This window comes from Atractosteus spatula, chromosome 2 (assembly GCF_055471065.1).
Source record: "Atractosteus spatula isolate fAtrSpa1 chromosome 2, fAtrSpa1.hap1, whole genome shotgun sequence".
Classification (NCBI taxonomy): domain Eukaryota; kingdom Metazoa; phylum Chordata; class Actinopteri; order Semionotiformes; family Lepisosteidae; genus Atractosteus; species Atractosteus spatula.
This window is the reverse complement of record NC_142707.1, coordinates 32457307-32512135: the sequence shown is the minus strand read 5'-3', so window position 1 is coordinate 32512135 and position 54829 is coordinate 32457307. Positions and strand designations below refer to the sequence as shown.

The 54829-nt window shown below is 39.0% G+C and overlaps 4 protein-coding genes across 7 annotated transcripts; 2 read left to right on the top strand and 2 right to left on the bottom strand.

Annotated features, from left to right (window-relative positions):
* Window positions 1-5622: 5622 nt before the first annotated feature.
* Window positions 5623-12147, bottom strand: LOC148839573 (zinc finger and BTB domain-containing protein 2-like). 2 transcript variants are annotated; one of them, XM_088909518.1, is made up of 3 exons: window positions 11514-12147; window positions 8471-8651; window positions 5623-8232 (listed from the first exon to the last, which is right to left on the bottom strand). In XM_088909518.1, the coding sequence occupies exons 2-3, from the start codon at window positions 8641-8643 to the stop codon at window positions 6909-6911; spliced, it is 1497 nt and encodes a 498-aa protein (XP_088765644.1). In that variant the 5' UTR covers window positions 8644-8651; window positions 11514-12147; the 3' UTR covers window positions 5623-6908. The 2 variants fall into 2 exon arrangements, with proteins under 2 accessions (XP_088765644.1, XP_088765646.1); XM_088909520.1 differs by lacking the exon at window positions 8471-8651 and having other exon boundaries at window positions 11514-11608.
* Window positions 12148-17208: 5061 nt separating this feature from the next.
* Window positions 17209-31781, bottom strand: rmnd1 (required for meiotic nuclear division 1 homolog). 2 transcript variants are annotated; one of them, XM_088939304.1, is made up of 12 exons: window positions 31656-31781; window positions 30249-30708; window positions 29916-30024; window positions 29007-29082; window positions 28452-28491; window positions 27729-27829; window positions 26543-26649; window positions 24622-24686; window positions 20256-20332; window positions 19340-19460; window positions 17826-17942; window positions 17209-17386 (listed from the first exon to the last, which is right to left on the bottom strand). In XM_088939304.1, the coding sequence occupies exons 2-12, from the start codon at window positions 30699-30701 to the stop codon at window positions 17354-17356; spliced, it is 1299 nt and encodes a 432-aa protein (XP_088795430.1). In that variant the 5' UTR covers window positions 30702-30708; window positions 31656-31781; the 3' UTR covers window positions 17209-17353. The 2 variants fall into 2 exon arrangements, with proteins under 2 accessions (XP_088795430.1, XP_088795438.1); XM_088939312.1 differs by lacking the exons at window positions 27729-27829; window positions 28452-28491 and having other exon boundaries at window positions 31656-31772.
* A 35-nt stretch (window positions 31782-31816) lies between these two features.
* On the top strand, window positions 31817-36692 carry dcph1 (damage control phosphatase 1). Of its 2 annotated transcripts, none has more exons than XM_088939296.1 (5): window positions 31817-31902; window positions 32468-32573; window positions 32919-33160; window positions 34141-34306; window positions 34808-36692. In XM_088939296.1, exons 1-5 carry the CDS (start codon window positions 31844-31846, stop codon window positions 35582-35584), a joined length of 1350 nt encoding a protein of 449 aa, XP_088795422.1. In that variant the 5' UTR covers window positions 31817-31843; the 3' UTR covers window positions 35585-36692. The 2 variants fall into 2 exon arrangements, with proteins under 2 accessions (XP_088795422.1, XP_088795425.1); XM_088939299.1 differs by having other exon boundaries at window positions 31830-31902; window positions 34848-34918.
* Window positions 36693-38666: 1974 nt separating this feature from the next.
* Window positions 38667-54558, top strand: ccdc170 (coiled-coil domain containing 170). Its single transcript, XM_088908746.1, has 13 exons — window positions 38667-38765; window positions 39586-39662; window positions 40911-40938; window positions 41939-42067; window positions 43736-43992; window positions 44303-44447; window positions 45059-45244; window positions 46061-46378; window positions 47301-47501; window positions 48327-48500; window positions 50000-50242; window positions 51489-51725; window positions 52867-54558. The coding sequence occupies exons 1-13, from the start codon at window positions 38667-38669 to the stop codon at window positions 53128-53130; spliced, it is 2358 nt and encodes a 785-aa protein (XP_088764872.1). The 3' UTR covers window positions 53131-54558.
* Window positions 54559-54829: the final 271 nt, after the last annotated feature.

Below are 54829 nucleotides of genomic sequence, written 5' to 3'. Positions count from 1 at the left end.
GTCAGCAAAACTGTGCAAAATAACCAAAATAAATAACAAAGGTGCAAATTTTGATATAAGATTCAATCTAATTTTTCCTAAATGTTCTTGAAGTATATTTGCTTTTCTTCTTGTTCTGTAAACACCTATTAACATTACTATAGAATATGGTTGTAAGTATGTGAATGAGGTTTTTGAGGTATTTGCAGGGTATTTTCTTTTAAGTTAAAACTGGAATGACTCTAAAAAAGGTTGGCAACATCCTTCTTTGAGAGAAGCAACCAAGTGGTAAGAAAAATTAATCACTGGTTAAACACTACAAGTGCCACACATTAACATTTTATATAGTGCCTTTAAAATGATAAATATCTATATATAGATGGATAAAATTAGCACAATAAACACAGGTGATTAGAAATGCAGTAGATAGAAGATGCAAGCAGCAGACACTACAATTAAATAAAAGGATTGAGTGTGGATTTGAATGTGATCAGGGTAGGTGACTCTCTTGGGGGGACAAACAGGAGTTCAGAATTGGATGAATGAAGGCTGCCATGTGGGGAATAGGAAGAAAAGTCAGGTACATACCGAGATGTCAAGCCCTGTCAAGCCTTATAGGTGAGAATGAGGATATTCGTTCACAATGCAAGGACTCCAGGACCTTACTGAGTACTGTAATCACTTGAACACAACCTGGTAAAGATTCAGGCTGGCAATATTTCTGAGAAGGAAGAATGATATTTTTACAATATTTTGTAAATGCGGGTCAAACGTCAAACCTGAATCAAATGTCACCCCTAAGATCTTCAATTTAGATGGAAATTCGAGTGCATTGCCATCCACAGACAGGGTTACTGCACTGGCTTTAGATTGTAGATAGGAGGTGCAGACAAGCACAAATTCAGACTTGTCATTGTTTAAATTAAAGAAAATTTGGAGTCATCCATGTTTTTGTGTCATACTCAGTTAGTGCAGAAACAGCTTCTTCCGTGTCAGGTTTAGTATGGACATAGATTTGAACATCATCAGCATAGAAAAGGTAATTCAGACCATGTAATTTTAATAACTGAGCAGGTGGGAACATTTAATGAATAGTTGGGGGCCCAGTATTGAGCCCTGAGGAACACCACAGTTTACCAACTCAACATCAGACATGAAACCCCCAAGAGAGACAATGTGTTGACAATCAGCAAAGATTTGAACGATTTAAGAGATGTGTCAGAAACTCCACAGTCTCAAGACAAGAAAGTAAGATCTCATGATAAACTGTCAAAAGAAGCAACGAGGTCATGGAGAATAAGGATAGAGAACCATAAGATTATCGTTAGTAACTTTAACAAAGGCAGTTTCAGTGCTATTCCAACAGCATGTTCTAAATGTTTTGCAAGAAAAAGTTGGTTGGATATAGGGCAAAACTTTTTAGGTTGTCCAGAGCCATATTTGTTTTTTAGGCCCAGGGGTAACTATAGCCATTTCGAAGGCTGTTGATACCACTCCAGTGCACAAGGACTCACTAATGATCTTGAGGACAAGATGACAAAGGACAGTAAAACAGGATTGAAATAAAATTGCAGGAATGGGATCTAATGAACAAGGAGTGGATTTCGAATGTGATACCATTTTACTAAGGCATGCAGTATCAAATTGAGAAAAACTAGAAAGAGGAGAGCCATCAAAAATAGGCATGCAAGGATGACATGTAGTGGTAACATGTGGAGAGAATGTGTTGCCAGATGCTGTCAATCCTGGAGGTAAAAAACTAAAGAAAGTGTTGAAAATTTGCAATTGAAGCAGGTAATATATTAAGGCAGTTTTACAGTTATCAAGGAATATTACTATAATAATATGCTATTAATATATTCAATATAATATATAATATTATAGTTCTTGATTTATGCGCGCATACATTGCTCAGTTTTTGTTTAGCTCAATCTCAAAAAAAAAATATATTAATTGTAAATAAGGATGAATTGGTTCAGTAATACACACTTCACGGAGCTGGAGGGAATATAAACTATATAGCACGCACCAGCATAAAAGTATTGTGAGTAGCAGACCAGCAGCTAGAAGATCTTAATATTTAATATTCTTAATATTCTTCCAGTCAAAAGGAAGCTCCTTGAAAAATCGAAAACTATCAGTATTGCACAAGAGAAAACTTTGTGCAGAGCTTTCCTATTATGGTGGGAGTTTCGATCTAACCACATTCTTTGTAAACCTGATATTTTTTTGAGCTCTTAAAATGTTCGAGGTTTCGGCATAACTATTAAATTGAAGAAGGAACTTAAAACCTGTAGCCGTTTTATAACTGAAAATGACCGCCATTAATTAAGAAAATTAGTAGTTCAACTAGAGTTGATAAGGTGACAGCGAAATAAGTAATTGGAACACATCTTGAGAAACAGCAATCACCAAGACCAAAACTGGGAGACCTTGTCTTATGTAAAGCACAAAGATACAGAATAGTAACAAAAGGCTTCCCATTCCTATACAGTGAGATATTAATAACACAATAAGTAAAGGAAGGAACTGTACTGCATTTGTAATGCTTCCCATTACACATGTGTATCTACCTTTCTGATTACATGCATAACAGTAATTTCTTAAATTTACATGGGAGTGTCAAACAAATGTCAGAGGCGTTCATTTCCTTACCCACTGACTTCAGACAATGGCCAGTAAGCTCCCTGGTACCTCAAGCTTCCTGCATACCCTGACTATGGGTCTGGCTCCAGATTCTGAACACTATACAATTTCAGTAAAGAACACTACAAGACTAAATTGACATTTTTAACCAGTCTCTAACACTTCTTCTTTTAATTATTCTGCCATGCCTTAAAGGCATTCTATTTGTCAGTGTGGCCAGGTGCTTGTAAACATACAGCACACACGGTAGGATTAAAGTGTAAGTGTATAGTTACCTCCAAACAGATACAAGAGCGTTTTGTATTAACCTATGTTCAATATATTAGGCTATGTGCATTTCTTACAACAGCAGTGTTTTTGCAAATGTGGTCTGCAATATTCATACAGCTATGAGATACCAACCACAATGTACCAAGGACACCAAGCATGGCTCCGTACATTAGGAGAAGAGGAGCACAACATGAGATCTCCACTGCAAAATGAACAACTTGCCAAACAATAATGCACACAATACAATGTATGAAATCGGAAAGGGCTGGGATCAAGTCTTTGATTCACGACTCTCCTTACTCATCTTTATACTAGATCTCAACCAGGCCCAATTTTCTTGCTACAGATAAACAGAAATTATATGCAGTGCACACAATATTTCTCTCTACAGATTTTAAGGCAAGTGATGGAAAGAGAAAAGGAAAACGTGCCTTTTTTACACAAAATGTTTTATTAGATTTGTATGTGAAAATTCAGTTTAGGCTCATCATGTCACAAATCTTTCAGGAGGAGAGCACATGAATTCCTGAGAACACAGGTCGTACGAATTGCGTCAATTTGCTTTGGATTTATGTGGTCAAGAGTTTTCTTTCATCTGGCGTCACCTGTGTATTAAACCACCACCACCATCACTGGAAGCATAAACCATGATGTTATGTGTTGTTGCAAACATTACAGATATTGCAAGACATCAATCATTTACTTGCAGACTGCTGAAAGAAAAACACAAATAATTTTACAACGTCCTTTACAGTACACACTAGTTGTGTAACATTAAACTACACTTCTAATTTTAGCCAATGAAAGGCACTTTGTTTAAAAAAAAAATAACTGCTTCTTGTGGACACGAAAAAAGGAGCAGGCCAATCTGTAACATCTGACATCAAAGCACAACATAAGGTTTGTCAATTATTTTCATCATGTAAGCCAGAGACCTACAGAAATTCCTATTTCTAAAAAGTTAAGCATCTTCCAATACACTTTCATCAGCTAATAAACCTGTGGTTTTGTCAGTGCGTTGTTCCATTTTCGACCTCTGAATGCCAGTTTTTTTTTTTATTTTTGTTGTTCATGGCATGACTTCAAAACTCAGTCCTGAGGGCTGTATTCCTACAGATTTTAAGCGATTCATCAGCAGCAGCTGGGAAAAGCTGTTAAACTGCTCCAATTACGCCAATAATCAGTTTAATGAAATTGTGGAGAGTTGTGCTGGATTGAAAATTTTTAGAACTAGAAAGGCCAACTCCTGGTTTAGCTTATTACTATGATGCCTCAAGTTAATACTAAATAACTGAAAATGGATTCTGTATTGCCATTACACTGCATTCCACTAGAGGGAACAAAATCGTCAGTTACTGCAAGAATGTCTTGCATTGCCATTGTCTTTGCCTGTTCCCCTGTTTTGATTCATACCATATTAGTGTTATGGTAGGTAATTAGGTAATTCTGCTATTACTTCTGCTCTGAATACGATTTTGAAACCTAACCAGAACAGCAAAATATATCTGTATCAAATTCAAAGAAAATGAGCATTCAGGGCTTTTCCTCCTTTACCAAACATAGTTACCTACAGATTTCTTGATCTAATTTCACTGTACTTTTTTCTTGCAATCAGCAATTTCATGGAATCTTCAAAGAAAAAAAAAATATTGTCCTGGCTGCAACAGGTGGTAGAGCAATACATTTACATTAGCAGAAACAGCAGAACCATGCACAACACGTCAAAAAGGGAAACAAAACTAATACCAGCAGAAAACATAATACAAATATTTGTTCATCATGACAACGGCCTCAAGACCTTTTCTTATTAAAAAAAATTAAAAAATAATAAAAACATGAATATGTACAAATACACTAAGAACAGTTTCTCCTACTTTAAGCAATATACATTTTTGCAATATAAAACTTTATGTAAATATAGCATTGTATATAAAATTAGAAAGGTTTACTACACAAAAATAAGGGCTTTAAAAAGAGGTTCAAACTTATGGTCAACAAATTGGCAAGAAGTTCATCATTGTTACAGCATAACAGGTTTTGTGCACATTTGCTGCTGAAAGAAAAGCACCAGTCACTACGGACACAAGAAGAGGATTTTCTGTTCAGTACTTTTTGAGAAAGATTACACCTCGTGACATTTCTACAGCTATACCAAAACAAAGCACAATCAATAATATACGGACCAGTTCTACTTTAAAAACACTTACAGCAGACCCTGTTGCCATGGAACAGACCAGGATGTGGAAAGCAAGGCACTATGGGAGCTTCACACTTCCTCATGGTATTCAGGCTGGTGGTCTACAAATCCTATTTTATTTACAGTGAGGGTAAGAAGTAACTGAATTTACTAACATTATTCACTTGGCATATACTCAGCTTGTAAAACGCAAAGAGACAGAAAAAAAATCTGAAATGCACAACCGACTTACTGGCTCCTTACAGGCAGGAAGCTGTGAAAGTTAGACTTTTGAGCTCTCACCACCCCGTACCCTCCCTTGCCTCAAGCTGCAGCCACATTTCCAGTGCCCAGTGGTAGTGTGCTCTAGAGCGAGCAAGGAGATTGCAAGGCAGATAACACGTTCTTTCAAGTCCTACAGATCTCCTAGCAAACCGAAATTGCTCTGTGTGATGGGGGTGGGGAGGGGGCTAAGGCAAACAAGATGCTAAAAACAAAGCATAAGAATCCAACCGGACGAGGTAAATCAAGACCAGATCCAAACCAGTTACACACTCTCTTGTGTTTTATATCAGTGATTCTACAACCGTATTAAAAGGGTTTCTTAAAGGTACAGTATCTGTAATGGACCGCATGAGACTCCACAGCATGAATCACAACACAAGTTTTCATTTCACACATGTAACATTGCACTAAATAAATTCATCTTTAAAAAAAAACCTTATAGAGTTACTTTTTATGACCATATTCTGAAGCCTTACATGACATACCCCCTCAGCTGCTGTCAGCAAAGGGTGAATGCACTCCACTCTTCCAGCTCAAGGTTCTCAAACCACAACCTATTCTTAAGTCTTGCTGGGCTTCTGAATGCTTTTTTTTTTCCTTCTGATTAACATGGTGTGAAGGACATTGTATTAAAACCGTAAAGAGAATATAGTTCTTTAATGAGAAAAATGTATAACATATGTCTAATGCCTATATAGCAACAGGGACAAAGTCTGCTTCTGAAAGTAAAATATTTAAGCATCAATAAAACCTACTTTGTTTCTGGCACATTGTTAGCTATGAGTGTTACAAAAGCATGATCTTCCGGTGCTGACATGGAGAAAAGATGAAGTACTGAGACAGGTACTTGCTCTTTAATGGTTGTATATTACCGATTTGCGAACCATATTAAGATCTGCAAGAACAGTGGTTGGAGTGCAGGAGGTTTCACCTGGAACAGGTGAGGAAGACTAGTTTTTCAGTAAGAATTCGATCGGATGATGCCGGTATTTTAAACCTGGTATGTTACATGTACAGGACAAAGCTAGTCATTAAAATATGTCAATGAAAGAGAAGTCCATAGAAGCTAATAGGTGGCTGCATTAAACTTTGCAATCACTACACTTGAGGTCTCCCTTCCTGCGGATGTGAGCAACAGAAATAACATTTGAAAAGCAGTTGAGGAATAACTGTGTAATTGTGCTTGTTTGGATAAACATTTTATTTGTGCCTGTCATACTCATAGCCTGTTGCACCATGTTTCATTGATTAAATATTATGATAAAAAGGCTGAGATGCACATTAATATAGCTCATTTGTCACAATGCACTTGTGTAATGAGGATGCGCTACGTTGAATTCCACTGCGGGAGTTGTACTATAATTTTGCCATGTCTAAAATAACCAGTCATAAGGATCTGGATCTTCCAAGTTCAATTTACTGGTAGGACAAAACTTTAAACTCCCTGGCTTATCCCCCATTTTTTATAGCTTAACTACTGACCATAATTAATTTAAAAACATCACCATTAGGAAGAAAAAAAAGGTATTGTTCATATAAAAACAAACGACCGTTATTCAACTAAAATTTCCTCAGCTTTGATTGACGTAACTAAATGTCCAGGATTGGAGGAGTCTGAGCCCTCGTCTTTCGGAAGCTCTTCACTCTGCAGCGCTTGGTTTTCCAACCCAGAGAACATCTGGGCATTCTGAGCAAAGCACAAATGCTTCATAACCTCGTTGGGGCTGGCAAATGTCATTTCGCACACGTTACATTTGTACGGTCTGCTGGAAGAGAGGAAGAGGGCCTCTATTTGGCTGCTGTCTTCGCTGGAGCACAGTTCCATGCTCTGCCTGTCCACCATGGTGTACGACTCGGCACTCTGGTTGAGACACACATGCCGGGCCGCCTGGTTGGCCCTGCAGAAGCTCTTGCCGCAGGCGCTGCACTTGTACGGCTTCCCGGTGTGAATGTACATGTGCTCGCGCCAGTGGCTCTTCTGGATGAACTTGCGGCCGCACGTGGAGCACTCATACTTCCGCCTCTTCACCTCGCGCTCCAGGTCCATGCTCTCCAGGTTGTCAATGTCGGCAATGTCCGACGGCGGAGGGGTCTCGGCCTGAGACTGCGGCCCCTCCATCCTGGGCGAATCCGTGGCCGGCGGCAGCTCGCCGTCGCTGATGATGTCACTTCCTCGCGGGGTGTCCTCCACCTCCTTGGCCGGCTCCGGCAGAGCGTTGCTCAGCATCGGGGAGACGCTGGCCTCCGCCAGGGCGGCCGGGGTGGGCAGCAGCGCCTGACTGTGGAGGAGCAGGTGCTCCCGCAGGTTGCTCCTCTGGTTGAAACGGCTCCCGCACAGGTGGCAGGAGTACTGCTTGCGGAAGGAGGAGTTCCTCTTCATAATGCTGGGCTTGACGTGCAGGATGGTGTTGGCAGCTGGGTGTTCACTGACGGCTGGCGCTTCCAAACTCTGCTCCTCCATGGCGGAGGGGTTCAATCTGGTAGAGACCTCAGGCTCAGACAGGGACGGGGCTTGTTTGGATTCAGGGCCTGCCGCGCTATTAATACGTTTATTATCCGAGAGCTGCTCTGGATCAAATGGGGAGGACAGCTGCCTCCGCGCCGAGAGCCTGCTGGGAAGGCCAGTCTGTTGATCTGAAATCTGAATGCCGTACAAGGAAGTAGCCAGGGGGATGACTTGCTCCGGAGGCGGAAAAGCTGCCTGGCCTGCCAGACTGGCCTCTTGTAACAGTGGATAAGCATGCAGAAACTTCACGCCCTGCTCGAGTCGGACTGGGTCAATGAGCTGGGGGGCCAGCTTTCCTGTGTACATCAGATTCAGGAGGTAGCTGAAGATATCGGGCTGAATGTCTGCTGGCTTCAGTCGGACGCAGTCACTGAAAACACAGGAAAACAGATCAGCTCAACAGCGACGAGTTGCGCTCCATCAAAGCAGAGAAGGGCCAATTAATCCTTCTGTCTTTTAAAGCAAAGCATTAAAAAGTTGTTATAGCTGCTAGACCATTTTAAAGCGACATTCGACCTCACTGACCTCTATTCAAATAGTGGAGTAAGTCGCTACTTTAGCATCAGACATTTAAAAAAAAACAACACTTTTAAAAAAATGTATATTACCTGTCCTGGTGAATGAAAAGCATTCTGAAGTAGTTGGAAAAGGCTGCAAGAACAGCTTTGTGGGCTTTAAAGAAAACATCACCAATAGCCACAGTGCAATCACACAGGAAACCAAACTCCCTCTGAGCATTCAGCTGCTGCAGAAGGATAAGACCATGGTTGGCCAGCTCCATTCTTCAACCTACGCAAAAAGCCAAGAAGAAAACAGTTTCCTGCTTGTTAAGACACTTAAATACAAAACAGTTTAAAACTGAACTAACTAAAACCATCAAAGACAACAGGAAGGCCAAAATTAACTGTTTACTACCATTCTGCTTAGACCAGCATCTGGCACATACACTGCCTAACAAACATCTTCATCCCTGCCTATGAAATTACAAATGACAAATGATGGATCCACCTTTTTTTCCCCACGTGAAACTTTTGAGCACAAACACAACCGCTGAAACTAAACTATTTTATGGGCAAAAGAAGTTAAAGGTCAGAAACAGCTGCAAAGAAAAATTAAAAACTCAACCAGGCCTATTCTAAGCACATATGTCTTGCGAATCCTCAAGAGAGCAGAACACAGGGTAGCTCAGCTGCCCAGAAGGTGGACTCGAACTGCTCTGCCATCAGACAGATGAAGGTCTGGTTTGAAGCCCACACCCAGCCTACCCAGTGGCAACAATTACTGTACATTCGTAAGCACGCTGAGTTGTAATCTTCTGCCACCCCAAATGATAATGGAATATTAGCAAGCTGTTTACCACGGGAAATGGGAAAGTACCCCGAGTCATAGTGGTAGTCTTTCAAAAAAGCAGTAGTTCAATAAATCAAAATCAGTTGAGCAATTTTCACAACACAACTATTGAACGCATTAAACACGTAACATTTTTTGTGCTTTCACTTCTTCACATTCCAAGTAACAAATACAAAAAAGGTTTGAAACCATCAGAAACCACTTCATTCGCATTCAACTCAAAAATATATGCTAGGAATGACTTGGAAAGGCTGTAAACTGGAAGAGAGCATTCAACTAACTTCTCTCTTATTGCTGCAGCAAGCATTTTCAATTCTTTACACCATTCGGTACCCTTTTGTGATATGTCTGAAACAACGCGGAGCAGTGCCTAACAAGACTTTGTACTTTTGCATGCTCTAGCTTCATGTTACTTCAACAGCTTGTCTGTTTTGTATAATTTTTTTTTTAAATGTTGAGCAAACATCCGGTCCAAGATTCGGAAGCACTTCTTTGTGCAAAAATGGATTGTTGTCTGGACCAGACTGCCCAGCCACACAGCAGAAGCTGAAACCTTTGATTCTTTCAACCTAATGAGTTCCTTGGATGCATTAGCTCAGAGTGAAATGCTCGGTGTGAGCCAGTCATGTTAACAAGTTGTTTCTGTATGTTGTATGAGTCACAGACTAATGCTTGCTGAAGTGCACGTCAATGAACCTCTTTGGCCCAGTTCTTATGTGTATGATGACACCTGCAAAATTGGCCAAATGCGGTCCTTTGTGTGTAACCCTTTTTAAGTACTTAAAAAAAAATTAAGAAGCAGACCTTGCCTGCAGTACAACAATCTACTTAGGACTGAGGTATAAGATATTTCTAAATATATTTTTTTCATTTGCTTTATCCTCTTTTTTCTGACTAGATTTCTCAAATGTAAGGGATATGAGGTAACCACTCTTAACACTGCCTGCATGGAGAAAGAAATGTAGCCTCAATTACAAAAAAAAACATCGGTCATCCTCTTTCAGAAGAGGTTTAACGGTCCTGTTCTAAACCGGCATTTACATGACAGTTTAGAATCACACTGTAGTAGGTTTTTTTTTTGTCTCCAGGACTCTTCATAACCTTAGCAAAAAGATACTACAATTTAATACAATCACATGCATGCGCATATCTAGACATATAAACAACAAATCGATTCTACTTGCGTTTTGTTGAGCTTATTTACCTTGCTATGCGAAAACGACCTTTGAGAAAACACTAAAAGAAAGGTGTAGTGAGTTACTAAATTTCTCTTTAAGACCACAGAAATATTTTGTATTTGATTTTATTCAAAGTATATTTTATCTGTATACGTGGTCAAAACCTAGTCTGTTTACAGGACGGAAGGTATCGGCTTTTAGTGTCACCACAAGACCTCAAATGATTCACTTCACGTCAATCTTTTTTTAAACTAGTTTTTTTTTCCCAATTACACCAGCAAGCGAAGCGCGCAGAAGGGCTGCCTGCAGCAAGCATCGGAGGGCATTCCAGTATAATAACATCATTAGTTTTGTGAGGAAATGTTTTAATACTGTTATTCACCTGCATTTCTGTGATGCGAGCGCTTCAGCTTCGCGATTGTCCTCACACACGAGGTGCGCGAACAGTTTCTCCTCTTTAAGGGCACACTTATTGGGGATTGGCTGCTCCTGTGATAAGTTACCCACTCACAAGTCCTAGGCTCTCCTGAGTGGCTGGATCAGTAAAATACTATAAATGATTCACAAAAATTAATAACAACACTGCTGGCAGTAGCAGCAATCAAGCTACAAGCAACCCGAGTGCGTGAACATGCTGGGGAGCTGTGTGTGTAGGTTAAGCACCGCCCATAACGCGGACACGTGGACCGGACAGATCTCCCGCAGAGTCAAACCACTTCCGCAGTGCGCTTTCCTCACAAACAAAAAATAAACCCCTAAAACTAAACACGAACGCCTTCGCTTATCGAGAAGCTTTCGCCGCCCCCCTGCCCTCCCCCCCCCCCGACACAGACCGGGCACCGCATGGTTCGATGACTATTATTTTAACGTTTTAACTCGTAAAATGAGCCGACCGAGCTACGCAGGGTCAGATCTCTCCCACATCTGCTCTTGCAGAGGTCTGACTGCAATGTGAAGCGAGACGCGAACGAAGCCTCACGAAATGGACACAAGGAAAAAAAGGGGAAGGGGTGGTCACCGAGAAATCTTTTTTTAACTTGAAAAGTAACTGAAGCACCGAAATCGTCTTAAAAATCGATCGGTATAAACCCTCGCACGACAGAGAATTGGAAAATGCCGTTACCTTCCTTTGTGCTCCCTTTGTAGCTGCGGAGTTTGTCGTGTTGTTGTTGTTTGTTACCGGGGACTTGTCCGTTGGGCTTGCAGCTGCTCTGTTCCTCTAAAACGCAGCATTGGCGGCGATGGTCGGTGTTTTCCGGTCGGGTTACGTTACAATCACATGACTGTCTCCAAAGCACTTAAAAAAGAGCAGTTTGTAAAGCCCACTGCCCGGGACATCTTGCTAATTGTTCTGTGCTTGCGAAAGCGGTATTGAAAAAGTGCCACCACGATAAAGAATTGACAACTTGCGCGTTGCCCCTTGTCTGTGCAAACACAGAATGATGCATTTTTAACATAAATAACCAAATGGCAAAGGCAAATGTATATAGTCTTCGTATTTTTTTTTTTAAAAAGCTTGTTTTTATGGTCAACAATACCCTGGAAAGATCTGCTGTCCCTGTTTAGTAATAGAAATCCAGATACTTAAAAAAAACTTTGCATCATAAATATGTACGTGCATATATATGATAACACACTATACAAATACATAAAAATGAAATTCATTTATGTTACCATAATTTACTTTTCACCAGTGTGTCGCGTGAGCTGCTACAGCTTTTCATTGACAAGCGCTTAAATATCTAAGAGGTTTAATCGGAGACTCATTCCATCCTTTCATGTTTTGTTCTGAAGGAGGCGTTATTAGATGCGGTGCGGTAATGTATTCTTTTATGAGCCTGAACACAGTACTGAAACTGTCATAGCTCCACGATACGATCACTGTGTACAGACAGCTGGTGTCTTTTTTCGGATGAATATGAAATTATGCATTTTACCAGGAAATATTTAAGAAAAATGAGGCAACATCGGACTGAGAACAGGTTTTGGTAACTCCATTTTAAAAAATACACAATTCAGTTATAGGAACGTGCAATCTGTTGCACTGTCCATGTAATTTTCGGTGCTAGTGGTGCGCAACCCTTCTATAATTTGATTTTTCCTCTCCATCTGAATATATCTTAATTTTCATCAGTAGCATAATCTACTATAAAGTGTAGTTAATAAAGCACGTTTCATGATTTTGGATACCATTACGTGGCTTTTTCTTAAGTTGAATAATTTATCCTTTGCACAGAAAGTGTATTCTAAGGTATAAAAAAAATCACTAGATAATAGTTGATCATAGTGGGTGATGTAATAACAGAATTGCAGTAAAATACAGAACTACTGGAAAATAGAAACATAAAAACGACCTATTTTGTGCTTGCAACTCTCATGTTACAGGTTATTGTCTTTAGATTGTAAAGCATTCCTGAGGATAAGATCATGGATTAAAGCTGTTTAATAATAGTAAACATAAGTGAGTGTTAGGGAGGTTGAGTCCACTTTGTAATACAGCTAAGAATGGAAGAAACCTTAACCAGCAACATTTTTTCCCCTTTGCAATCAGTAGTCCAAACACAATGGTGGTCCTGGTATAATAGATTGCCATTTCTCACTCCAGCCGGTTCACTGCCTGGAACCCCAGTTCCATTATTTTTGCCACACTACCCCAGCACTGGTTTTCTTCGTGCCACAGGTTTAGGGTTCTGTCACATTGTATCAACAGTGGAACTTGATACTCCACTGCCCCCACCTTTCCAATCCCTTGGGGCCCTGCTCCGCCCAAAAAGCTTACACACAAAAATTCTCATTCAAAGCAGGAAAACAAGAAGTAAGGGTTAATTCCACACTGTACAGCAGAAAGAAAAAAAACACTACATTTTGGTTGTTAAGCCTCCTTCAGGTTTGTAAGCAGGAAATAGCCAAATTAATCTTCTAATTAAATCTTGATTTTGAAGACTTCGCTTCTGCCTTGTCTTTCCCCTCCAACCAGTTACTGAAAATCTAACATGTCATAAACAACCCATCAGCATTCCCAATGAATTAATGAAAACAATAAAAACAGGGATTAGGGCAGAAGATTAACAAATGCACAGTTTGTAATACAGAATTTGCTGGACAGCAGAGCATCATTTTCCCCAACACACTAATTTGTAATTAATTTACTGAGTTAACTTCCAGTTCTGTATACAGAAGGCCAGCAGCTTTGCACCAAAGAACAGAAGAGCTGTGGTGCATTGAGATTTTACAATACCTGCTCCACAGTAATGTAAATCCACTTTGCTTTGACACATAATGTGAATAACAATCCCTTTGATTTATATAGTGCTTCTTCATCTCAAACAATCCCTAAGCACTTGAAAAATAAGAGGAGACCCACTTCAGCCACCCTGAAGAGCAGTACCCATTTGGATGTTGCACAGCAGCCATTATATTCCAGCAGCTCCACTACACAGAAGATCAGGTAGAGAAGTGGGCAATGACTTAATCAATATGAATACCATCACTGGACAGTGGTTTGATATATGAAGCTATGGCCCTATTTTGATATGATAAAGAATGTAGAACACCTTATTAAAAGGAAACAAATATTTTGAAAATCAAAACAGGCAGATTAGTATACATTGCATAAATGTACAGATAAAGAAAATAAAGATTCAATTATAATTATATGCTTCTTATGCTGTAAAGCCATTTGCATTGTTGCTTTATACAGAACTTTAAACTTCAACAACAGCTGCTTTTGAATTCAAACACCGAAAACATCAGAATCTCCCTTTTGCTTAACCTCTTTCAAGTCACCTTTTCTCAAGTCATACTTATACTAAAATATAAAAAGAGGACATGCAGAAACCAAGGGCAGTGATGTCCACTAATAAAGCCGAAAACTTCACAAAATTAAAAAAAGGGAAGGTGTGAAATACAAAAACCACAATGGACAGGATTTTCCATGTTGTGCCTAATGCAATTAATTTGTTTAACAAATATCAATGGAAAACACCAGGTTATTACTAATAATTTGCTAATACCCTTATCCAGGACAATTTACAACATATAAAAAGTTTAAATTCTATGTAAGTGCAATCTAAGCCTAATTAAGAGGTTGTTAGCTGGAAGAAATTAAGACCCAATCATCTCATCAGGAAGAAAGGTAAGTGTCACAGAGTACCTTTAGGAGTGCATCAAAGATTCCAGAGCTGTTTGTAGACATGTGGGCAACCATCAGCAATAGATGACAAGTGTAGTTTTTTACTATGAAACGACCTGATCTTACCTTCATCCAAAGTCCACAGCCATCCCTGGAAGCTGTCTTGCATTCTGCCAGTACTCACCAGGAGCATGTTACTTTTAGATACTGCCGTACCATTAGCCAAAACGCGGACATGAGAATTTCCTTCATCACTTAACAGACCAATGATTTGCGGGGATTTAAGAAAAAAAAGAAATTTTGACCACAATCATCTTCCCTTGGTCTACTGCTGGTGCCAACATCAACAGAAGAGAGGAAGACAGTGGCTCAACCAGTAAGGATGCATAATCAAAGTGCACATCGAAAACTATAGTCTAGACATCGCTGCTTCCAAGTTGGCTACGTCATTAGCAAAGTATGGCTGGGATTCCAAAAGCAGCATATAGCTGTCCATATAGCTGAAAGCACATGGGGCAGATGGCCAAGTGCTGAAGGTGTCTGGGGAGAGCATGAATTGACCAGGGGTCCTTTTGATAACAAAAAAGCAAACATTATGACCTGGACCCGACAGTGTAACTATCCTGCAGAAGTTGTCAGCCTCAAGAGGGTAGAAAAATGGCTGATGATTCCCATACCAAGTTTCCGAGACGCTACAGCATCATGCTGTGATATTTGCCAAAATATGTGCTGTGCCCTGTTGCTACTGGAGCATTCCACACCAGCTTCCTTCCATATCTCATTAAGGCAGAGCGCTGTTGTACTGAGAAGAGGTGTTAGCAAGGCTGTCACCTGACCGGTAAATTGGCCAGGAGAGTTATGGAATTAAAGTGCTTATTAAAACAAAGGGAAAATAGAACATTCAAGACCAGCTGAACACTCTTTAAGTATAAAAGGTACATCAACAAATATATATCAAGAAGCAGGAAGTAGTGGAAGTTTCTCCACAGCCATTAAGGCAAAAAAATAAAGAAAGGTATGAAATGAAACTGAAAGTCTTCGCAAAAACATATTTCATTTCTCCACCTTGATGTTACCGTGATATACATTTTCCATGGCTATTTTTACCTACTTAATTGTATTCTGCTATTTCTGTTATCCATGCTGTTACACAGATTTCATGGGGATATCCTGGCATATTTCACTCATATGCATCACTGTGGGGTTTGAATACTAGCATATAAAGATGGGAGGACAGCTTTAGCTCTGCTTAGCAGATAATGTGCGTAGTTGTTCCTGCTTCTGCACAAATGAGGTAGTTAACGAACCCCTGTGACTGCAAATGAAAATATGTGATTTAGACGTTTAGAAGGTTTCATGTAAGGGCAACTGCACATCAGTAGTGAACAACTGAAAGTACATGGGGCAACTGCGTGTCTGAGACGGGACAAGGTTAGTTTCTAATGGGGGTAACAGAAGACAAAGGTGAAGCTGAAAGAATTGAGATGTAATTACACACAGGTGCACAGAACAGATCCCCTTATGAGGGCTCTATGTAACCTATCTTTCACCAGAAAAACGTTTGCCTTATTATGGTGCACTAATCATCTGACATTAGTGGTTTGCGATTGTGTAAACGCACTTTGTGAACAACAACAATAATAATATTAAATAGATCCCATGTATTTTGTGTGTAGTGCTCAGCTTATCAGTTCTTGCACGGGAGACAAAGCCAAACTTATTAATAACACGGAATGGAATTTCAAATCAAGAGGGTTCTTCACAGGGTTCATGAGTATCGCCTCATTGTTGTACTAGTGCCGAGACGGCCATGGACATTTCATTAAAGACTGTTCTCAGACTCCTGGCACCAACTGATACAGTGATCCCATTCTTTACCTAGCAGCAGGTATATCACTTTGCAACTCACAACTGGCAGCCCACTGAAGTTCAGCAGGTGTGAGCCTGGCCAGTACCTGGATGGGAGACCTCCTGGGAAAAACTAAGGTTGCTGCTAGAAGAGGTGTTAGTGGGGCCCGGATGGGGGGGTTTACCCTGTGGTCTGTGTGGGTCCTAATGCTTCAGTATAGTATAGATGGGGACACTATACTGTAAAAAGGTGAAGTCCTTCTGACGAGATGTAAAAACCAAGATCCTGACTCTCTGTAATCATAAAAAATCCCATGATGTTTCTCAAAAAGAGTAGTGGTGTTACCCCGGTGTCCTGAACCATTTTGACCCCTGGCCTTTACAAATCATGGCCTCCTATCAATTCCCATCTATGAATTGGCTTCATCACTCTGTTCTCCTCTCCAGTGATAGCTGATGTGTGGTGAGCATTCTGGCGCACTATGGCTGCGTCGCATCATCCAGGTGGGGCTGTACCTGGTGGTGGAGGGGAGCTGTAAAGTGGAGTGTCTAGAAAAGCTACATAAGTGTAACAATAATCATCATCATCATCATCATCATCTAGGCATTGTGGAGGTTAACAACACATTCTGAATTTCTTTGACACACTGTCCTTCTGGCAATTACTTTGAAATTGTTATAAATGTTTTTCTTAATGCAATGATCTTGAATAAAATTGAGTTTCAAAATGCACTGGTAGTGGCTTGATCTAATTAAGGTCTCCTTTGTTCATTAAAATCTCTAAAGAAAAACCTTCAACAATGCCTAAAACTGTAGAAATGAATTAAATAAGACATACTTTTAGAATTTTCCTCTTTAATGTAAAGCACATGTAACTGACATGTAAAACCATGCGATCTTACTGGTTCACAGTTTACTTTCTATCATTTCACACTGATAATTTTATTTCAGGTATAGAACACATGACAGTACAGCATTACCAATCAGAAGACCACTCTGGCAAGTTCAAACATCACCTAAAACAAATGAAAGAAATTATATAAGAAATCTTGTCACTGGATCATGACACTCATTTTGTTGTGTTTTTAATAAGTAGAAGGATTAAAGTACAGCTGCACAAGGCTGTAGATCACATTTGTGTTAAACCTGAATTCTAACCCTAAACAACTATGCACAGAAATCATGATTCAGGACAAACAGAGGTAACTGCAAAATGTGAGGAAATACTGCTCCTAGGCCCGATGAAAACGAACAAAAACCTGATATCTACAGTGTCAGTTGTATATTTAGGTATGAAACTATTAATACAAATGACAGGTTAATACAGTTATTTGTCTGTGAAAACTAGAACATGCTTCGATGCGTTATTTTTTACGGCTATGATCACAAAGCAGAATGCAGTGCCCACATATTGTTTCACAATCATTTGTAAGTGCCCGTTTTGGCAACTCTCACCTCAATCGTGATCAGAATTACGATCATCCACTCCAGACGCAGGCCGTGTTTCTCACTCAGGTGGTTCCTCATGAGATCAGTCAGCTCAGTGCAGTGCTGCAGCTTCTCATTCATCACCTGGAAGCGACACGGAGACATCACTGTTGACCACACTTGTTCACTAAGACCATGCCAAAACAGGAACATCTCACAGAACACATAGGCGGGCACCTGCAGCTCCAGAACACACAATTAACCTCTAGAAAGTTGCAGTTGCACTATTTCACCTAAAAACCTTTCAGGGAGGCCTGACTAAAAGGTGTGAAGTCATAATCCCACAGATGGGAGTGTCACACTACTGGCTCCTCAGCCAAGCACAGGCACCCAAAGTCTGAGCCTGCAGTTGCTCCTGTACTGTTCAGGATTACTATTGCAACAACACATCATCATTTGGGTAAGAATAACCTCTCTCAAGGGGATTTATAAGACATTAATATGTGTTATTTCAGGCATAAATGGAATCAGGGGAAAATGCTGCTGAATTCCAATCACATTTGAGTTTGGCACCTTTCTTATGAAAAATATCAAATAAAACAAACATAGAATTACGTCATCTAATTCAAATGTTACCAGCCACAGACCTGCATATTTCATCCTTGCTACTGTATTTTTAGTGCACTGCATTCTTAGAGATGCACTGTGGAAGGAGCCATGGATCCACCAAGTGATATACAACTTAATTAGAAGACATAAAACCACCAGCCATATCACCCTGAACCTCACATCTTGGATCATACTGAAGATAAGCAGGTGTGAGCCTGGTCAGTACCTGGATAAGAGACCTGGGAAAAACTAAGGTTGCTGCTGGAAGAGGTGTTAGTGGAACCAGCAGGTGGTGCTTACCATGTGATCTGTGTGGGTTCTAATGCCCCAGATAAGCGACGGGGACACTGTACTGTAAAAAGGCGCCGTCTCTCTGTGGGCATTAAAAATCCCAGGGCTTTGCTTGAAAAGAGTAGGGGGTAGATGTTACCCTGGCACTCTGGCCAGATTTCCCATTGGCCTTTACCAATCATGGCCTCCTAATAATCCCCATCTATGAACTGGCTTCATCACTGTGTTCTCCTCCCCACTGATGTGGTGAGTGTACTGGTGCACTACGGCTGCCGTCACATCATCCAGGTGGGTTCTGCAAAATGGTGGTGGTGGAGGGGAGTCTTTGAGTGGAATGTCTAGAAAAATGCTACATAAGTGTAAGGAATTATTATTACACAGTTTATAGAATATATAAAGACAACAGTGATGACCAGTGACATGCTGTTCTGGTAGTGTGCTTGCAATGATATAATTTTAAATGTGGTTTAAATTATTTTTTAAAATGCAAGGAAGGGATTTAACGAGCCATATGAAAACTCTGCCACAAGTATGTTTTCATCAGTAGCATTCTGTTTACCCTGTGTGTTTCAAAGCCAAAGTCCCAGTTCTAAAGAACTAAAGTTCTAAAGAATTCCTTCACATGATACATATTCCACTACCTTGACTCTGCGGTTGATGCTAAGGAACTGACAAGTCTTGTCATAGAGCTGTTCAAGGTTTTCTCGGTCCCAGTAGAAATCAGGGGTGATAAGCAGATCAGAGCTCAGGTTAATACGGTGCCTACAAGCAAAACAAACAAAATACAATACCAAACATAGACGCATTTCTGTACCCACAAATAGTACTTAATAGTCTGAAACTGTCCTTTCCCACTTTGCGTCATATTTCAAGGATACTGTATCTTCACTCACAATTCTGTCAACCTTTTAGCATGCTGAATTTGATACGGCATCAGAAAGCTGAAAGGGGCCACTTTGAATATTTAACATGACACATTGCCCACTGAATTTGCAGGTTAGCCTTGGTTACACCATGTTCTTTGTTGAAGGTTCCAGGTGTTATTATCACCGCACTACTGTGATTTTATCATACTGCAAATCTTTCTGAGGGAACGCACAGGAGCAATTCCTTATTCCAATAATAGGAATAGAAATGTTACACAAATAAGCAGTTTAAAATAGCATAAGTGGGTTGTAACATTCAATCAGAGTGACTTAAAACTGAAGGATATGATTTATGGATCATATTTATGATGGTGGATTTATTTATTATAAATAGAAGGAATACATAGAAACCATTTATTCAAAAGATGAGTAATCTCTCAAGCATTTAGTCTAGTTTCTAAGAAGGCTGTCCATCTAATCAGTCAATTGAAGTCACTTTGTAATCCAGTGTCAACTCTACAGAATAATTTTTATTTCAGATATTCATTGCGAATGTGTGTGTATATTAGGGATTCTAACAATTTCAGAAATAAAAGATGGCAAAAGAGGAAAAATAACACTTTTCACTGTATACAATACACTGGCAACACAAGCGAACATCAGTCATCTAAAGACAATAAAAATACTTTACCTTAGTGCAAACAGTTCTCCGATTTTTTGCATGACTTCTGCCCGAGAAAGTTTGACCCTTTTTCCCGATTTCAACATCTGTTTTTAACATACAAATAGACAGTGAAATTGACCATGTGTGCTGTGAATATATGTACTGCCCTGCAGCAGAAAGACATGGGCCAGAGCACACAAGTGGAAACATGTGAAAGTGCATTCGAACAGGGGGCACGTTTTACACAATAGGTTGTGGGAGTATGGAACAGGAACATTGTTGTTGAAGTGGAAACCATGTCTTCTTTTAAGTAATAGCCAGCAGAGATCCCTAAATCACTAAGCTGCTAAGTGGGAAATGGGTCAAGTGAGCCAAATGGCCTTACATCATTTGTAACTTTTCTCATATTCTAAAGATATGAAATGACATATTTATTTTAAGACAGTTAAAACAAGCACAGTGGGACAGTTTTATCAGAAAACCTGAGGTCTGTGATAAAAAAAAAATATAGTTTTAAATATCACTTGATACGGTGCTTTTGACACTGTCGACGTTACAAGTTACAATACTTTTAAATATTTTTTGTAAGCACCGAGCTGAATTGCAGTTATTTAAAATTAGTGCAACAGATATACTTGACTGCACCGTCTTGGGTTAAAAGAGAGCGGTTTCTTTTAAGGGCGTAAAAAGAGCCAGAGTTAAGTCTGGACATCCCCTATGTAAAACGAGGCATACCCCGGGATCACTGAAGTGCAACAGAGCAGAGCACTGCACAGAAATTCACCTCGAGAGTAGTGAATTCAAGTACCTGCAATAATGAGCACTTCAGTGGAGAGCTGCGATACTTTCACTCTGCTGTCTCATACACTTTAAGGGTTGCAGAAATCCCAAGTTTCACAGAATGATGTGGTAGCTGGTGAAATGTATTTGCACAATTACTGTCCTGACCTCATGGTACATACTCTTTCTTACTAGCTGTGCTGTAGACCAAATGCAGTACAATATTTAGAGACAGATTTTGCATCTTTATTTTCTATTTCACTTTGGAGAGCTGGTATCTTTAAAAAAAAGAATAAAAACAATCCCATTTAAAACCCCATGTTTTATTCTGCTGCTGTCCTCTTTCCTTTTCTATGGTTCCTAAAACCAATCCTCAATGTAAAGAACAACTTAATTACTATTTACATTAGAATTTCAATGGTTTACATTGGTGTGGTCAAAAGGTATGCAAATAAATGTAAAAGCAGTAAATGGGCTGACAGAAGAGCAGCATTCTTTCTCTGACCTGACGCCTAATTTCATTCAAATTGTCCCTGCAGGGTCTCCCATGTGGCCCAACCAGTAAAGGACCTGAGTGCAGGTTGAGCTCTGAGATCGCAGGTTTGAGCTTGGGTCACGCCACAGGCTGACTCTGACCCAGATTCTCCAGAAGCAGCACACACTCAGCTGAACCCACCAAGAGCAGGGCGGGATTCGTCAGTTAGAGTTCCTTTGTCTCTTGACGAAACAGCAACAACTGTGGCCTCCCCCTTGAAGGCACAGAGTGTTGTCGATGTACTGAACCCCCGGTACAGGGTTGTGGAGCCTATGATGTATCAAAAGACGAGTGGTTTAATGGTTGGTGTGTCTGTGGAGTCTGCCTATACTTTCTCATTCTCCCCTGTGTGCGGCTGCAGGGTTTGTAGCTGGGAGCCACAACATGCAAAACTCCCAGAGTGGGTGGGTATAACAAAACAAACTGATGTTTCAAAATTTATAACGGAAACAAGACAAAGTATTGTCTCTGTATTTAGAATTTGTTTCTCCCCCTGACTTCGCCTGCTGTACGGTGTCAAACCCCTAGAGAATCACAAAGAAATTAATTATTTTTTTCCTAGAATCACAAAGAGGGACTCTCTAACATGAGTTTGTTAATCAAGCAAATGTAGACTATTTGATAGACTATTCGCCTGTCATTTGTGTGTTAATATCCCTTCAAACAAAATCAAATTTCTAGCTAGAAGCCTCTTACAACAAAAATCAGACACATTTAGATCCTCTATAACTAGTATATCCAAATGTTTTGTTCCAAAAAACTTTGATAATTAGTTCAATATACAACCAACTGCAAAAAAATACAGTATATATCTTTGAAACACAATGTTCTTGATTTGAACCACCAACCACACATAAAACTGTTTAAGCTGGTGTGGGAAGTTGTCCTCCTTCAGTGGAGTGGGTAACAGTCATGGAATAATGTCTAGCCCTAGGTTACAGAAGCCCGTCTCGGCTGGGGAAACCTTCCACCTCTGCAGGAGAGCGCTGGAACCTAGCAACCAGTTCTGGTTCCCATGGTGATCATTTTTCGCCTAACTGAAAAAAAAAAATTGAAGCAACATTTTGGATTCACTGGGATCCCTTCACTGTAGCGCTGGCTCTAAAGTATCATAGGCACTAAGCAATAGTGCTGTATTAACATACTGGCTTGTTAATATATTTTTAAAAAAAGCAAAACCAAATAAAAACTACCAAAAGAACTGGATTCAGCAAACTCTTAATTTTTTTCTCCCAAGGCTCAATGTTACGCAAGATTTCTTTCAGAAATAAAAACGTTTACAAATGAAATGGGACACTCAGCCTATATACAGTAGTTCATTTTGTTATTTAGGAAATAACTGATCCTAGCATCTCATTCTGTCTTTTTTTGGGGAGAAGCCAGGGCATCAGCTTCAATACCATGGCTTAGTAGCTTACTCTAGGCCTCTATAACCTTCTGTGTAAAAAATACCTTCTGTTCTCAATTTTAAATTTACTGTACTGTTGTTTGCCCTTATGCTCTTCAGGTAAATTTTGCAATGATTCTAAAGAGGAACACTGTATTTATCTTTCTGTGCCTTTAAGGATTTTGACTACTTGAATTTGGTTGCCTCATAGTATTCTTTGTTTAAAATTAAAAAGCCATGGTCTAAAAAAAAATTGTAGGATACTCCTTTAAACCTAGGACTGTATTTGGTTGTTCCATTTTGGAATGATTCCAGAACTGCAATATATTTTATTGTATTGCCATGACCAAAATATACACAGAAAATCTTACTAATGTATTGTATGTTTCTAACATAACATCTCTTGATTTAAGATCTATACTTTTAACTACATAATACAGCTTTCTGTTTATTTTTAATATTATTTCCCTTCCATTCAGCATCTAGAAGATGAAAATGATGTATCTAAATAAACTCCAGTATTTTTCCTAACTAAACTCTTTAAACTTCTCGATTCCTATTTTCTTTAGAACGACAGCATGTTTTTAAGTGTCAATTTTAAAAACTGTGTTCACAAAGCAGATTTAAGAAAAGATTGTGGTGATTTTTATGTTAAAATGTGCTAGTTATTACAGTTAAAATGTTGATAATAAGCAGTACAACATGAATATTTTATTTTATAATAGTGGAAACATGACTGCATACGTTAAGGGGTTCCCAACACATTCCCAGATTATGGGCTAAACTGACAACTCAGAAATGATCAGGCCCCTGGTACGTATTGCTTACTGTGGAGGGGTGCTGGGTACTACCCAGCTTTGTTAAGTGAATGTTAGTCATGACAGACCTCCCAGGACTCCAGCTGGAAACCAAACTGGGAGTAGACACACCTGACAATATGTAGTGTTTCATGGTGCTCTTTCAGTCTGATAGGCTGGCACAAGGATAACTTCAGCTTTGTCTGCCCCCCAAATCATATATTTAGAATTGCCAGTTCTTTTATATGATATAATGATCCATAGAGTCATCAATTTTATCTTTACATCTTAGCTCTCAGTAACATCCCACTTGGTATTGGAAGAGAGTGAGAATCAGGATGTGCAGATGAATTCCTCTGACATGCCAAGCCATTGAGCTGTTCATCTTTAGACACAATTTAAGATCTGCAGTGTCCTCAAAGGCATCACCTCACAAGCCTGCATGTACTCAGGAAGTTATAGGGGTCACTGCATTGCAGAGAGATGACCGAGTCCTGACCAGATAATCCCCACCCTACCTCTGACTGTGCTGCCACTGGGAGAATGCCACCTGTCACTTTTGAAGTGACCTCTGATCAAACCTGAAATGTCTAAATCACAGAGTCAAAACAGTGAGTCACAGTGTCTAAGAATGAATTCCTTTACTATGAGCTAATGAACGCCATGAGCTAATGAATCCACTTCTATGTTATTCTGCTTAATTCAGCATTATAATAAAGAACAGTGAATGCTCGTATCCCCGTAGGAATTTATGACATTACGGACAATCTGGATGAGATCACTGGATCTATCATTGCTAGCAAGCAAATGAGCTACATGGGGCAAATGGCTTCCTCGTGTTTATACTGTAAATCTTTTTAACGTTCTTATGTGTGTGGGTTTTCACCATCTTACCTCTGGAATTGACTGAATAGATTCCACAAAGTTATCCAGAGATACCTCCCAGATTGCCAACTTTACTGTAGTAAACAACAGACAAGTAAAGTCACATAAGTTACTTGAAACAAAAAAACTTAGGCACAAGCAGATACTTAAATCAGATAATTATTCTGATGAGCTCACTTTCATAGTTTGTGCATGCTTTATAATACATTCTTAGAATTACTTCACAGCTTCCACTTCAACTCAATTGTTGGTATTCAAGGTTAATAGCTAAATGGCCACTTTCTAGTATGATTATTTCTTTAATCAAATCAAAAACTGTGACTGTCAAGAAGGAAAAAGTTGAATATCAAAAGGCACAAATTGTTATTAAGCTATCACAGCTTTAAACTTAATATTTTCAAGCCCTTCAAAAGCAGCAGCTAAGAGCACCCAAAATCTAAAGAATGCATTTCCAATTTTCATGTCCTCTAGGGCAGCTGTTTCTGTATTTCTGTGATACAGTGGCTTAGCATCTCCATGGTAACAGTACCACTGAGCCACAAGAGATACCCAAGGACACCGACAGATTTGAACACCCCTAGGGTTAGGCCTAATTCCAAGCAAATCCATTAGGCAAAACAGACTGGAGCTGATGAAAATGGAGCCCCCAGGTGGAAATTCTGTGCACTCACCCCCTAATATAAAGTACTAGAAAAACACTGAACTGTGTTAAATAATAGGTGGTGTTAATTAAACTTCCCTAAAAAAACCCCAGCATCTATTTCATCCTGTTAGAGGACTAGATAAATAAAACACATTACTAGTCAAATACTGTTGCAAAAAAATAAATGCTAGAGTATACATTACTTGGCTTAATCTAGAAAAATGTACTGCATATCATATATATTATAGATATTACAGATACTGTAAGGTTCATAGGAATTCATGCACATCTAGAATGACTCTTGTCATGATTCAGAATACGAACGTGAAACCATTTTTTGAAAATCATAAAGTGGTATTTTTTTTTTAGTGCATCAACTTTAAAACACGCAAAGATCTGAATTTAACAATTGTGATGCATTTTAGGGGTAGTGCAGTGGTTCAGTGGTTAGCATTGTGGGCTTGCAGTGCAAATCTTGGGGGGCTATCTGCATGGAGTTTGTATGTTCATGTGGGTTTTCTGTGAGATCTCCATTTTCCTCCCACAGTCCAAACACATACAGTACTTTATTGGCCATATACAATTTCTTGCACTAGGAATTTGTCTTTTCACATACCCCAGCTTGATGACCTAACTTATCAGCTTGCTTGCTTAGTCTTTTATTTAACTCAACTTCAAGAGTACCATTTCCAACAACATCAGCCCATGGAACTTAATGGAGCCTCCATGCCACCTACTTGCCGTTATTTCTGACTAAACAGCTCTGAGTAGTTGATCATTTGAGGATGAACAGACACAGGTATGAATGACCTGGTATCGGATGCTCCCACAATGAGTGATTTCTCCTTCTGCAGAATAGCTTACATTTCAGAAAGTAGACCTGAATGAGGGCAGTTCTGAAATCAGAGACTGGTTCAGGGTTGATACCAATTACAAATCCCATTTAACCTTTTAAGAACCGAAAATGTATACAAGTGTGCTTCAAAAAGAAACCTGAAATCCATTAGCCTGTGATTAAGAACATAGCTAGAGCAAAAACCAGAAGAAACAGTGGTCCTGCAGGCCCAGGGCTGGGAACCACTGGCACGTGACAACAATGTACAAAGTAAATAAGTAACTTTGATCCTTATTTTCTGGGTAGGCAAGATGTTTGATCTGCTGCACATTAATAAGGTTAGAAAAAAAATGGTCCTTCAACTAGAGGAAGTTGAAAATGCACTTAAATGCAAAGAAGAGCAATAAGAAATCAAGATTCCAGTACTGGGAAAACAAATGAGTTTATCTTACCTGATAATGAGAGTGCATTGGAAAATGCAAACTTTTCCAAAACTACTTGTTCAAGATCTATCTCTGAGTTTAGCAAGATATTCCCATGATGCAACTTTGAGCTTCCTCTGAAAAAACAAGGACAGCGATATACAGCACAGGATATGAAAAAGAATGCTTTTACCTTAAAGGAATTTTTTATATCAAACACTGATTGAGTCAGTTTCAGAAGGAAAACTGAGTAAAACCTGTACTTTATAAGAGAGGACTAGATGAAGACTACATAGATTAAAGTAAAATATTTAATTATCTGAAGTGGCACCTAATGAACCACTACTCAAAAAAATTTCAAACATCTTAGGATTGTCTTCTAAAACGTGCAAGATGCATTGCTACAAAAGCAAATAAAGAAGTCCCTTATGTGAATTTGGTACCACTGAAAAGCAAACAAACCACAATACAGGTTATTGTGTATTTTGTTCACATTTTACCTGCCTTGTATGCTAGAGGCAGTACCAGCTGAAATTTCAAAAACTTTGTGAAACAAAGTAAAAACATGTACTAGAATTTTCTACATACTTTCCCAGATTTTTTACAGTCCGAATGCATCTCAACGGGTAAGATGAACCATATAATTAAAGTTCAAAAGGACACTTCCACATTTATTACAGTGACTTGCAAAAGTCTTCACAGTTGTCATATTTTGTTACTGTAAAGTAGTTTGCAATCATTTGCGACACTTTGAAGTAGCAATAAATATTAGCTATATACACAACCAACTCCACACAATTCAAAGCACAAAAACAAAAAGAAAACAGCAAACAGAATTAATATGAAACAAAAATTGAAAAGTTATGTATTTATTCCCTTTGCTGTGACATCTCACACAGTAAGGTGAGTGGCCACTGTCTGTGTGCAATAATAGTGGTTCTCAGGATCTCAGAATAAGTTATTACCTGAAATACAAGACATAAAGTATTTTTTCCATAGTATTGATCCTGAACTCCACACTAAGATACAGTGCATTCTAAAGTGAAGACATTAATTCACAGAAAACATAGGAAATACTTCTTATGTGTGAAGGTTTATTTTTTAAATAAAAAGATTGTATAGCTTGCACTTAATATATAGCACTCTGATATCAAAAAAGAAGAAAAAGACTTGTTTACTTTGTCTAATTGAATTAGAAGAAGATATTAAAACCTACTCCCCAATTGTGTAGTTGATCTCTTCATTCTCCCAGTGAACTAGTGCTACTTCGTATGGCTGGATCTCATGATTCTCCAGGATTCTCATAACATGTTTCATCTAGGAAACAAGAACTACTGTTTTCAGGAGTCACATGTTAGGGTAAAAAAGAAACCCCTGATGACTCTACCAAAATAAACAATCGAAACGTATTCTATATTGACTGTGGCCTTCTAGCAAGAATGAAGTACTTACAATTTAGCTATGTATAGTTTGACTTTGCTTTAGTATATTACATTTAAATCTTAAAAATCCTGAAAAACATCCGGGGGCACCTTAAAAATCCAAGCAGGCAAGTTATGAAACCAAATGTTAAACAAGACAACTTAACAAATTCTACACTGTTATGAACATGGAAAATGAAACTCAATGACATATGTTCAAAATAAAACAAGGTGTATGCTCTTAAACCTGGAATAGTGTTTCTCTCATAAGAAACAAATGCAAGTGTCTTCATACAAAATATGACGTTGTCCTCTGTGCAGACTGGATTGTTCCGTTCATTTTCAAAATAAAACGGATGTAACCAAATTGATCATCCCAGTGAACAAAATGGGTCAAGTAAACAACAATTATCAATCTTTTAGTGGCCTTTTGATCAGCTTCACCAAAAAAATTGATAAAGGAACAACAACGATTGCATCAGTAATCAGGTGTCTCTAAGGCTTCTCATCATACACACCGTCTTATCTTCCACATTCCAGAAGACGACAGAGCCCTCCCTGTGCCAGAAGAAATATACTCATTGTCAGCAATGGATTCCATGGAAATGCAGGGCTTCATTACAACATAAGTGCCAGAAAAAATACACAAAAATTCAGCTTCAATAACACAGCTGGGCAGTTTGTTCTAGACCCCCATGAAAGAAGTAAAGAAATGCTTTATGATTTCAATCCTAAATGCACATCTTCTCGGCTTCCTCATGTCTTAGTTTCAATATCAATCCTGGGGTAGATCCTTACAAATGACTGCTTCTTTGAACTAAAACAACAATGCAACCAAAGCTGTACACAATATTCTAAATAAGATCTTACCAATGCATTGAATAATTTTAACCTGGCTTTCTTTGACCATTTATTCATTAGTGACTGTGAAGATAGGGTGCACCTATCTGATCAGGCAAGCATATTACGTATAGAATGTAGCAGGGACCTCTCTCTCAGCCATATCAGGCAACATTTCTGTTGCAAAGGAAAGCATGCCTCCTTGAAAATCTGTTTGCAAAAGTTCTACTTACCTGAAGAAAAAGATCATTGCTTGGTCATTTGGTTTTGAAGCCATTTCTGTACCAACAACTAGGACATTTGCAGCATCTAGGATAAATATTAAGAAAGATGGAAACATATACAACAAAATGAACATTAAAGAAACAAGCCTGTAATTTTTTACCTATAAATGTTATACAATGAAAATACACAGTGCTTGCAATGCAACTTTTACTGCACAACCCCCTGTATCAGAATGCTAAGATTTTAAGATGATCCCCATTTTAACTCCATATAAAATAATCACTTTAATTCACATGACTTGTTGACAGGTAGATTTTGCATCGTGATTATATAGAATTCTATCTTTTTTGATGAAAGGAAGCAGATATTGGAAAAGAATGTTTGTGACACGAACACAACCTTCAAAAGATTCTGAGTTGTATCTGAGTTGACGAAAACAAGGATGATACACATTTAAAAAAAATCACATGTGCATTTAAATGTATTTTTAAAACCTGTGTTAAAAAACACTTCCCATTACAACATCTAAGTAAGACTGTCCAAGCAACAGCTAATGTCAGAACTGAATTATACTGAGACCTTTGAATTTAAAACAGCTGTCAACAGCAGTATCAAGCAACATGCACAGTAAAAACCTTTAAAAATTGTGAATCAGAGGGAAGCACAGTTTGAACCTTGCTCTTTAAAAAAAGAAAGATACAGTGGATACTGTGCACGATGTATTAAACATATTAATCTTTTACATTATCTCATCTGCATAAAACACCATTTTTAACACAATATGTGAACACCTTTCACTCCAAACATAGAGGAAAATAGCAAAATGGTTGTACAATTAATTTTGACAGCAAGGCACTGTCAGTCACTCCAGGAATTTGGTCTAAAAGACTAATATGTCTATTGCTCTAAAAACGTACCTCTCGGCAAGTCTGTAATTTCAGCATATCCATGGGATATCAGGTCATGGCACAATGTCGGCAAGTGATACTGGTCAGCTGTTGCATAAGCAATGCACTGCATCACACCCTGTGCAGAAATCAAAATAAGAAAGTCCATTACAGTTATGAGTGATTTTTCAGAACTTGAATGAAAACGAAATAAATCAGTGCACTTTGAGAGAAAAAAAGTGTATTTTGACATGATACTGCAAACATTCATGAATTGGGATTCAATGCATTTTGCAGAGGACTGCATTCCCTCCCTGTCTGAGGCCTAGGTCAATGTCAGATGTCAGGACCTGAGACAGGTACCTTGTCTTCCTGTGGGGGCTGGTTGGTTCTGGATGGCTGTTTGGTCCTTGGTCCCTTGGGTGGCCTTTTTCCAGGCAGGCCTCCCTGTTTTGTTATAGGGCTGGTGGCGGTAGTCGAGAGAATCCGCATCTGCATTCTCAGGGGGAAAGGGAATGCTTCCCGTGTATTCGAAACACCAACGAAGAGGTTCCCATAAGTAAAAACACTACTTGATTGCAAACTGCAGTTAATGTAAATACTGGAATAACGACTGTGGTTATTGTTTTTCTTGAAAGAATTTAAAATAATTCCCTCACTTAGGGGTGTCTTGTTGAAGCTCAAGGGACTTTGCCGACTCGCCGGCCGTCCAATGAAAAGATTTGCGGTGCGGCTGGCCGAGAGGAACCTACTGAAATGCCTGTTTTCAGGAAACTGCTGGAGCCTCCGCAGAATTCCGGAGAGCCGTAGAACCATTGTTTACCTACATGGAAGGGGAAGAGCGTGGGAACAAGAATTGTACGATTCCGTCCGCAGAAAAAAAAGGCAGCATTGTAAAGGACTATGATTGTAAAATGGTTCACAAACTTTTTTTCTCCACCTATTCCTGGAAGAAATTGATTGAAGCAGTTAGATGATCTGTTCTTGTTGATGTTAGTGTTACAGTACCTATAGAAATGTAGTACTATAGTGCTTGACCACAATATCTTTTAATAGAACGAAGTGCAGTGGTTACAGATCAATTATAGCTGTTGTAGTACTGGGTTACCTTTTAATTTATCCGGGATACTTCACGTTATATCTGTAGCTGCTAACACTGCCTGTATACATTGTTTCATATCGCAATCACATGACGCAAGATAACGTGATAAACCGGGAATCAAATTGAAATAACGTCACGGTCAACAAAAACAAGTGGGATCGATATTTAAAACAAGCGAATGTCAGCTCATCTGAATATGAATAACATGATTTACAGGAAAGAAAACAGTTTAGTATGAACACCGATTGTTCAGAAATGACATCGATTTCACGCTAAATAACGTTACGGTCATAATGATCATGACATTAATGATATATTTTTTGTTATCAGAAACGATTATACATTTGTTGATACATATTTTTAATCCAGAAAGCAATGCATATTATTTATTTGTAAGTAAGCACTGCGAGAGGCCCCTTCACATTTTCTCAGAAGAATTACCTCATCCAGCCACTCTGACCTTGAATCATACATATTTCCAGTGCTTCTAAAACAGAATAAATGCTATTACTACGCAGTTCTTACTACATTTCAAGCTGCAACTATGCTCTATGCTATCCTTCGAAAACGTGAAGAGCTCATTCATACATTTCAAAACCTCTCATTTTAAATTACCTTTACAATTAACTTACAGTTAACATAAATACTTCATTGTTTGGGAAAAATACCTGTTAATTCCCCAAAGTAATATAAAAGATTGGCTGACACAACGTTTTAGAAGATACTTTCGGAGCTGCATTCCCAGTTTTTTAAAAAGACTTCATAACTCGTCCAGTATTTCTTCGGGTTGCTCAATAGTGATCATGATAAATAAAGTTGAATTTGAATTTCAACCTGACACTTCCTGGTTGTAAAGATGGCAGCGCAAGCCACGCTCAGAACGTTTCCAGATTGCCTTTCCGCCAAGTATACGGGGTTTGTTGCAATATAGTCTTGGTGTCAGAGAATATGCACATCTTTAAAATAATGTGATTAAAAAATCTATGTTTAACTGTGGATATTTTAATACCGTCACCGTACCTTGTAGCTTATTTAAGTAGGATTCTGGGCTGTAACGTGATTATGTAATCTATGTTATGTGTAGCTACAAGTGTCTGTTTTTTATTTTTTTAATGAGCCTTGATAGGCTTGTTTGGAGTAAACAGGTTATGTACAATAACACAATATTTGTTGCATATATTACATCGTGAAAGGAAATTGGATTGCTAAAGCTGTTTCTGATCTTCCTATAATTAAACATTGCAGTACGTTCATAGTTTAATAATTTCGATTCAGTGTTTTCAGTAGTTAAGGATCCAGATTGGATTTGTTTATGAATTTGTCATTAATGTTATTCTGATAACAATTGCATGGTATCTTTATAACAATGAAAGTAACAGTGATACTATACCACTCTCACGTGGCTCATCACACTACCTTTTTGTATTAATCTAGAAGTCCAGTTAATTCATGCAAAATTATTTATCTGTTTTTAATACAGATCGTTCGCGTATTTGACAGTAAAGGACAGGTTGCCAAAAATTCTGACCAAGGTTATTGACACCATACATCGGTATAAAAACAAGTTTTTTGAGGAGCATGGGGAGGTGAGTTAGTTGACCCTTCAATTCTTATGATTGCAGTAGGGTATATTTATTCAGGATTATGTTTTTCATACTTATGAGTGAACAGTTACTCTTCGGATAAGATTACCTGCATTCATTATCTAATATTCACTATAGAAGTTGGATATTGTTTTAATCTGCTAAAAGATTAAGAATGGTGTGAAAGCTTTAAAGGTCGTTTTGTACTGTGGCATCAGATTTTTGTCATCTTGTTAACAATAATTATGGCAATTCTTACTGTGTTTAGTGCTGGATTTTGAAAGCTCTTAACACATAAGTAGTTGAGGAATATTTTTATTTATTAATGCACCATTACTTCTGTTTTAGGAGGGTTTAGAAGCAGAAAAGAAGGCAATCTCCCTCCTGTCCAAATTAAAAAATGAGCTGCAGACGGACAAGCCAATTCTAGCCCTAACTGATGGACTGGTGGACATGGACATGTGGAACCAGTACCTGGAGAGACAGCAGTCATTGCTGGATGACAATGTGCCGCCAAGTTGGTTTAAGTCCCCTTGGCTGTATGTAGAGTGCTATATGTACCGGAGGATTCAGGAAGCACAGTGCCTTAAGTATGTTTCCCTTTTCTGTAGTGTCAGCTAATTTAATTGGAAACTTCTGTTGTGTGTAGCCTAGTCAGATTTTGTACATTATGCTTCGGTAACAGCACAACACTTAAGTGCAAGTAGCTTTCTAATAATGTATAGATGAATATCGTTTATAATCTTACAGTTGATTTGCAGTTTTACTTAAAGGTTCAATAAATGAAATTTATTGAAATTCCTGCTTTGTGCCTGAAAGGGCAGATGAATAAAACACATTGGACAAGAATGCTGCTTGCCTAAATTACTTAAATTAAAACTGAAGTTAATCTAAGTATCCATTGAGATCTTTGCATTGGGGATTACTTTTATTTGCCCACCATTCTTTAAGTGTTTTCCTAGGCTATTCATTAAGCAAAGTGTGGTATGTGTTGCTACAGAATGTGTATATTTATTCCATTTTTGCAAATAATACATAGAAAGGAATAGGTGTTGTAATGGCTTCTTTGTAATTTAACCTGTATCAGAAACAGGCTTATTTATATATATAGCTATTTTAATATAATTATTCAGGTTTTATTTCAAGCATTTAAGTTTTCCACCCATAAGGCTGATATTGTATTATTGTTTTAAGTACTAATCATCTGAAAATGTTAAAAATACAGAATGTCTTCCAAATATATCTGTATTCCAAGAAACATATTCATTGTTTTAATTCAATGCATTTATTTAGAACATTTTATTATGGTAAGGCCAAACAGCAAGATACATATACAAAATACACATTATTGCTATTCGAATGGATGTTTGTCAATATTAACATCTTAATTTGAGGATTTATCATAAAATTGGACTATATAGAAGAATAAGAGAGTAAGTAGAAGTTATGTAGGCTGCCTAAACAGTGGGAATTATAAAATAACTTTTTTCGAAGACTTTGAAATCATTGTAGACAATTTTCATTTTTGTGAACAGATGTTGCTAACAAACTAACACGACTTTTTTTTCAGTCCTCCAGTTAGTGATTTTGATGTGTTTGAGGAAGGAAAGACTCAAAGCTTCTTTGAATCTCAACAAGCTAGTTTGATTCTTTGCACATATCTCCAAGGTCTGCATAAAGACCTGACAGATTTGTCTGAGGAGCAGCTGAGAGAGCACTTCATTAAACTGCTACAGGTAGGTTTGTTCTTAAATGCAAAACTAATGCATTGTTTTAGGAACAGTATTTGCCTCTTAATTATTTATGATGCTGTTTAAATTTAATAGAATTATTTCTGGTGAGGTCGGAATTTTTAAGTTTTTGATACAACTGGGCTTTAAAAAGAATTTAATCTAGAGTTCCGTGCAGCATTGTTAATATCTAATAAAACGGTCGTTCATTTACTAATACAAATCTCAGAGCCTGAATATTGTAATATTGGGTTGCTATTATCACACTTGCTTAATAAAGCATATAAGATTTAACAGATTGTGAGTGCCATAATGCTGAAGTTTTAGGAGACGATGTTATTCTGTCACAATCTGAAAAAATAGTTACATAGTATTTTATTAGGTTGTAGTATATTATTTGTATACTGTAATATGTGTAGTTATGACTAAATTATTAGAAAGTTCTACTGGGACTGCGTCCTTAAGAATATTTATCTGACGATCATCATTATGTTCTTTGATTTGTAGGTGTCCCTATGGGGTAACAGATGTGACCTCTCAATTTCAGCTGGGCAGGAGAATTCACAGAAGTCTAATCCGATTGATTCTCTAGAAAGTCTGAAAGCTTTCATCCTAGTTGATGAGTCCACCAAGATTTGGACTACCTTGCTGAACAACAAGCTAACCGGAAGGCCTGCAGGATCATCTAGAAGAGTTGACCTTGTCTTGGACAATGCTGGCTTCGAGCTCATCACTGATCTAGTCTTAGCTGACTTCCTTGTGGCCTCCGGCCTTGCCACTGAAATCCACTTCCACGGGAAGTATATGCCATGGTTTGTCTCTGACACGACAAAGAAGGATTTTGAATGGACACTAAGGCAGATGTTATCAGCCAGTCATTTGTGGATGTCTGTGTGTGGTGCTCGGTGGCAAGGCTACTTGAAGGAAGGCATCTGGTCTTACCAAGATCATCCTTTCTGGACTCTGCCTCACGAATTCTGTGACATGGCTGCAGATGCTCCAGAACTATATGCCGAACTGCAGAGAGCTGACTTAATCGTTTTCAAAGGGGATTTGAACTATAGGAAACTAACAGGCGACAGGAAGTGGGACTATGATGTCCCTTTTGAAACTGCATTAAGGGGATTTCACCCTGCTCCTCTGTGCAGCTTGAGAACTTTAAAAGCTGACGTGCAGGTTGGTCTACAAGCTGGCCAGGGGGAGAACTTGACTGCTGCAGACCCAGATTGGATGACTAGTGGAAAATATGCTATTATTCAGTTCTGTGGGCCTCACAGGGAGTAACTCTATTCACGACTGGTTGCCCAGAATGGTAGAATATTGAAAGGGGCATGAAATCGTGGGTTCATTTTTTGTTTATTCCTCTATTTAGGGTAAATAAAAGTAAAAAAACAGTCAGATATGTAATATGGCCATTGGAAACCATAACAATTTAAACTATATTTTTACCATGCAATTAATCAGTGTTTTACATGCTATCAGTAATGCACAAGGTCATATGATTTATTCTGTTTAGTTGGTACATTCTTGTGCAGCTAGTTCAAACGCCTTAGACATGTTTGAATAATTGCTCGCACCTTCAGTAACGGCACACACAAGTATCCCAAAATAATTTACTGTATCGGACAAATAGGTTATAAATTTACATTTTAAACTGTAATTCGTGTGAAAAAAATCTGAAAGGTGCCATTGTTAATTGTTACCGTTACTTTCATGCATGTTATCAGGTTGTGAGAAACTGGCAATATAAGGCATGGTGGGTACTTTGAGCTTCCACTGCAAGAAAAATGGGTCAGAACAGCAGTTAACCTTCATATTCAGTTCATGCCACTCTTGCATCCTGTATGATGATTATCATCAGCTACTTACATCATCTGGGTGGAGTACAGAATTGCAATGTACATCTGTTTCTTAGAACATGAATAGTAAAATAATATTGTTTACATGAAAGGCCTGAAGGAAATTCCTGCATATGAACCATGTGATTTTGTAATGGTTTTTCAGACAAAATGTAATATTTGGGACGAAAGCCTTATGACCATCTGAAAGAGAGCTACTGTTAAAGTTTTCTATCATTTTTCTACATAGCTGTATACCTTGAACCTTGCAGTTCACATACTGTATCCTGCAAATGTCATCATATTTTGTTTACAGACTTCAAATAATGAACTAATCCTTTTATTTCTGCAGGTTTTTTGCATGTACTGATGCATGCATTTATGTTTACAGATCTCTAATATTCCATTTGCATTTTGTAAGCTTTAATTGTGCAGGTTTCACTGGAGTTCAAATACCTCCACATCTGTTGTTTGTAATGTCAGACTTTTCAGTGATGGGACTGTGCTCTCTGGTAGCTATTTTTCTTCTCAATAATAAAAGCACTTTAATCTTTGCAAGCTGTTTTTATTGAGCATGAGTACTTATTGCCTACAGCTTAGGAGGTAATCGATAATTCTGAAACAGTACTTTTTTTTTTTAAAGTTTTGAGGCATTTGGGGTTTTGGCAGAAACTGGGAATTTCCTGTGTACAATTTTGAGCCAGAGAAAACTTCCTTTAGTTCTATTAACTGTTTAATTTCATTGTTCCCTCTGCATCCTGTGAATTTTTATCTAAGCAGCATTCTGCTTTTTCCATCCCACGATTCTCAGTATTTACAAAACCCTAGTTGCCATATTTGATTATTTCTGTACTAGAAAATCTGGAGTTCATTAAGGAAGGCATGATTTAAGCAGTGACCGGAGGACTACTGCATTCCCTTGGGAAGCTGTGACTCCCGAAAGCAAGTTAGAAAGTTAGTCATCTAATGACATCTAACACAGACCTCTGAATTAAACTGGAAAAGACGAGACTCCTTCTAAGTTCATCTAAAAACCCTGAATGACCATTAGGATTTAGTATTAACATCAATGCAAGTATAGATTTACATCAAATAATTACTAAAATATAATTAAGTGCTTGGCACCCTCTACTGCCAAGGTGATTATTTGCATTATGAGCATTGATGTACTTTGGAGGATATACTCAGTATAGCTGTTGAGGATCTGCATATGTAAAACACCGATACAGTAGAACAGTAGAAGTCCAGGAAAGTGGGTTGACTTTATTGATGTGATGGGCTCCTATCGCACTCAAACAGAAGACTTCAGAAAGAAAAGAAAACCCAACTTACTTTGAGCTCTTAACTGCTCCAGTCTGCTCTTTCCCTAGTGATGAGTGATGGTCTCGCATTTGAGGACGCTGGTGGAGAACGGGGGGGGGGCCCAATGGCAGGTGCAGAGGGTGTATGTTGGGGGGTGGCCATGGAACTGTCGACTCTGGTTCCACCTACGATGATGTTGAAGTAAGGGGTTCACTGGGGGGATGTTGGAGGCAAGAGGCTCATCAGCAAGGACGCTAGAGGAGGAGATGTTGTCGATGGGGTGCAGGAGGAAGAGTAATCGGTCCTTTGGTAGTATTTTCTGAGTACCATGCAGTGAGCAGGCTGGAGACCAGATTCAGATCCAACAAAAGGAGCTTTACAGCCCTGTACTTCACAGTGGGCTTGCTAGTCTCTAGGGGAGAGGGAGAAAGTGTAATAGAGAGTGTGACTGCAGACGTGACGAAAGAGAAAGGAGATGGGGGGGACCTCCTTATGTAGGAGGAAACAGACGCGGTGAATGTCAAGGTGGCAGGAAAGCAGAGCAGTCCAAAACGGGAGGGGTGTTTAGGAGCAGAACGCCTTGTAGGTGGAATGCATATGTCTGAGACTGTAGATACTATGGATACGTCCCGAATTACAATTTACATTAGCCACAATGGATAGTTTGTTTTACACGCCATGTACACCTTTGTGTGGAGTTGTATTTCTACGTGAAAAGACACTTAAACCACGTAATTATCCTGTAATATATGCGCTAAAATTATTAAAATTAATTGACGTTCAGTGGTTTGATATAGTGCCTAAAACTAATATTTGGTATTCTTATCAAATAAATTCATGCATATATATGAGGTACAGTAACTCCAAAGCAAAACACGCCGCAAATATGATTTCTTTAATTGAACATCTAAATATGATTTTTCCAACCGCACTCCACATCATGGTGTAATAAGGTAAACACTACAAGCCATCCATTCTAATAGCGTCGAAGGAGTATAACGTAATAGAAATCAATGCATTTTCCCCATTCCTGACTCAGGAGAAGAAAAGAGCTCCAGTCCTCCCTCTGTGAAATGCACCACCTCTTTCATGTTTGCATGTTGCTTAGAAACTTCACCTAACTCACGCAGTTGATTGCTGGAGTACGATCTCTTTTGAAACTACGCCACTATTCCGCGAAAAACAGCTCCTCGTGTCTTTACTAAAGTAATATTTTCTTAAAAAACATGAACAGGTCAGATTCGGGTTCAAGGTTGATCGATGTCAATCGAAATGATGCTTTTCGCTCGTTTTCCCCGACTGCAAATAACAGACTTATAGGCCAGGTGAGTTATTGTGCTATTAATAATACTACGCCACCTTCAGTTAATGAGTATTTTGTGTCATTTAGGTTTAACCTTAAACATGAATACAGAAACGTATGGATCTTTTCTGTAAGGAAATTATTGCTTTTTATTGCATGAATTGACAGTAGTCTATTACCTTTTCTTTCCACTTTAGTTCTTGGTGTAAAAATCAATCTGTAATCACAGTTGCAAACACAATTAATGTCTTTTCTTTTTTAATAATATATTTGACAGTTGTCTATAGTCTAACTATGCAATAATATCCTTATAAAGCACGAGAGTATTCTAAGGCTCTCTTACAGGTTCATATTTTTTATCAGTTGATTTAATCTTTCTTATTAAGAATGATAATTAGTACTAAGCATTTGATAGTAGTTAATTGATCCAGAGATCTTATTCAGCTGTTTATTGAAAGAAGCTACGGTATCATCTTCAACAAAATGGCTGGGTAATTTGTTCCATACTCCCACAACCCTTTGGGTAAGGAAGTGTTTTATGTTCTCTCTTTTATACGCACTTCCATGTAGTTTCCATATGTGCTCTCTATTTCATGTTTCACTGTTCATTCTGAAGAAATCCACTGAGTTGACTTTGTCAAAGCTCTTGAGGATTTTGAATGTTGAATGTTGTATTTCTTCAGCCTGTCAGTGTAGGACATTCCTAATATAAATACTACCAGGAGTGGGGTTCCATCCCACACAGATCTTAAGTCCAACACCTTAACAACGCAACCATCCTGGTAGGCATTGATGGCTGAAAGAAAGTATTTAAACGAAAATACTTTCTCATCTGTCTCTAGCTTCAAGATCAACTCAACACTTTAAAGAGACAGCTGGAGGAAAAAGAAGAACTAATCCTGACTCTGACCACAGACAGGTATATCATTTGGTAATTTATTAAATTGGATTAAGTATTACAATGTCCTGTAGCTCCATTAGATATGTAATCAATAGTAATAACATACTGTAGATCTTTGACAGAATGATCACAATCATTGTATTGACCATAAGAAACTCAGAAAAGCAGTGTCTTTGTAATGGCAAAGAGGATGTAAGTTAAAAGCAATAAGACATTAGAGTCTTTTTCTGTGATTCAGATTTATAGTATTATCGTAAACGTCAAAACAGTACAACTTAGAAAAAACTAGTAAATATAGAGTGGAAAAACAAAGTGTTTTATTCCTCTATAAAATATGAAATCCTTAGTTCTCATACTACCCACTTCTGGGGTAGTATCTTCAATGCTTCTATCCGTGTTGTATCAGAAAATGGTTGGAAGCAGTGCCTATGCCTGATGGTGGCTATGTATTGCCAGATATGAGAAAATGGCCACATTCTGGTGCGTGTGCAATGAGTTTTGACTGGATGTGTGGACATAATTTAATAGGGAGATGTGGGTGCATGTGTCCACACAATTGATGGCTTTTGCATTTTTTTTTTATTTTTTAATTTAGAGAACAGGTGAAACCATTTTATGTCCAAATGACATTACACAATCTCCCTTTTACAATACAAATTTGCAAATATACATCACACCTAAGAATTTAGTCTACACTTAACTGTTCCCTAAAGATTATTTTCCCTAAGATTATTTCTTGCACACTGAGTGAGTGTTTTTATTAAGGATCTCCTAAATCTTATAAAATTAAAATTGTCCCACACCAGATGGCTCTGCCTTTATCAGATGTCAGATATGAGGCACTAGTGTAAATGAACAGAGTAATAGTTTAAAAACATCCCAAAAGTAGATTGTTCCTTTTTGTTGGCTGCAATCTGCCTGTGTACCACATGATGAAGCAATGATCGCATTGTGTGCAGAATTTGCTGCAGATACAAAAATCTGCTTTACAACACTTGATTTTGTGGCCCACAAATAATCAGCTATAGCAGTTTTTGGCCATTCAGATTAACCATGTATATAGTTAAGTTACATATTTCAAAAAAACTTTAGACAAGATTCAGTGTTCAATTGCATTATAAAGTATTTAACTCTAATTGCACAGCTTATACAATTATTAGTACTTTGAAGTCTTTACATTGATTTTTGTAATTACATTTTGTTCTGTACAGTATATTTATCTAAATTACCTTGTTTTTAAAAGTTTTATTGTATTTTTCTTATCAGATATGCAAGTAGACCTGATTCCCAGAAGGTAAGAATACTAAAGAACATTTCAAATTGAAGTGAGAAGTTAGTATAGCTCATTATAAACACTCTCTTAAAAAGGCTTCTTTCTGTACCTTTGGCTTTTAAAAAAAACAAACAACTGTCATAAAAAATGGCCTCTACTATACTTAGATTATTTCTATTGTTAGGAACAAAATGGGGTTAATTCCATATTAAAATGCATACACCACTCCCCATTCTAAACTATATATTATTATCATTTTTGTACATTATAAAAAATATGATCATGTTAAACTCTTTGGAAGGATTGATCCAATAAAAATGTCTTGTGTGGCATTAATATTTGCTTTGAAAACAGGCTGTGTGTTCCAGTATGTTCTAATCTTGTTTGCATGAGTAAAAGCATCATTTGCCAAGAATCCTGAAAAGGCTCATTGCTTTGTTATTTGTTTCCATCACAGAACATCTAAAACATTGTTATTTTTTTTTAAGTTACTGTTATGTGGAGGAAAAACGGACTGTTTATTTCCAGGCCTTTAAACAATATTACTAGGTCTAGATGAATGCACTTAAAATGGCCAGGCCACAAGCTTTTCCACAACAGAAATTAACAGGAAAATTTTGAAATTATTTTATAATTTCTCAAAGTTTAGTCCACTTTTTGCAGAGACTCCAAGAATTCTGTGCTCAAAGTGAAAATAAATATATTATTTGTTTTTACCCCCTATATGTTGTCTATTCCTAGGGTTCTTCTATGATTACTTCACACTTCTAGGATTACTTTTAGCAGATTAGAAGTTCAAAACTTTGAAATCCCCCGACAAATTTTGTCATTTTTAAGTACCTTTCGTTAATGGTCTATCATTGATTAGGGCCTGCACCATCGATCCTTTTTCCACATGAATTCTTTTTACATGGGCCTTGATTTGAAGCAGAGGTGTGGTGTGGTGTGAAAGGATTAAAGAGCTTTCATCTGTGAAGTGAAGGGAGCTGCTTTAAGTAGCACTCTTGACTCCCATGCACAGGCAGGATCAGACCCCCTCCTGGACATGTCCGTCACAAGGGAGCACCTGAACCACTACCGCCTGACCGCTGAGGCAGCTCGCAGTGACCTCGCAGCCTTGCAGATCAAACACGAGGGCGCTCAGTCTGAGGTTACTTTTCTCATCTGTTACTATTAATCCTTGTGCAGAGGTAAGCTGTTTGCCCTGAAGATGACAGAGGGGGGCCCTCTGTCGCATACCCACTATACCAGATTCATAGCTAAAGGTGACACCCAAGTAAATGCCGTGCGAAGCAGTGAGAGGTGGGTGGCTTTATGAGAGAGCCATCACCTTGTCTCAGAAAAATGCCCAGTGGTGTGGCCTTGAGCACTGATGGCAGCTTGCTCATTGGAAATTGAGGCAGAGGTGGTTTGAATAAGTAATTAGCACTAAGAGGAAGTGCAATTTCACATGAGGGAATGGAGCTGTCAGGATAAACTTTGCTTGGAATGAGCCACTCTTCTGGGCTACTAAAAAGGCTTTTAAGAACAGCCAGAAGGAAAAGGGTTTCAGTTTGTATTTAGGCTCCAGCGTAGGATGGGAGTGGGATGGGATTGGGAGTAGAACCCACTGAGAGGTTTGAGAAAATACAGCTTTTTCTGTCACAGGTGCTGGAGAGATGGGCTATATAGTAGATTGTTAGCCAGACTCAATAGGGTTGAAGTGTATCACAGGAACAGGGTTGGCCAGCTGAACCAGGTCTGACTGGAGAGGTTGGCACTTGGCAAGTTAGCAGTGTACATCCTCCCCACAGCTGAGAGAGTGTAGACAGAACAGGTGAGTCCTGAGCACTCCCTGGTCCTTACCATCAACAGACAGATGGGAGGTCTGAGAGTGTGAGATGAGAGAGAAAACAATGTGGTTGCTGCTAAGTCAGGGGCACAGGAGATGAATACAGACAGGTATCCCTGACCAAGGAGGATTGGGTTAATTAGTGATGAGAAGAGTTAGTAGAAGTTAGAGATGACCTGCAGTTCGGTGAAGAGGAAGAGCAAAGAGTTGAGTTTAAGCAATTATTTAGCGAACATCACAATTCAGTGACATAGTGACATATTCGTGACCTATTCGAATACTCTAGCGCCTGGTTGTGTTAAAGTGAATAGTGCTAGTAAAGACTGAGACCTGGGAGACACAGAGTTAATCAGGTTGAATACTCCAGTGCTTGGTGATTAATGAAGAGAAAGAATGAAGAGTTGATGGGAAAATCTACTGAGTGTGATGAGCATGTGCAGTTCTTAGTTACTAATGGAGACAGGGTGTACAGAGTTAGTGATAAAATCTAGTGAGTTGAGTGAATAGAACCAATTAGAACCAAGTAAGATTATTCAGGAAGGAGGGATTCAATGCACCCTTGACCAAGAGGGGCACAGCATGAAAGAGCTATGATCCTAAAGTGGGTATGAAAGAACGAGACAGACCACTTACATTGCACACTGACAGTGTTGGAATTATGGTGATGTGTGTTCCAGTAGTTGTCACATACTATATATTTGTTTTTACACAACAAGACTAGATCTTGATGATTGCTATATGGAGAATCAGGAGGTGGAAATGATTTATCTCTCCTCATCTTGACTGGAAGAGTAGGGTTAACCAGAGCATACTTGGTTTAGCACACTTCGGTGGCATCTGATGTCAATTGAACACACAGCACTGAGCAGTCTGTTCTCCAGCCAACACTAGGCCTACTGTGTCACCCAACAGCAAAAAGGGGCATTTTATTGAAAGAGGAAAACAATGATTTGCAATAATAATGTTTAAAAAACTGTGTTGTGACAGCTTTTAGACATCAGATCTCGACTGGCATCCAGAGAAGCGGCACTTCAGGAGCTGAAGGGAGAGCTGGATTTGTATAAGGAGAACAATGCCAGACAGGCCTCTCTGATCAGAAGTCTGAGAGAGCAGGTTCAGGCCACGGAACAGGAGTCGGGGGTGATGGCTTCTTCCAAAACACGTCTGGAGATCACTTTCCAGGCACTGATCAAGGAGAACAATGAGCTGAAGCAGAAAGTCCAGGACCTGGAAGACAAGTTACAGTAAGGTTTACTATCTTGTTTAAGAGTTAGTGCAGCACCCAGAACTAGCAGACTCCCCATTGTTGCATTTTAATGAGTTTAGTAGTAGCATTCACTGAACAAAGATAACCCTTAATGAATAGTGCAGGCAAATGCATATTATACAGAGTGAAAACAAACACTGGATCTCTTAATTTCATGACAGAAGTAGCTATTTCAAGTCTAAAATGCATACAAATCTATCTGTCCTTCTATTGTGATATTTCAGTTTTATGATAGAAATAAGAAAAACCATAGATCAATTAATCTGATTAGTGACCTCTGTAACCAGAATGTACATACGTGAATGGGATGAATCAAAGCATCACGCCTCCTCCAGTGAGAGGAAACTCCAGGACTTCCTCTCCAGACTGGCCAGCAGAATGAACATTGACTGGTCAGGGAAGGAGGACCCACAGGATGTCATGGTTTCCTTGGTAAATACACAACTCACCACTCGTATGTGATTTGGTCCTTATGTTCATCAATTTATTTCATAGATCACAAATCTGTTTCTATTTACAGTAGATTTCAGTTTAACTTTGTTTCAGTAGCTCAAGCCGTTTGTACAGCCCGGTATTTGACATGATCCGGCAGCAAGCTGCTTAACCCTGGTGCCTCATACCTCTTAGATATGATTTCAGATTTTGTCACCCGTCGGTGTGGAGTTTGCATGTTGAGGTTGAATTTCACTGAGAACCCTGGTTTCCTCCCTGCTTCTAAAGACTTGCTGTCTAAATGGTTCCTTTCCCCACTGTCCTGCAGTGGGCTGTTGTCCCAGCCAGGAGAAGAGCAATTGTGTACTTGCAGTCCTGTTGATAGGCTCTGGTATGTAGCAGCCCTTACCAAGAGAAAACAAACAATGGATAGGTGGATTTGTTACAAATCCATGTTCTCCAGAACACAGCAGTGCTGCAGCAGCAAAGGTTGTGTTGACTATTGCATATTCCAATTAGTTTTTTTTCTTACAAACTTAACAAAGAGTTTAGTTTAGCCATTTACTTTGGCTTTTCCTCTGAAGTAGACTCACAGGTCCATATGTATTCAGGTTGATGAGCTGTATAAGGACAATGACAGCCAGAGGTGCCAGATTGCAAGCCTCAAGGAGTGTGTGAGCGCCCATGAAGTGGAGTCCAAGGCCAGCCGAGAAACGGTGATGAGGCTGGTGTCAGAGGTCAGCCGAGAGCAGAGAGCTGCTGTCTCCTGCAGAAGGGACCTGGACACACTCCGACAGGTAGAGCACTTCTTTCTTGATTGTTGACGAGTCCGACAAAAAACAGATCCATTTGCACATCCATTTGCATCCTTATGGTTCTATCTGTGCACATCATGATCATTCTATAATTCTTTTTAGAATTTCGCATTTCTACTGTGAATTCATAGGCCATGATTGTTATTATTTTTTTCTTTTTGTTTACTCATTTTATCTTAATCTCTTTGTACTATTTGTTCCCTTATCTCTTTGGACCCTGCATCACTCAGTCTGTCCTTTGCCTTTTGCTGTATTTTGAATATCAGTTATTACAGTATATAACTTAGCTATAAAATTGTGGTGCATCATTGTACGAATCATTGTGCAGCGATGTAAATCAATTTAAATTAGATAATGTTATTTAATAGACAAACTTACTGATGGATTTGTGTAATATTAGGCTTGGATTGAGCAGCTAAAAGTAGATGATATATGATCATTATCATGTGATTCTCTATATAATACTATGTTTTCAAATGAATCTGAATTTAGCTGAACAACTGTAGTTCAGGTGGGTAGCTGTGTCAGCATGCATAGGCTGCAAAGGAACAAGTAATAGGTTAATTCCATGCTGAAAACAGAAGAAATAAAACAACGTTTCGGCTATGGAGCCTTCTTCAGGTGTAACCTTACACCCAAAGAAGGCTCCACAGCCGAAACGTTGTGTTTCTTCTCTTTTCAGCATTGAATAAACCTATTACTTGTTCCTTTTTAGCTTAACAACGGCCTAAAAGTCACCTTTTTCAAGTAATTAAGTACTTGTAATGAAAATCCTGGACTTTTTTGCATGTTAACCAGGAGCTAGACAGTACTATCCAGGCGAAGACGAGTCTGGAGAGGGAAAATCAGCTCCTTCAGGAAAGGCTGGAGGCCACTCGAAGTGCCTGGGAGGCTTCGAAGCAGGAGCTGAGCAGCTTGAAGAAGCACTCTCAGGAACTGAACGGCAACCTCCGCAACAGCCTGAGCGAAACCAAGTCTGCACAGGGCCTGCTTCAGGCCTTCAGGGAGGACCTGGCCACCCTGCTGAGTGGCCGCAGTGGGACTGTGCACCCCACGGAGGAGGCCATCCGAGAGAGGATCCGGGAGATTTGCAGCATCGAAGAGAACAAGAAAGAGGTGCAGCTGCTAAGCAGGCCTTAAAGGTTGCGTCGTAGAGATAGTGGGCATTGTTCCTAATTGATTTCAGACTTTTTTTCTCCAAAATTTTAGAGCACCTAGCAGGTCCTTTGGAGCCGTTTTATCCACCTCCAGGTTCCTGGCTTCTTTCAAATTTCTCTGACGTGTTTTTCTCTGTCTTTGGTATAGAAACTAAAGAAACTGACTTGTGTGCTTGTTAACCAGGACTTAGTACTCTTTCGAACAAGAGTTAATAATTCTTATACTTATATAGAGCTTTATTCTGAACGCTCCACTCAAAGCACTTCACAAGCAATGGGGACTCCCCTCCACCACCACCAATGTGCAGTCCCACCTGGATGATGAGACGGCAGCCATAGTGCCCCAGGATGCTCACCACACATCAGCTATCAGTAAGGGAGGAGAACAGAGTAATGAAGCCAATTTATAGATGGGGATTATTAGGAGGCCATGATTGGTAAAGGCCTGGGTGAAATTTGGTCACCAATGTAACACCCCTACTGTTTTTGAGAAACACCCTAGAATTTGTAATGACCACAGAGAGTCAGAACCTCGGTTTTACTGGCCTTTTTACAGTATAGTGTACCCCTCACTATACTGCGGCATTAGGACCCACATAGACTGCAGGGTGAGTGGTCCCTAATGGTTTCACCAACACCTCTTCCAGCAGCAACCTCAGATTTCCCAGGTCATCTCTCATCCAGCTACTGACCAGGCTCACACCTGTGGAGCTTCAGTGGGTTGCCAGTTGTGAGCTGCAGGGTGATATTGCTGCTGTTGGTGTCAGTTATTGCCCTTAAAGTGCCTGTCTGGAAAGTAACCAATAGCAGAGTGAGACCTGGGACATATTTTTTGCCACGCTTGTGTGGTGGAGGGAGGTGACTGGGGACCTGTGTTCCAGGCACTGGTGGAGATGGAAGCGAAGGCGTCGCGGGTGACGGAGCAGTTGGCGAGGCAGACGGAGCTCCACGAAGCTGCTCTGCAGAGGGCCAGGCAGGCTGAGAAGCAGCTGGGAGAGCTGAGGGACAGGCTGAAGGGGCTGGAGGGAGAACTTGTGTCTGGAGATGTAGTTCGTGATGGATTGAGCCAACAAAAACAAACTGTAAGTAATGGACATAATCGATGTACTGTCACTGTCCTATATCATCCATAAACATTGTAAAGCTAAGGGAAAAAGGCCTGTACAAACACTAGTACCACATACAACACAACTCTGGTCCTCAAGGGCCACTTTCCTGCAGATTTAAAGGTCTCTTTATATTTTCAACTTTTTAAGAACAAGGAAAGGCAACAACTTGTTCAATTAGGTAATTAGTGGGTAGCGTCGAAAGAGAGGCAGAAACCTTCAGGCTGTCCAGGACTGGAGTTGTGCATCTATGATCTACAATATAAGAAGCTTCACTACATCTAGTGCCATGATTATCTTTTTTTGCCACTAGATGGTGTTTGGAACCAGGATACAGATGGATTCATTCCCTTTTCAAATTCTGCCACTATTAAAGAGTTCCATTGATCTTTCAAATCTGGATTATGCCAAAGCCTCTTGTTCTTATTCCTTTTTATTCCTTTTCTTTACTCACATGATACAGAACTCTCAACCTCCACTATAGTAACATTAATTTTGAGTAGATGTACATCACTTAGTATATGTTTATGCCTGGTGGTCCTTTATTAACTTTTCCCTATTTTAACATTCTCTCCAAATCAAGGAGTGGTGTGTACATGAGCATTGCTTTATAACCTGACTCAGTAGATTTCGCAATTCAGTTTAAGTACCAAGTGTCTCTCCAGGTAGATAGTTGTCAGGTCCTGCATTGTGCCTTATGATTCTGTGCAAGCCTTCCCACATAACTCACTAGGATAACTAGCTCCTAATAATGGATTAGAAGATATTTTCTCATTTGGTTGTGTTAATCCTGCCTCCTAGTACTTGCGATTCCTGGAGGAGCTCTCCGAGAAGATGAAACTGGACAGAGTAGCCACAGACCTGGGCTTCGACATGAGAGTGGAGGCCATCTTGTCCCGGGCAGAGCAGCTTGTCAAACTGGAAGCAACAGCTGTACTGGAAAATAAGACTTTGGTCCATAATTTACAGAGGAAGGTACAGGAAATCCAATGGGACATTTTCTGTCATTTAATTGTTTTCCAACAACTGTTTCAAGATAGAAAAGGGAGTTGTAGAGGAGGGGCTGCCATTGATGTGTATTCATATTTGCTGAAGAAGGAGAGGTTGTGGCTCATAGCTTCAGAGTTGTAGTTATAGAGTTGTTAATCAGGCTGTACCCTTACTTACAACTACAAATGCCACTTACAATTCACCATCGACATTCAGCAGCTGCATCCTTCCACAGAACTGTGACTTTATTACTGAGGTTATGTTCAATGCAGGGATTGGCGCAGACTGGTTTTCTCACTGCAGACAGATCTTAATTAAACAAACTTCAAAAGATTTAGATTTAGCATTCATCAAAGAAAAACTCAGCATATTATCAGAGCATGTTGGAAATTTTCCAGGCATTGATGAATTTAAATCAACTTTCAAACTCCTGGCATCTTTTGCTTTTTTAATCTCCTGTGACTCAATCATGTCAATGTTTGTGTGAATTGACACAAGCGTTTCTGGGCTTTTCGCCGGAATTAAACTACTACCCACAAAAACATATCCGTCTAAAAATTCTAAGGGAAAATCAACTTAATATAGATAGGACGTAGCAAAAACATAACTATAAATCTAAATTCTGAAACACTGAACTTGAAGAAAAAGGCATAAGGAAAGTGCTGTAGTTTGGGAATCAGATTAAAAACCATTTTTGGTAGGTTCAATCAGCACTTCAGTCTGATGCTTTAATAACTGGAACCTGTGTATCACTCAAACCCAGTCAACCATACTACAGATCAAACAGTATGGCGGTTAGCGCATGAGACCTAGATTCCATTACAGTCATCATACATCTATCTAATGGTAAGGTCATAGCTGTATTACTGGGCTGCACTACAGCAGTTTACACTTAATCAACTACAGTAGGTACTCAGCTGTGTTTCTGACAGTTCATTTTAAAGTCCTACATGCCATTTTGGCTGGTATACCTGGCATATACAGTAACTGCATATCTCCCCATCACACCTTCCAGGGTGTGAGCACTGGGGAAATGCATCACGAGTGACACAGATGTCATTCTGGAGAAATGGGAATTTAGTGTTAAAGAGTTTCAAAACCAGTACCCAGGCCCATGTAGGAGGTCTTATACTTCTACTTCCCATGTAACATAACTTCATTAGCCCTATACAATTTCTTGCATTAGGAATTCATCTTTTCACATACCCCAGCTTGCTCTCCATGAGACACAGACAGGGAGAGGAGCTTGGGGTCAGCTATTGTACAGCACCCCTGGAGCAGCTGGGGTTAAGGGCCTTGCTTAGGGGCCCAACAGAGTAGGAATCCTCTGCTAGCTGCAGGATTTGAACCAGCAACCTTCCAGCCACAGGGGCAGATCCTTAGCCACAGAGCTACCACTCCACCCTAATGGTAACAGCAGCATGTTCTGCTGGCGGTCCCTTGCGCTGCAGCTTTGTGACATTGCTGCTCTGTTCCCTGTTCAGCTGAAGAGCCAGAAGGAGCGGCTGGAAAGCAGGGAGCTGCACATGGAGCTGCTGCGGAAGAAGGTCGCCCAGCTGGAGGAGGAGAAGAGGAGCCGCACGGCGGTGGCGGTGGAGCGAGACGAGGCCAATCTCACGGTCCGGAAACTACAGAAGAAGGTCGAGAGGCTGCAGAAGGAGCTGGACTACACCCGCCTCTCTAACACCGAGCTCAAAGCACAGCTGTCTTATACCAATGAGCTCAAGGTAGGGAAAGTGAAGCAGTGGATTCTCCCTGTCTGAGGTGGAAAAACAGACTCTTCAGATCATGACAAGACAGCTGGAGATGCGTCTTATGTATTAAACACACTATAACTTGGAAACACTTGCCTCAGATTAGACCCTACTGTGAGAAGTCTTCAAGAAGGTTCTTGATTGATCCTGAACTCTGTTTGGATGCACAAATAAATCTGCCATCTGTAAAGTCTCTTACTTTTAACTCAGAAACTTTGCCTGCATTTTCTCTTTTCTTGATTACAGTGCTTTTTTTAATCTGTATTAAAGGCTCACCTGTTTAGTCAGGCTTTTAATTAGTTTGTTTTTCTCTTTTGTCCGCATTTTTAATCTCTGTCTTTATTTTTTTAATTCTGTTTAATCGTTATTTTCACTTTTTGATTCTTTTTTGTTTTACCCTTTAACATGCCCCAAAATGTGGGTGTACTCGAGCAAACAGGTTAAATCCTTGAAATCTCAGAATTTCATTTACAGCTTCCATTTCTTAAATCTAGTGATGCCGCAGTGGCTAATTGTAAATGTCATAGAGTTACACTTGGCTTCATGCATAATGAATCATTCCATCCATCACTTTTTATTCAGTTCAGGGTCATGGGGAAGCCGGAGCTTGGAATCTAGACGTGCACGGCAGGATACACCCTGGATAGGATGCCGGTCCTTTGCAAGACACATAGTCACCAACATACACACACTCACACCAGAGGCAGTTTTCCCAAAAGCCATCTGCACATACTGTACCAGCATGTCTTTGGACTGTGGGAGGAAACTTGACCACCTAGAGGAAACCCACACAAACATGGGGAAAACATGCAAACTCCACACAGATAGCACCCCAGACCCAAAATTGAATCCAGGGCTCCAGCACTGTGAGGCAGCATTGCTAATCACTGTGCCATTGTGCTGCCCCTGTAATGATTCATTCAATTCAAATTCTCATTTTATGCTAGTTTAAATGTCTCCGTCAGTTTTAGCCTTGAGTTACCTTAATCATCTTATAAGAGGTAATATTAGGAAAAACACAATTTTGGTTAGGGCCTACATCGGCCTCAGTTGTGATGGAAGTAAGATTTTGATATCTTGACAAAGTGGTATGGATAAATATTTTTAAACATTAAAACCAAATTGTGTTCTCTTAAATTGTCAGAAAGTCCTTGAACGTCATTGAAAATGATCTCTTAATGACTGATATTGTTTTTTGTTTTTTTTTTCAATTTTGAAGATTAAGAACATGGAGCAGAATCAAACAATTGAAGAGCTGAACAAAAGCCTGAATAATCTGGAGAAGGTGAAACTGCGGGCAGAGAAGAGGCTGACCACAATGAAATCTGAGTTAGACGTCACTGAACATATCACCAAAGAAGAGAAACAGAGAGCCCAGAGCCTGCTAGAGAGCCTCACCAGTGAGCTGAAGACTCTCAAACACACTCTGGAGGATCTTGCCAAGAGGGAGAGACAGGTAAAGCACAAATACATCAACACCATGAAACACACACAGAGTGGGACCCCAGAGATGAAGAGAGATTAGTGCTTCCTCTATGACATTTACCAATATATCTCCTTCTACGCATGTTTTAAAATGTCAAATACCACCTAACACTGAAGACAACTGTCAGAAACTCATTCTTAAAATATATTACATCTATATTTAAATAGATTGTTTTCCATTTTTCCCCTCTTTTTCAGTACTACTTATTAGAGAAGGGGAAAAATGAATTCATGGCAATCTGAATTATAGAGTTTTTCTGTCCATTCTTAATGGGGGGAATTTCCGCATAGGTGGTGACTGTGGATTTAGCTAACTGTTACAATAAGGCTAGATTAAATATCATCAGTTTTAATGAGCACATAATAATCTGCTCATTGCTTGCATTATTTCAAATTAATTTGCAATAGCACACATCTGTAGATGTTACCACCATGATATATGAATTTAATCCTGCATGGACAGTTTCAATCAATAACAGCAAATGCCATCGCAATAATCCAATGTCAGTTTTGTTTTATAAATATTTAAGAATATAGTCTTTGAAATGTGTTAGAAACATTTCTATCTAAATATCAGGGGACATACTGAAAACTGTAACCCCTATTAGTTCAGTTACATAAGGAGGTATAGAGTATTTTACTGATAATTTCTTAAGAACACAAAACCATTTTGAATTACTATGTATTTATAGAATTTCTTTCTATGTAGTTAATTGGCACTGAATAAAAATAAAGTGATACAATTTTCTTTGTGAAGTATAGTCTCACAGTGCATATATTTATTAATACAGTTACAAAAAGGCAGGTTGTCCTGTATTTCCATACGTTATACTGTCACCTATCTGTAGGTATTGCAGATAACTGAAAATGTCCAATTTCCATTTGTTTTACTACTGTTTGATCAGTAAATGCAGCAAAATGTCAGAAGGATTCAAGTGCTGAACATTAATCAATGCCATAAAAAAAATGTATTTTGTGTGATAGCTATCTAATTGAACAGACAGTGAGGCTCTTCTATGATAATGATTGTTTATTCGACATTTAAGTGATACAAAAGTCTTTGCCATTCAGCAACATGGTTGTATTTTTCCCCCCTTGGCTCTTGGTGCCAGCTGCTGGATTTCCGTGAAGTGGTGTCCCAGATGCTTGGCTTGAATGTCAACACCCTGGCGCTCCCTGACTATGAGATCATCAAGAGGCTGGAGGGGCTGATCCATGGGCACCCCTGGCCCTCCCTGTGCCACCATCACTCCCAGGAGCAATTCAGCCAGGACTTCACAGCTGGGTATAACCATGCCCGGCGAATACTGTCGGCCAGCCCCAAGGCCCTCACTGCACCTTCTCAAGCAGAGCGATCTACCAGTGTGACCTCCTGAAGACCACAGTGATATTCTTCTCCCACACACCTCTTCTGGATAACCCAGCTTTTTTTACACGTAGTAGCAGTACAGTATAATATAGTCAGAGTTGCAGTTTCCATCAGCAGGCCAGAGTTCAGAACAGATTGGGTTTCAATCCACAAGAAATTCCACGAGCAACATGGCATTTTCAATTAGCAAAGTTTTGATTCATAAATGGAATAAAAAAGGAAATTTTGATTATTTCCTTCCAATCCACTGTAGTCAACAGCATGGTCTTGTGAACAGGTTTCCTTGCTATGGGAAATACAGGGTAGTTATGAATACTTGCAGTCATCTTTATGAACAATATCTTTGCAACCATGCAATGCAGCAAATAACAGTATATACATATGGGTTCAAGTGAATGTAAAGTAATAGCATTTACTATAATGTGTTGCTTCATTACTGTTTGGTACACATCCTATCATGATTGAAAAATGACATACCTTTGCCGAACATCAGCATAATCATGTTTTTGGCTGGTAGCTGTGGCATGTTGAATCTGTATACATGGGCAAAGATGTTTAATAGGTGTGATGCAGCTTATCCTCTATATGTTTGGATATGCTATATTTTCACATTTGTAAGAAGGGGACAAAGTGGAGCCTTATTTTTTTTCTAAGCAATTTACCAGTTCTGGTACTCAGGTCCTACACAAGTACAAGTATGACAATTAACTGCATCCCTTATAATGCACAGTATGCCAGTATTTCTTTGTCCTGCCATTCATATGTCTTTGACACTACTGTATAAGTGTAGTTTGTGATTTTAGTGTAAATGTAATACTCACAGAAACATTAGACCATTAATTCTGCTCAGGTGACTGCAAGACTTTGTAACCATTTCATACTAATAACAGCACAGGCTGGCAAATCAAGTTCTAGCTATCTAATTATTATTAATTAGCTGCATAATTCTAATACTTCTAAACAGGCTAGGGTGGTTAGGAGGCAACTGGACCTTAAGGATATGGATTTCTTGTTTAATCAACAATAAAAGACCTTATGAAAAATACTATATATATCTATTTTAGAAAATAATTAGGTTAGTTGTTTAATTGTCTACTAAGGTTGAAACAAAATCAAGAATACACCAGGCCCTCCCGGAGTTTCAAAGCCTTCTCTAAGGCTAACTATGATTTTAACTAACACAAAACTGTTTTCTCATTCCTCGGTGACTATTTCCAAAATATTTATAGGTACATTTTTGGGGCACAGAACTACCAATGCAAAAGGAGTTTTTGGGTTCCTTTCTTTTGATCTGGGATTGTTATTACTTTACCATGTGTGAATTTTGCATCACAATTGCTAATCCAATTGTTTGGGTAAATTCATGACTAGAACTACAGTGTTTGTGTGTGATCTGCCTTTGAAAGGAACCTCCTGGTAAAATATTTCCATCAAAGTGAGTAACGTGTGACTGCATTGAAATAATCAAGTGATCTCATTACCAGACACTATAATGCTACTTCCAGTTCCACGTACTAAAAAAAATATCAAAAACAAAATTAAGATAAATATTTCTTGATGTACTGCAATTTCAGTAGTGCCCACACAGCACTCATTCACAACAGCAGTCCATGTTAAAGTGGTCTTGGTTTAGTATTAACTGTAGGATTGCATGTAAGTTTCCAATTTGATTGGAAAGTGGCTTCAATATCATATATTGTTGTGAC

Excerpts from the sequence above, each read along its gene's own strand:
- ccdc170 (XM_088908746.1), top strand. The coding sequence starts at position 38,667 with ATGAACAGGTCAGATTCGGGTTCAAGGTTGATCGATGTCAATCGAAAT. Across the intron at positions 47,502-48,326 it reads TGAGCCAACAAAAACAAACT|TACTTGCGATTCCTGGAGGA; the intron begins GTAAGTAATGGA and ends CCTGCCTCCTAG. Across the intron at positions 51,726-52,866 it reads TTGCCAAGAGGGAGAGACAG|CTGCTGGATTTCCGTGAAGT; the intron begins GTAAAGCACAAA and ends TCTTGGTGCCAG.
- LOC148839573 (XM_088909518.1), bottom strand. The coding sequence starts at position 8,643 with ATGGAGCTGGCCAACCATGGTCTTATCCTTCTGCAGCAGCTGAATGCT. Across the intron at positions 8,233-8,470 it reads CTTTTCATTCACCAGGACAG|TGACTGCGTCCGACTGAAGC; the intron begins GTAATATACATT and ends CTGTGTTTTCAG.
- rmnd1 (XM_088939304.1), bottom strand. The coding sequence starts at position 30,701 with ATGGTTCTACGGCTCTCCGGAATTCTGCGGAGGCTCCAGCAGTTTCCT. Across the intron at positions 26,650-27,728 it reads ATCAACTACACAATTGGGGA|AGGAAGCTCAAAGTTGCATC; the intron begins GTAGGTTTTAAT and ends TTGTTTTTTCAG. Across the intron at positions 24,687-26,542 it reads CAATGCACTCTCATTATCAG|TAAAGTTGGCAATCTGGGAG; the intron begins GTAAGATAAACT and ends TGTTTACTACAG.
- dcph1 (XM_088939296.1), top strand. The coding sequence starts at position 31,844 with ATGGCAGCGCAAGCCACGCTCAGAACGTTTCCAGATTGCCTTTCCGCC. Across the intron at positions 32,574-32,918 it reads TTTTTGAGGAGCATGGGGAG|GAGGGTTTAGAAGCAGAAAA; the intron begins GTGAGTTAGTTG and ends CTTCTGTTTTAG. Across the intron at positions 34,307-34,807 it reads ACTTCATTAAACTGCTACAG|GTGTCCCTATGGGGTAACAG; the intron begins GTAGGTTTGTTC and ends TTTGATTTGTAG.